Source organism: Arachis stenosperma, chromosome 1 (assembly GCF_014773155.1).
Source record: "Arachis stenosperma cultivar V10309 chromosome 1, arast.V10309.gnm1.PFL2, whole genome shotgun sequence".
Classification (NCBI taxonomy): Eukaryota; Viridiplantae; Streptophyta; class Magnoliopsida; order Fabales; family Fabaceae; genus Arachis; species Arachis stenosperma.
In genome coordinates, this window is record NC_080377.1 from 115,597,623 (window position 1) to 115,658,570 (window position 60,948).

At 35.1% G+C, this 60,948-nt stretch overlaps 6 protein-coding genes across 6 annotated transcripts; 3 read left to right on the forward strand and 3 right to left on the reverse strand.

Moving 5' to 3' along the window:
- Positions 1 to 16,092: 16,092 nt before the first annotated feature.
- On the forward strand, positions 16,093 to 16,876 carry LOC130943255 (auxin-responsive protein SAUR78-like). The gene has a single exon (XM_057871065.1). It carries the CDS (start codon positions 16,160 to 16,162, stop codon positions 16,541 to 16,543), a length of 384 nt encoding a protein of 127 aa, XP_057727048.1. The 5' UTR covers positions 16,093 to 16,159; the 3' UTR covers positions 16,544 to 16,876.
- A 7,269-nt stretch (positions 16,877 to 24,145) lies between these two features.
- Positions 24,146 to 24,931, reverse strand: LOC130939826 (uncharacterized). The gene is made up of 2 exons (XM_057867897.1): positions 24,711 to 24,931; positions 24,146 to 24,574 (listed from the first exon to the last, which is right to left on the reverse strand). The coding sequence occupies exons 1-2, from the start codon at positions 24,836 to 24,838 to the stop codon at positions 24,448 to 24,450; spliced, it is 255 nt and encodes an 84-aa protein (XP_057723880.1). The 5' UTR covers positions 24,839 to 24,931; the 3' UTR covers positions 24,146 to 24,447.
- A 1,629-nt stretch (positions 24,932 to 26,560) lies between these two features.
- LOC130952942 (peroxiredoxin Q, chloroplastic-like) lies at positions 26,561 to 27,357 on the forward strand. The gene is made up of 2 exons (XM_057880772.1): positions 26,561 to 26,851; positions 26,914 to 27,357. Exons 1-2 carry the CDS (start codon positions 26,654 to 26,656, stop codon positions 27,355 to 27,357), a joined length of 642 nt encoding a protein of 213 aa, XP_057736755.1. The 5' UTR covers positions 26,561 to 26,653.
- A 16-nt stretch (positions 27,358 to 27,373) lies between these two features.
- LOC130952776 (probable flavin-containing monooxygenase 1) lies at positions 27,374 to 31,089 on the reverse strand. The gene is made up of 4 exons (XM_057880771.1): positions 30,630 to 31,089; positions 30,182 to 30,422; positions 28,453 to 28,631; positions 27,374 to 28,385 (listed from the first exon to the last, which is right to left on the reverse strand). The coding sequence occupies exons 1-4, from the start codon at positions 31,059 to 31,061 to the stop codon at positions 27,684 to 27,686; spliced, it is 1,554 nt and encodes a 517-aa protein (XP_057736754.1). The 5' UTR covers positions 31,062 to 31,089; the 3' UTR covers positions 27,374 to 27,683.
- An 18,409-nt stretch (positions 31,090 to 49,498) lies between these two features.
- LOC130945144 (uncharacterized) lies at positions 49,499 to 50,275 on the forward strand. The gene has a single exon (XM_057873876.1). It carries the CDS (start codon positions 49,606 to 49,608, stop codon positions 50,113 to 50,115), a length of 510 nt encoding a protein of 169 aa, XP_057729859.1. The 5' UTR covers positions 49,499 to 49,605; the 3' UTR covers positions 50,116 to 50,275.
- Positions 50,276 to 54,259: 3,984 nt separating this feature from the next.
- Positions 54,260 to 56,860, reverse strand: LOC130983889 (uncharacterized). Its single transcript, XM_057907561.1, has 3 exons — positions 56,291 to 56,860; positions 55,046 to 56,029; positions 54,260 to 54,940 (listed from the first exon to the last, which is right to left on the reverse strand). Exons 1-3 carry the CDS (start codon positions 56,858 to 56,860, stop codon positions 54,260 to 54,262), a joined length of 2,235 nt encoding a protein of 744 aa, XP_057763544.1.
- Positions 56,861 to 60,948: the final 4,088 nt, after the last annotated feature.

Below are 60,948 nucleotides of genomic sequence, written 5' to 3' on the forward strand. Positions count from 1 at the left end.
TACTTTTCCTATTAATAATTTAATACAGAGTGAAACCAATTAAGTAACTAATATAATAATTAACAACTAGAATTATTAATTAGAAAGTAAATTAATAGGTTAGAGACCCTTGCAACACTTGCACATGTCTGTCGCTTTCGGTGCCAAATGAGAAACAATAAAATGGATACTAGACTATTTCTTGTTGGAAGTTCAGTGTCACTGATAATTAATAAAAGACAAAGTGTAAAACAATAAATTGAACTCCGTCCCAAGGATATACTATATTATTCAAAGGAAAAAAAAAAAACTTGATAATAAATATATAATCAAGTACTAATATATAAAGTAACTCACCCATAAAAAATAACTATGTTGCTAATAAAATTATCTAAGGAATAATAAAATTTTAAAATGCTATCATATCAAGTTATATTGCTTTTATGTTGAATACTTTCTTTTTAGTATCTTCGATATATTTTTAATTAATACTCTATAGATAGTTTTGTTAACAATATGTATTATGTTTTTGATAATATATAGCTTAGATATTCACCTGATAAAGATATAAAATTAGCAGCTCTAATAAATGAAATATTAAATACAAAATATTTTTCTAATCTTTTAAAAATCATAAACATTTGACAAATTTTACCGAATCCATAAAAATACTTTTGCAATCTTAAAGGGTCTATGAGATTTTCCCGCTTTTTTTTTTTTTTTTCCATCCAATAACTATTTTATCATGATTAAACTATGTTGCATGTTACCTACTATTGATTGGTGCATTGTATAATGGCCGTTATCGTACATCTTGTAACAGGATAATTTATTTACCAGCAATGCTAGGTTGTTAAAAATAATAAATAATAAATAAAGATATATACTTAATAATATTTTCATTTATAAGAGGACGAGAATATTTTTTAAATTATATTGAAAATCAATTCAATTTTTACAGGAATAAAATTCCAAAAATTTGTCTCGTTATAGATATAATAGCAAAAAAAAAAAAATGCTGCTATTCTCCATATCTCTTGTAATACATTAATTATAAAAAAATTTCTAAATTACTACAATATACTTTATAAAAAATTCAAAAACATCAAATTCGATTAGTCTCAATTTGTCGAAAATTAAAAACATAAAAAAAATTGGTTTATGACTTACAAAATAAAATAACAAATAATAACAAACCAATTTCAATTTGTAGATTATACATATTATATGTTTGAAATAAAAAATGTTATACTTATAAATTATGGACGTTAAATTAGAGATACTTTAATAACTTCTATCCTATATACAACTCATATAAATATAATTATTGATTGATCAGATTAAAGTCAATAAGTAAACATACATACTAATATCAACTAAAAAGTATTAGACTAATTTAAAATAGTTATCTATTAGTGCAGATGTGAAGTAATTCAAAAAATACATATCTTAAAATTGGATAATATTAACGTAAAAAATTATTAATTATAAAAATTATATGTATGAAATTATGAATGTTATGTGTGTTAAATTATAAATGTTAAGTTAAAAATATTTTTATAAATTTTATGCAACTCATATTTTTATATACTGACTGTTATAAAATAAAATATATAAAAATTATTGAACAAGTTTTTAAATAATAACTTACCATGTTATAATTAACATAATATTGAATAATTACAAATATGAAAAAAAATTAAGGATAGTGCTTATAGAAAAGAATTATTACATCGTTAATAAAAATTAAACACTTATAAAATAGAGATGAATGAGCAATTTTTCTATAAAAATGACGTATGGCCTTCAAGAATGTTGCAAGACAAATTTTTTATTACAAAGTTGTATGTGATGTGATCTTTAGATATACAAATTTTATATTTAGTGAAATGACATTATTTATGGAATATGTATTGATTGCTAACAGAATGATATATTATATGCTATTAATATCTACTTTTAATACAAATATACAACCAAATGATATTTCAATATTAAATATAACTATTAAAATTAATTCTAGTACAAAGAATTTGATTCTCTAACCTTTGGTTCTCAAACTTTTTCCATTTATTTACGCAAATATATAGGAGTAAAAAATCTATCCGTATCCTTAATCATTTACTTAAATGATATATAGTACAGCATTTTAAAGAAATGAAAATGACATTGTAGCCCCTAATATATTATTTCGTTAAGACATTTTAGTCCCTGTGTTAATTTCTTCGTGAAGTCTCAATGGATTTTATCTTGCATGTAACATAAATTGTTAACGTGTTAAACAACTATTTGATGATAGGGGCAAAACGTCTCCTATACTGGTTTCAGATTAAAGACTATTGGCATGTGCATACAAAAAACAGAGGTGTAAGGCAAATTATCAGAATTAAAAAAAAAAATTTTCACTCCTCTTTTTCTGTAAAATACTAAAATAATACTCCTCTTCTTTATATTTATAAAATATATATTTTCTTTCCTTATAACTTTTAAAAACTTTTTTTTTAATTTATTTTAAATTTTTTGTATTAACTAATGTTAATTTTATCTATTTTCTAAGAAAAAATAAATTATTTTTACAAAAATATTCTTTAATAAAAATTTTATTTTTTTATTAAATTTTACTTACCAAAATACCTTTTAATAAATTATTTTTTTATTGATTAAATTATATTTTTACCAAAATATTTTTAGAAAAATTTAATAACTAAATTATTTTTTTCTAAGATACCCTTCAATAATTTTTTTATTATTAAATTATGATTTTACCAAAATTTTTGTTAACAATTTTTTTATATTTTACTATTAATTTTTTGATATCAATATATATTATTTTAATATTAAAAAAATCTTAATAAAATTATTTTTTAATATCAATATATATTAAATATTATACATATTAACAATGGTAATTTTTTTTAAATATTTAAATAATATACATTGATATCAAAAAATTAATAATAAAATACAAAAAAAATATTAACAAAAATTTTGGTAAAATTATAATTTAATAATTAAAAAAATTATTGAATGATCCCTTAGAAAAAAAATTTAATTATTAAATATTTTTAAAAATATTTTGGTAAAAATATAATTTAATTAATAAAAAATAATCTATTAAAAAGTATTTTGGTAAGCAAAATTTAATGACAAAAAAATATAATTTTTTCTAAAGGATATTTTTATAAAAAATAATTTATTTTTTTTAAAATAAATAAAGTTAATATTAGTTAACACAAAAAATTTAAAATGAAACAAAAATGAGCTTTTTTAAAAGTTATAAGAAAAGATAATGTTGATGAGTTTGGAAAACTCTAAATTTGTGATGACTAAACATTGTTAAAAATAATTAATTACAAAATTATTAATCTGATTCTCATTTAACATATTTTGATTAATAATTTTGTTGTGCAGATTTTATGTTGGGCCGGGAAATATGTTTCTGACTTAAGCCCAATAAGCAGCTTTGTTGCATGCATTATATCATGAGGCTGAAATTTTATATTAATGGGCCAGAATAAATAATAATGTTGCAAGCCCAATGCTCTATTGTTTGCTTCCCATGCTTGATCCGTTACACAATTTTATCAGGAAAGCAAATGCTTACCAAATGGGCCAGCTTTGATCACATTATCACAAGCCCAAATTATGCTAAAGAGAATAGGTTCCATGCTTGGTCCGAAATAAAAGAAAAATGAAAGCATAGTGCTTCCAACGGAACCAAGCTTTAACAAAGTGATGGATTTCAAAATCTATTACATTGTTAATTAATGCATGGGGAACATGAGAGAGAAAATACAGCTGAATTGATTGATGGGTGTTATGTCAAACACGCCACTCTATGCTAAGGGAAGTAAAAGCAAAGCTATGCTTAATTAATTTGTTTAACTTCTTTGCATTGCTTTTCTTTTCTTCAGATTCCTTCATTCTCTCTCATCTCTTTCTTCTTCTCCATTCGGTCCTTGTCCAGGAAACAATGGACGCCGAGCTCTTCAACGAAGAAAAGGAAAGAGTAGCATGCATCAAGACCATCGAGCAAATGATGGCAAGAAAACACACCAAAAGAAAGATGAGCTGTGGCTAAGATACTTACCAAATGTGGTTAGATTTGGTGAAGCTATCTTGAGCCTTTCATGCTCAAAAATGGAAGAAGAAGATTCGGCTAGAAGGGAGATTCTTGAAGCATGGCTTGTCTTCAAATCTGACCAACCACCACAGGGAGTAGCTAGAGTGGCGAAGTGATGGTTGGAGGCAGGGTTTGAAGCAGATGAAGTCATCATCATCATGAGGCATCAAGGGCCAGAAATCCATCTTGGAGAGCAAGCCAAGGATGGAGAGCCCGGATTGATGAAGGTTGATGATCAAGAAAGGACTAGAGGTAATTGCATGTTGGTTAATGCATGGTTATCTCTTTTCTCTCTGTGTGGCCGAACCGGTTTGTTGAAGGAGGAAGAGGTTGGTTCGGTTTTTTTTTTTTTGGCTTCAATATGTGGAGGCTCCTCTCTTCTATAATAAGGGTGGACAACCATTGTTTGAAGCAAGGAGAAAATTTGAGAGTGCAAGGCACAGAGTTCTCAGAGCTACCTGAGCTAACAGATTTCTCTTCTCCTTCAATGTATTCTGTTTTGTAATTTTCTGTTTAATTTTGTCATGTCTTGAGTCTCATGGTAAAAGGCAAACAAGTGAGGTTTGTAATGAAAAAGCCATAGAGCGGAAAAAGGCAGAGAGTGCAAAATTAAAAGAAAAGCCATTGATGTCTTAGAGTTCCTTTGTACATCTTTGTTGTGTATCATGATTCTGTGGGAATCCCCTTGTAAGTTGGGTTAGCACTTTACAAGTTGTAACTGATTGATTATAGTGAAATTCTATCATGGTTGTGATGGAGACTGGATGTAGGCTGCACTGCACTTAGCAGCCGAACCAGGATATATCGTGGTGCAAATCTTCTTCTCCTTCTACTCCATTTCTGTTTTCTACTATCCAGGAGCAAAAGCCAGATTTATCTCGTGTCAAGTGACGAGACAAAACAAAAAGTCTCGTGACAAGGGACGAGACAAAACTGAGTTGCTCGTGTCCAGTGACGAGCAAAAACAGAAAAGTCTCTTCTGAAGATCAGCAAGTGCCAGCATTTTAAAAAGGGGGCTAAGATTCAACCCCCCCTTCTCTTAGCCACTGAAACCATCAATTGGTATCAGAGCTTGGTCTCAAGGAGATCAAGCTTTGCAGCTTGGAGTAAAGATCCTCATGGGAGAAAACAGTGGCACAAATGTGTTATCATACAATCTGGCTGAAGGTCAATCAAGCAACAGACCTCCCCTCTTCAATGGGAAAAATTATACCTATTGGAAGGAGAGGATGAAGATATTTGTACAAGCCGTGGATTACAGACTTTGGAAGATCATCTTGGAAGGTCCTAAATTTCCAACTACCACTAATGCTCAAGGAGTAGTCTCTCTTAAACCAGAAGCAAGCTGGACCGAGGAAGATAGGAAGACAGTGGAGTTAAATGCCAAGGCAACCAATCTGCTCAACTGTGCTATCAGCTTTGAGGAGTACCGACGAGTATCACGGTGCACAACGGCAAAGGAAATCTGGGACAAGTTGCAAATCACTCATGAAGGAACTACCATTGTAAAGAAGTCTCGGACAGACATGTTAAACAGGGAATATGAAATGTTTGCAATGAAGGAAGGAGAGTCCATTGATGAACTGTTCGAACGGTTCAATATCATCACTGTTGGCTTAGATGCTCTTGGAATCACACATTCAGAATCTGTGCTAGTGAGAAGAGTGTTGAGATGTCTCACAAAAGAGTGGGAAACAAAAGCCTTAATTATTTCTGAGAGTAGTAACTTAGATTCTATGACACTTGATGATTTGAGAGGAAACTTACTTGCTTTTGAAAACTCCTATTTGAAAAAAGATTCAAAAAAGAAAGGAATTGCTTTTTCTTCTGTGACTAACCCTCTGGATAATGAATCCAGTGATAACTCTTCTGAAAATGAGTTTGTGTTGTTTGCAAAAAAATTCAGGAAAATGGCAAAGCTCAAAAGCAAAGGCAGCAGCTCCAGGAGGACAAAGAAAGATCTTAGCAAGGTAACCTGTTTCAATTGCAAGGAAATGGGTCATTTCAAATCTGATTGTCCCAAGTTGAAAAAAGAAGAGAAGCCGAAAAGGGTGAAGAAGAAGGGACTGATGGCCACATGGGAAGATTTGGAAAATGACTCAGATGATGATGTTGAAGAATCTGAGACTAAATCACAGCACTGTCTCATGGCAAATGAGATAGATCAGGTATCATTTCAAAACTCCAACACTGAAGACCTTCATCTTATGATAGATCATCTTTCTGAAAAAATAAGATGTTTTCTAAATGAGAACCAAGATCTTGAACAGCAAAATTTCATTCTTAAAGCTGAAAATGATTTTCTCAAAGAAAAACTAAGAGAAGCCGAAACTGCTTGTGATCTTGTGGAAGAAAACAAGCTGTTAAAAGCCCAAGTTAGAAGCTGTGAAAGTGATCATTCTGTTCTTGCATATGTGAACTGTTTTAAGCAAAATGAAGAGTTGCACAAAGAGGTTAAAAGACTTAAAGATGACTTAGCCAAGTTCACTCAAAGTTCTGAAAATTTGAACCAAATTTTGGCAAGTCAAAAACCTCTTTATGATAAAGCTGGGTTGGGTTTTTATAAATCTGAAAAATCACATTTTGAAAATATTGCCTCATCTTCAAATGATGTAACATATCAAGACCCAATTCACTTTAACAAAACTACAACTCCAAGATTTTGTAGAATGTGCAACCGAAGTGGTCACTTTCCAGTTCAATGCTTCTTTGGTGAAAGAATGATTGGTGACAAAGTTTACAAAGTTGTTTTTGATTACAATGATTTGGGACATAAGAGATGGTTTAACGTGAAAGGATCCAAGAAAATTTGGATACCTAAGGTCACTTGAGTTTAATTTGTAGGTCTGCCTAGCGTCCAAGAAAAAGGAAAATATGTGGTACATGGATAGCGGATGCTCTAGGCATATGACCGGAAAGACAACCTTCTTCATAAAGCTTGATGAATATGATGGAGGACTTGTTACTTTTGGTGATGATGCAAAAGGAAAAATAGTTGCTGTTGGGAAAGTTGGTAAAAACTTTTCTTCTTGTATAAATGATGTGCTTCTTGTAAATGGTTTGAAACATAACTTACTTAGTGTTAGTCAATTGTGTGATTTAGGTTTTGATGTTATCTTTAAGAAGTTTGTTTGCTTGGTTGTTTGTGAGAAAACTGGGGATGTTTTATTTGAAGCTAAAAGATGCAATAATGTGTATGGATTAACTCTTGAGGATTTAAAGGAACAAAATGTAACATGCTTCACCTCTCTTGAATCTGAAAAATGGCTTTGGCATAGAAAGTTGGGACATGCTAGCATGTACCAAATTTCTAAGCTAGTCAAAAAGAATTTGGTTAGAGGAATTCCAAACATCAAGTTTGATAAGGATCTTACTTGTGAAGCTTGCCAATTGGGCAAACAAGTAAAATCCTCTTTTAAATTAAAAGATGGAATCTCAACCAAAAGGCCATTGGAAATGTTACATATTGATCTTTTTGGTCCTACTAAAACACAAAGTTTGGGAGGTAAACATTATGGTCTTGTTGTAGTTGATGATTACTCTAGATTTGGTTGGGTACTTTTCCTTGCTCATAAGAATGATGCGTTTTATGCTTTTTCCACCCTTTGTAAGAAAATTCAAAATGAAAAGGATTTGAAAATTGCCCATTTGAGAAGTGATCATGGAAGAGAATTTGAAAATCAAGATTTTGAAAAATTCTGTGATGACTTAGGGATTTCTCATAATTTCTCATGCCCTAGAACACCCCAACAAAATGGGGTGGTTGAAAGAAGGAATCGAAGCCTTCAAGAAATGACTAGGGCCATGCTATGTGAGAATGAAATTCCTAAATTTTTGTGGGCTGAAGCTGTGAACACAGCATGTTATATTTTGAATAGAACAATCATTAGAAAAGGGTTAAAGAAAACTCCTTATGAGCTATGGAAAGGAACCCCTCCCAATCTTAAGTACTTTCATGTTTTTGGATGCAAATGCTTTGTACTTAACAATAAGGAAAACCTTGGAAAATTTGATCCAAAATCCTATGAAGGAATGTTTGTTGGATATTCCACTACAAGCAAAGCTTATAGAGTTTATCTCAAAGAGCATAGGATAATAGAGGAATCCATACATGTTACTTTTTGTGATTCTAACTTAATTCCCAGTACTGTGATAGATAATGATTCAGATGGAGAAGGAGTTGGAACAAGCAAAGAAAATCCCAAAACTGTCCAGAATGAAGAATCTGCCAGTCCAGTTCTGTCTCGTCAGATTGAAGGAGAAACTCCCGATTTGTCTCCTGAGCAGGGACGAGAAACTGAAACAGTGAGACCACCAGAAGTTCATCAAAGCTCAACACCTGTTCGAAAGCCTAGAGAATGGAAGTCTATGAAGGGTTATCCTCATGACTTCATCATTGGTGACCCCTCTCAAGGAGTAACAACAAGATCATCCACCAAAAGGCCAACCGAACCTAGCAATCTTGCTCTCTTGTCACAAATAGAACCCAATAATGTCAAACAAGCTCTTGAGGATCCATCATGGGTCAAAGCAATGCAAGAGGAGCTTGCTCAATTTGATAAGAATAAGGTTTGGACATTGGTACCTCATCCGGATGGTAAGAAGGTAACGGGTACTAAGTGGGTGTTTAAAAATAAACTTGGTGAGGATGGACAAGTTGTTCGTAACAAGGCTAGATTAGTGGCCCAAGGTTACGATCAAGAAGAGGGTATTGATTTTGATGAGTCTTTTGCTCCGGTAGCTAGAATGGAAGCAATTAGGTTGCTTCTTGCCTATGCTGCCCATAAGGGTTTCAAAATGTTTCAAATGGATGTTAAGTGTGCGTTCCTTAATGGTTTTATTGATAGGGAAGTGTATGTGGCTCAACCTCCCGGTTTTGAACATAAAGAATTTCCAAATCATGTTTTTAAATTAACTAAGGCTCTTTATGGTCTTAGACAAGCTCCAAGAGCTTGGTATGAAAGGCTTAGTGCCTTCTTGTTGGAAAATCATTTTCAAAGGGGAACCACCGACACTACCTTATTCATTAAAATGTCTAATGATGATATTCTTCTTGTTCAAGTTTATGTTGATGACATTGTGTTTGGTTCGGCCAATGTTTCCTTGTGTGAAGAGTTTGGAAAACTCATGACTAGTGAGTTTGAGATGAGTTTAATGGGAGAGCTTACTTTCTTTCTTGGCCTCCAAATTAAGCAAACTCCTAATGGTACTTTCATTCACCAAGGAAAGTATGCAAAAGAACTTATCAAAAAGTTTGGCCTAGAAAATTCCAAATCAATGGGCACTCCAATGCATCCCAATACTAAACTTGAAAAGGATGATGATGGCCAAGATGTGGACGAAACAAGGTATAGAGGAATGATAGGTTCACTCATGTACCTTACCTCCTCTAGACCGGATATAGTCCAAAGTGTGGGTGTATGTTCAAGGTTTCAATCACATCCAAAAGAATCCCACCTTACGGCTGTTAAACGCATCATTAGATACATTAAGGGAACTTGTAATTATGGATTATGGTATCCTAAATCTGATGACTTTCGTGCAGTAGGGTTTTGTGATGCAGATTATGCGGGAGACCGGGTGGATAGGAGGAGCACCTCCGGCATGTGTTGCTTCCTTGGAAGCTCACTCAACATGTGGTCAAGCAAGAAACAAGCCACAGTGGCTCTATCTACTGCTGAAGCCGAATATGTTTCCGCATCTGCTTGTTGCTCACAATTAATTTGGTTAAAAACACAATTGGAAGATTACAAATTAAAAATCAATAGTATACCCTTATTTTGTGATAATATGAGTGCTATAAACATTTCAAAAAATCCAGTTCTGCACTCAAGAACTAAGCACATTGAGATAAAATATCATTTCATTAGGGAACATGTGCAAAAGGGTACTATTGATATTCAATTTGTAAAATCTGAAGACCAAATTGCTGATATTTTTACAAAACCTCTCTGTGAAGACAGATTCTGTTCATTAAGAAAAAGTTTGGGAATGTTTGATTTGAGTTTTATTGAAAATCTGTGAATTTGTGACTCTGTTCAGTTTTGCTCGTAGGTTTGGACGAGATAATGGCATAATGGAAGAAGTTGTGGTCTGGGGGAAGGCAAAGCAGAATCCAAAATTTTATGGGCCCCACCAAATTTCATGACCCCACCATAACAGTTTTGATAGTTTTCCATTTTGTTTGAAAAATATATCCACAAAATCTCTTGATTGTCTTATCATATCTTTTGGAAGAAGCATAGGTCAAATCAAATTCCTCCTTTTTCCTTGATATAAGGAAACCATCTTTTCAAACTTTTGGAAACCACCCTGGTCATTAATTACCCACCTTGTGCATTAACTATCTCATATTCTCCTTTCATTCTACATTTATTCCATCCATCTTCTCTCACACAATTCGGTTCAATTCACTCTCTCATTCTCTACCCTTTCAATCTCATTATCATGAACAAACAAGACACACCCGAAAAGAGCACTCAGAAGTTTAAAGGCATTGCTTTGAATGACACCAAGGAGCCAGCAAATTTGGAGTCATGGGATTTTAAGAAAAGGTTTCATAAGCCACATTCTCACTATGATCCATCTAGGTTCGACTCATGTGCTTCCCATGAATTCCACAATGAAGTTCTGAAAGAACGCGATCTCTGTGCTACTTATCTAGTCAGTCTAGACTCACTCTCCAACAAAGGGATCAATATCTCCTCTCTGTTTGATGATCTTCAATGGACCCCTCTGCTTCACATCCGGAAGCCAGTTTACCCATGTTTAGTCCGTGAGTTCTACGCCAACATGAGACTTATTGATGGCACAATCCACTCATATGTGAAGAAGAGTCATATCACTCTTGATACTGGAACCATTGGAATGGCTCTAGGTTACAAAGAAGAAGGACCAAGAGCATTTATGTCTAAGAAATGGGATTTACAGGTTGGAATCACCTACCAGATGGCTTTAAATCACACCTGTGAAGGTCTCTCCAAAATGGATGGTACGGCACCAACTCTCAAAGAACTTGGTCCAGATAAGACAATTCTTCTTTATAAGATCATATCTCATGTTCTCATACCACAAAGTGGTTCACGCCATCGGGTAACAGTGTCTGACTTTCTTGTCCTTTTTGCTCTCGTTACTTCATCTCAAATATCATTTGCATACCTTATGATAAGGCACATGTGGAAATCTGTCAAGAGTTCAAAAAGGCCTAATCTTCCATATGGGATGTTTCTCACCTGCATCTTTGAATATTTTAGAGTTGATCTAACAAATGAAGATGTTGAGGATAAGGTTTCAATCATAAAGGGAGAAGGAGATGGTAACAAGAATGCTGATTCTGAATCAGGAGTACAATCTATCTGATGTCTTATGTGAATTTTGGTGTTATTTGGTTCATGTTTGAACTTCGAATCGATTGTATCAATACTGTAATATACTCTTACTATTTTATTTTGAACTTTTTGTTATATTCATCATGGTTTCTGCAGGTGCCCCTTTGATGACAAAAGGGGGAGGAAATTTAGGTTCCAAAATTGAAATTGGAACGAAACAGGGGCTGGAAAAACAGGGGTTGAAATTTTCAGTTTTGAAAATTCATGATTACCCTTGTTTAAAGAATGCATGTTGATATTGTTTTGGTTTTAACATGAACATTGCTGTTTGAACTGCATGTTGTTGTTTATCATGATTAGTCTATTTTGGCATTAGGATTATAATGATGTTTGATTTATTTTGATGCCATGGCTGTTGATTCATCATTGATAAATTTGTTGGATTAAAATTTTTTTTGGCAGTTCCTTTAATTATCAAAACTGCCTTGTTTTTGTATTCAAATATCTTTCATTTTGTTGTTTTGCTCTGATAGGAAAATATTTGAAAAATATTTGGATATTTTTTTGAAAAGTTTGAGCAGTAAATCAGTTTAGGATATCAAATGAGTTTTGATTATCAATTAAAACTGCTCATAAATCAAGCAATTTAGCATTATAAAATTTGCTAAATAACATTGTTACTTGAAGCTTGATTTAAATGTTACAGGTTTATGCTTCCCTTGGTAAAATAGCATATATTAAGGGGGAGCCTTGTGACATGTTGAAAGGGGGAGAAATTCAAAATCAAAGGGAGTATTCCTTACTCAATCTTTTAATTTCTTTCCATTTCAATTTTAATAATGTTTGTCATCAAGGGGGAGATTGATGAGTTTGGAAAACTCTAAATTTGTGATGACTAAACATTGTTAAAAATAATTAATTACAAAATTATTAATCTGATTCTCATTTAACATATTTTGATTAATAATTTTGTTGTGCAGATTTTATGTTGGGCCGGGAAATATGTTTCTGACTTAAGCCCAATAAGCAGCTTTGTTGCATGCATTATATCATGAGGCTGAAATTTTATATTAATGGGCCAGAATAAATAATAATGTTGCAAGCCCAATGCTCTATTGTTTGCTTCCCATGCTTGATCCGTTACACAATTTTATCAGGAAAGCAAATGCTTACCAAATGGGCCAGCTTTGATCACATTATCACAAGCCCAAATTATGCTAAAGAGAATAGGTTCCATGCTTGGTCCGAAATAAAAGAAAAATGAAAGCATAGTGCTTCCAACGGAACCAAGCTTTAACAAAGTGATGGATTTCAAAATCTATTACATTGTTAATTAATGCATGGGGAACATGAGAGAGAAAATACAGCTGAATTGATTGATGGGTGTTATGTCAAACACGCCACTCTATGCTAAGGGAAGTAAAAGCAAAGCTATGCTTAATTAATTTGTTTAACTTCTTTGCATTGCTTTTCTTTTCTTCAGATTCCTTCATTCTCTCTCATCTCTTTCTTCTTCTCCATTCGGTCCTTGTCCAGGAAACAATGGACGCCGAGCTCTTCAACGAAGAAAAGGAAAGAGTAGCATGCATCAAGACCATCGAGCAAATGATGGCAAGAAAACACACCAAAAGAAAGATGAGCTGTGGCTAAGATACTTACCAAATGTGGTTAGATTTGGTGAAGCTATCTTGAGCCTTTCATGCTCAAAAATGGAAGAAGAAGATTCGGCTAGAAGGGAGATTCTTGAAGCATGGCTTGTCTTCAAATCTGACCAACCACCACAGGGAGTAGCTAGAGTGGCGAAGTGATGGTTGGAGGCAGGGTTTGAAGCAGATGAAGTCATCATCATCATGAGGCATCAAGGGCCAGAAATCCATCTTGGAGAGCAAGCCAAGGATGGAGAGCCCGGATTGATGAAGGTTGATGATCAAGAAAGGACTAGAGGTAATTGCATGTTGGTTAATGCATGGTTATCTCTTTTCTCTCTGTGTGGCCGAACCGGTTTGTTGAAGGAGGAAGAGGTTGGTTCGGTTTTTTTTTTTTGGCTTCAATATGTGGAGGCTCCTCTCTTCTATAATAAGGGTGGACAACCATTGTTTGAAGCAAGGAGAAAATTTGAGAGTGCAAAGCACAGAGTTCTCAGAGCTACCTGAGCTAACAGATTTCTCTTCTCCTTCAATGTATTCTGTTTTGTAATTTTCTGTTTAATTTTGTCATGTCTTGAGTCTCATGGTAAAAGGCAAACAAGTGAGGTTTGTAATGAAAAAGCCATAGAGCGGAAAAAGGCAGAGAGTGCAAAATTAAAAGAAAAGCCATTGATGTCTTAGAGTTCCTTTGTACATCTTTGTTGTATATCATGATTCTGTGGGAATCCCCTTGTAAGTTGGGTTAGCACTTTACAAGTTGTAACTGATTGATTATAGTGAAATTCCATCATGGTTGTGATGGAGACTGGATGTAGGCTGCACTGCACTTAGCAGCCGAACCAGGATATATCGTGGTGCAAATCTTCTTCTCCTTCTACTCCATTTCTGTTTTCTACTATCCAGGAGCAAAAGCCAGATTTATCTCGTGTCAAGTGACGAGACAAAACAAAAAGTCTCGTGACAAGGGACGAGACAAAACTGAGTTGCTCGTGTCCAGTGACGAGCAAAAACAGAAAAGTCTCTTCTGAAGATCAGCAAGTGCCAGCATTTTAAAAAGGGGGCTAAGATTCAACTCCCCTTCTCTTAGCCACTGAAACCATCAAATGTATATTTTATAAATAAAAGAAATGGAACGGAATATTATTTTAGCATCTCGAAAGGAATGGGAGTGAAATTTTTTCTAAAAAAAAATAATGAAGCAATTGAAAATTTACTACATAATAGAATCTAGACCAAAACTAGAATTAGATTCTTAGGGTTTTGGTGTGTGTTAGGGATGTTAATTACATTTGCTGCTATGCTATGTTTGACACGTTAGCAATTATCGTTACACACAGGATAAAATCCGTTAACATTTCATAGAAAGATTAACAAAAAAAAAAAAAAGAAAGAAAAAATGAAGAAGTTCAATGAAATAAGTTATTAGAAGACACAATGTCATTTTTATTTCATTAAGAGGCGAAATGTCATTTAGATAAATGATTAGTAGTGAGAGGAAAGTTTTACTTTATATATAAAGTGAATAATTTTTAAACGAGCAGTAGTCATTGGGGTTTACTGCAAAGTTCAAACAGGTTTTCATCATATGGCACGTGTGTAGGCCTATCGCAGGTAAAAAATTATATAGATATATTCTAGCACGATCTATTACTTAGATGAGTGAAAAACTTATGTTAGATAAAATCCCACCAAGATATTAAACACACTTGATCTAATAAAGGCTCAAATTGCCGCATATCAATGTTGATCCATGCATTACGATTGTGGTTTTTAATATAAGCTGATAAACCATCCACATAATGAAGCTGGAGAAGAAGATCCAGCCACTTCGTTCCCAAATTCCCTTATAAATATCTCAACTATAAGTTTGTTTTACTGAATCTAACACCGACTTATTTTTTTACTGTCTTAATTATTAGGATACTCCTTGAAAATCATTCAATTCTTCACAATTATAATACCTGCCACATAACTATACATTGTGAGTTAATTTAGAATATGAAATGGGTTTGTTCCTCATTAACAAAATTTAATCCGAGATATATATTATTTAATTTATAAAATATTGTTAGGCTTATCTATGATTAAAATATTTAGTTACTCGAAAAATGCTGAAATGGGAAATTTGTTGCAATTCACTTTTCTCCAATTTTTCTTTTGCATATAAATGTAAATCGACGGTTAGAAAATCATTAGCTGAGAGTGATAATGACTTTTTCGGACCAATGCTTTGTTGGTTCATATAGGTAAATCAGATGAGTTTTTGGTGAATGTTATAGTGCTTATTTATTAGAAAAGTTAAAAGTTATTATTTAATTTAAAAGATATAAAAATAAATAATTTTTAAAAAATTAAAATTTATTATAAAAAAATAAATTAAGTAAAATTTAGACAAAAATTTATAAATACCACAGAATTGGCAAAAGTTTTTACCCTGACACAAAAAAAAATAGATGAGTTTTATCCTTATTATAATAAGTCGGTTAATAATTTATGAGTGTGGCAACAATTTTTATAATTTATAATTATTAATTAATTATTAATAATATGAAATTATTTATTTTTTATTTGTTGGTTAAGTGTTAATCAAATTTTAATAAAAGTGTTAGTTACTTAAATTTTTTTATTGTATTTTTTTCCTTACTTTATTTCAATAATATTTATTGTTCCAGTTTTGACCTTTTGATCATTTATTTTTCCTGTTTTATTTTGGTGGTCCAGTATTGACCCTATGCTGCTTGCTGATTACTCATTTTTTGTTTTGTTTTTTGTTATTTAGTTTTCCGGGGCCAAAATCTTATCATTAAATTAATTGCAAGTATTATTCTTTTCATTCCATTTGTTGCAAACCCTTATCTTATAATATTTTCTAATGTCCATCGCATATTTGCCAATTTGCATTTATCAAACCCTTGGTCCTGGTGCAATTACGATTTCACCCCTCCACTCATTCCCCCCTACCCCTTATCCTTATATACGAACCTTCGCTCGCACTTTCATGTAAATGTAGCATCTCTTCTCTCTCTCTCTCTCTCTCTCTCGTTTTCAATTCTCATCACTCAAAACAAAACCTTATTTAAGAAATGGCAAAAGGAGGGAAGCTTACAAAGCTGAAGTCAGTGCTGAAGAAATGGAACTCATTTGGCAGCAACAGCGGCGGCGGCGGGAGCAGCAAGCAGAGCCGACACAACAGCAGCGCGGTGGCAGACGACGTGGAGGGCGGGGATGAGCTCCACCCGGTGTACGTGGGGAAGTCACGGAGGCTGTACCGCGTGTCGTCGGACGTGGTGGAGCACCCAGTGTTCCGCGAACTGGTGGAGAGGTCACGTGAGGAGCACGATCCCCAGCAAGTGGCGACTCGTGTTGCCTGCGAGGTGGTCCTCTTCGAGCATCTGCTCTGGATGCTGGAAAATGCCGATCCCCAACCCGAGTCCCTCGACGAACTCGTCGACTTCTATGCCTGCTAGATAACTTCCCAACATGCACAAAAACATAACCCTACTATTCAAAATTACTCTTTCTTAGTATATACTTTCTATATAATAATTACTAGTAAATAACTATCATTTCTTTCCCACATGCAACTTTTAATCATGTACATTTCTTTTCAATAATTAAACAATCTTGTCAAATTCCTTATTCATTTCAACAAATTAAGCAACAGTAATTTGGTTCTTGCTTATATGTACATTGGAATAATTAATATAATGTTATTTCTTCGTTTAACCTTTTGATGCCTCTTTATGTATGTATGTATTAGGTCGGTGGTACTGTCCCAATCTGATGTGTAGAATAGTACAAGAAATTAATGTATGGGATAAAACCAAGACAGTATTTTGTCCGATAGTAATATTATTAAATGTTTGAGTTAAAAAAAAAATCCTGAGATTCCCCAATCTGATTGTCTGATTACAACAAAACAGAACAACATTATTGGAGAGACCATAATAAATTCTGGCCTAACTCAAGAAAATGGAGGTTGACATGTATGTATGCCGGTGGGTACTTAATTAATTAATTACCGCTCCTTGGATTCACTATTCTTACATTATTTGGTCCCGGATATGGGCTTCATTTAGATCTAGTACAGTTATTTTGGAGACAATGTTACAATACACATACACCAAAATTTAGTTACGTCCAAATTCTCTATACTTGTTTTAACTAATTTCTTACCGTGCTCCCTTTCTCATTATAACATTAACCTTATTAATTGGTTGTTAGCCACATACAATACTGAGAATATATTAATTAAATTAAATATAGCAAGCCTATAACAAGAGTTAGCTACAATAATAAAATAATAAAGTTCAGAGACAGCAATGAGTCAACCTCTTTTAGGGATGCACATACATACACCACCAGCAGCAGAACCAAATTTTTTCTGCATACAAAATAAAAGTTGATGAGATTACTAACAAATCTTGATTATTCAATCCTGGACATGCTTATTATATATATAGGAAAATAGATAAATAATTTAGTATAGGGGATTAGGGGGTATGCTATGAGCCAAAGATACGCATATAAAAATTGAATACTAATGATTAGGTAGGTAGAGAGATGACAATTGTTTAAGGGCAATGTCACTCGCTTGATTAAACCTTGTTGGTTAGTGTGGGAAAGAGAAAAAGAATAAAATAAAAAGGAGAAGAGTAGAAGGTTTTAGTTATGGTGATTGAGGAATTTATTAGATATTTGGAGGATTAAGTGGATGACACGAATTGAAAGTCGTTTAGTACACGCATGAGTATCTACAAAGCTGTATGCATCAATTACGCGTTTCCTAGCTGCCATTATTATTCATGCCACCCCATAAAGAGCCCTTGTTTTCTTCAATTACTTCCACACCACAACCTTTCTATATATATATATTCACAATAACTCTATCTCAACATATATATCACATATCGTATAAGAGCCATGTGATCTAAGTTTAATTGAATGAAATCAGAAAATAATGTGATATACAATGCAATTTTATTATTTAAGTATGTTTTTGTTGTTAGACAACATACATTAAAAAAGAGAAGAGAATAGATAGCTTAGGCTTTTTTTTTTTTGTATATAAATTGTGCGGGGTCCCTATGAGACTTTTGTCCTTTTTTGTATTGGTTTTCTAATTAATGCCAATACTTTTTTTTGAGGGGATGCACATTACAAAATACAACACTAGGTGGCAGAGTTCTTTTGTTTTGTTTTTTAAAGGATGGAGACTTAGACTTTGAACATAAAGAGAGTTGAGCAGCCTGTCAATTATATGTGATTTATCTTTCGTGTCATTTGAATTTAGAAGTAACCACCAACCTCATATACCACTCTAGAATACTCAAACGGGAAAAAAGAACAAGTAAAGGTGAACACATAAAATATAAATTAAATAAAAGAGTGATGATGGACGGAGAAAATTAGTTTAATGCATGGAGTGAAGATATGTTTCCTGAAGTGGGGTAAAGTTGAATATGGCATACAAAATAATCCACTAGTTTTTGTGAAAATAAAAAATTAAAGAAAAGAAAGGGTTGTTCCCGCTATCATACATTTTTCTAGAAGATTATCTCATTCCATGAATATATATACATTGCATTTTTATTTATTACCTCTGGAGTCTGGACTTTATGTTCTAAAATTTAGAGTCATATTAATCGGGTATCATCATTAAACTGTTTTATAAATGTAAAAAATATAAGATTGAAAAAAAGAATTGTACTTATGCGTTTTAAGGATCAAATACCATAAAATGATTTGTTAACATACAAATAGTTTTTAGAACTAAAATACTTTTTTTTCCCTCTTCTCTATGTGTATAAAAGTATAATTAAAGAAAGAATAATTTATTAGAGAAATAAGAAAAGCTTGGCAGTGAGTGATTCCGAACTATTCTATAAGGAAGACATTTAGATAAAGATATATCAAAAATGTTTTTTTTAAGTTATTTTTTAAAAATTAAAATTTAATATATAATTAATTAAACTGTGTTATTTTTATTAAAATTAGATCGGACAAATTAATTTAGTTAAAAAATTAATAAATTTAATTTTAAATCGATATAAATTAATATTTTTTATAAAAAATAACTACAATATATCTATTATAAAAAATAACTAAAATATTCCTATTATATATATATATATATATATATATATATATATATATATTAATTTTGAAAAATCTAAATCTTAATCCTATGATGACAGAGAAGAAAAATACTAGATTTTAGAATTCTCAAAATTAATATATATAATAAAAATATTTTAGTCATTTTTTATAATAAGGATATTATAATCACTTTTTATAAAAAATAATATTAATTTAGACCGTTTTAAAATTTGATTTACCATTTTTCGGTTAAATTAATTTGTTTGGCCTAATTTTGACAAAAATAACACGATTTAATCAATTATATGTGTTAAATTTTAATTATAAAAAAATATCTTTAAAAAATGATATTTTAGACGTCTTTATTAGAATGACTCCATTCTATAATGGACAAATTTATGCATTTATCTAACTAAAAATAAAAATATTATTTACAAACTAAAATCAACTATCAAAATTAGTTTATATATATATATATATATAATATAATTTAACTTATTTTTAATATATATTATATATATTTTAAGGTATATTATATATTAATAACTGATTTGAATATAATGGAACCAGCACCAATGATATATTTGGTAGGCGGCGACTATATTGGTCATTTAATTTTCCTTAGTCAACCATGAAGAAGCTGAGGGAAACTAAAAGTTAAAGCTCGAAATTGGAATCTAGAACCGGATTAAATAAAGCAAATTCCAACAACGACCCAAGTTGTATATAATTTATGTAATTATTTCTTAATTCCCCATCATTAGTCAACATGTATGTATTTTGTTTTGACACTAACGTACCTGGTTTGATGATGATATATCTCATTCCTAATCAGGAATAATAATAACAGAAGGTTTATTCCTCTTCAATTTTGCTGTACTTTCATTGTGTATGTACAATGCAAGTAGGCGTTGATCGATCACTAGATTCATTAGTATGAACTTATTATTATTAAAGCCATACATATACATGCATATTAATTCATGATACTGCTGATTGAACATATACGTGGCTGGCGACATCAAGCATGTACAGTTTGTAGATATAATTTCAAAATAATGAACCAAACCCTCCCTCTCTACCCAGTTGATTCATTTTGGTATCTTCATTTCCATACTTTGCCAGGAAAAAATTAGCGTTACACAATGCGTAATCCATTTGTTATTAAAATATCTTTTCGTTATGATGTTGGTTTAGGAACTGTGATTTATTTGTTTTATCACACTTTAAATAAATGCAACATTTTTATAGCATATGAAAATTAAATCCTAAATTTATCATCCAATAATCAAAATAAAATATCTTTACATGATTACAATTATAAAATCTTTGTTGGAGTATCTACGGTATATTTATAAACAGTAGATATGGTAGCTGTCATCTATCTGATGAGTTGTTGCATGCATCGAAAATATATAGTTAATAAGGTTGCATTGTGCAATTAGAAAATAAGTTATTGGTAGATAAGCAATGTTGTTGTGTTGCATGGCATAGTTAGTATAATAGAAAGAGAGAGAGGTTGTTTTGCAGTAAAGATGAAGGAGTGGTTATTACTTATTAGTTGATTAAAATAAAGAAGAAGGAGAGGGATGAGATAGAGAGTTGTGGAGAGCGCGGAAAAGGACGAAAGGGGGGGCCGCATTTAGCGGGCTTTGGTGGAGACGCTCATGCTCCCTACCAATCGCTACACCAACTTGTTTTGTTTTTATTTTGGAGCAGGGGTGTTTCTGTCTTTTCCATTGTGAGACAAAAACCAAGGGTAAGCACATGGGGATTGGAGGGGCCTTACACACGAGTGATTAGCCCATGTTACTGCTGGAATTTCTGTCTCCCAATCTTTTTAGGTACAATCACCCCCTCCCCACTCTCTACTTTTAATTATATTCTTTACTCCACTCCTTCACATATTTTCTACGTCCATTATCCATGCATCAATCCTACACCACATGTTTTATTCAGGAAGAGAACAGAGTGTATATCGTTAAACTGAATCTGTTATCATGTAACTGATTTTCCTATACTCTTATATCCAGTAAAATTATTTCACTCTCAAAGGGGAGAATGACTCTAAACCTCCAAAAATTAGGTACCACACCACTTCATCTTATGCTTAATTTCTTTTTGACTCAATAATTCATTATTTCTAAGGTTTTGTGGATGATCTTCACTCTCATTATTAGGAGCAATAGGATTTTTGGTTTTATCATGTTGGATCTCTGTCCAATAGTTCGCTATCATCACATTACTATCATTTTAATTATTAGAAAGAAAAAATTTCCAATTCCACTATAGTGCTAATTCCTCATCAACCTATACAATCATTGAATGAATTCTGTTGGAAAATGAAATGTTAGACAATGTTGTATCGATAACTATAGACTCGTATGTCAGTAAAATAGTGGTGTTATAATTAAAATTAATCCATACTTAAATTAAAACGTCATGAAGGAAATTATATGTTTTCTCATGCATATGATGCGTACGTCACTCTCAAAGGTGGCCAAGCTAAGCTGGTTGCAATTTTAGCAGAGACTTAGAGATGGACAAGCTAAGCAAGCTGTGCGTGACATACATTATTGTTTGTTAATTCACCCCATTTTCTAAGGTTGATCTTAAACTAATGATTGCATTGACAGATACTACTTGTCTTATTAATATGTTTGCATTTGGCATCCATATCTATCTATATATATAGAACCTTGATGTCAACCCTAGACACTAAAATATTTGTTAGCACCAAAAGGTATAGGTAGCTTGGTGATGAAGAAAGGCATCAAATAATTAAAGTTGGCGTTTACAGAAGCAGAGAGAATTGGAAAATATGGAATGATCATTTCATGCATGAAGAATAGAACTGAATGTTGATTGCAGCCGATGCATCAAGAGAAAGGCTTATACAGCTAGGAAGTTTAACCAACTTCTTGCATCCAATCAAAACATTAATATTACAGCTGCTAAAAAAAGGGGATAAACATATAATAATTATGTGTAAAGTATTATCTATTTGTATTTTAAACAAGTGCACTATAAATATTAATTATTAGGAAGACTGTTAGATAGTCCATTTAAATTTGTGTTCAATAAATGATGGTCTGAAGGTGTGTCTCCCTGTCTTATAGATTGGTGTTACTAGGATGTGACTGGTGAGAGTATGAAATCTGAGGAATAGATTGGGATTCTATAACTAAATTGGTTGTCTGCTGGCCGGTTTAAGGGATCTATGTCGTCCCAACCCATAAACCATTTTGTGTTCCACATTTTCTTCACACCATTAATGTCTTGTTCCTGCCCGATGCCATGTGCAACCAGCCATCCCTATTCCCATCTAATCCAAACAAAATAAATAAATACTACTATAAATATTGGAAATTAAAAAAAAATGCGTGCAAAAGTTTGGGCCCAAGAATGTCACTTTACAACTAGGCCTATTGAGATGCTTAGTGGGCTTATGGGCCCATTCCCTAGTCATAACGTTGCATTGGGATAAGCCAACATATTTTCCACGTTAGATAGTTTATATAAGTAGGGAGTTGGAATAGGAGTTTAATTTTGATGTACAGTATAAAAAGTTTTATACAATTGTGCAAGAATTCTGCTAAAAAGCCAATGAAGTATTTGTATAATTTGTACAATAAACTATTTATTTGGTCCAATATGAGTTAAAAAATGAAGATCCAGGTAAAATACTATTAATTTCTCAAACACAATACACTCATACTATCCAGAATAACTATCCAAGTACCAGAAATAATAAACATCTGATATCCTACTAAATCGAACATTTCTAAATCCCCATTGTACACATTGTACAGATACTTCATTGGCTCCCTATACTTCCTCATTGTGCAATCATATCCGTTATTTTGAATGACCATTCACGCGATCAATAAAAATAGTACTTTTAATGGTGTGACATTACATAATTAGATGCACATATATAATTGCTTTACAGTGACGCTGTATCAAAATTAAATTTATAAGAAAAATACCAAAAAGAAAAGAGTAGGGAATTGGAACATTCTTCATGTAAGAAATCCCCAAAAAACTTGAGATTCTTAAAGGTGTGGAGCAAGGGCAGCACCAAACTCGTCTTCAAATTGAGGTCTATCTCTTGCAATAACACTTTGAATATAAGAGTGCCTAAGCTAGCTGGTTGGTAGCTGCTCTTGTCCAAGACTCGACTCTGTTTTTCAGTTTTCTCCACCAAAGCACACACACAACAAACAATATTCATGTTAATCGTTTCCTTCCATCATAAGCTATTGATTTCATAAACATATATGTCCTCCCCATGATGACTACACTTGGTTCAAACCTCACGTCAAGATAATAGTTTTCATATTGAAGATAGTTGAAAAGAATATATATATATATACTAAAATCGAGTAATGATGATGATTCATGCATGGTTATTTCCACTTTGCATTAAGCAACAATATATACATAGTTTTGGATGGTAGCAGCTACAAAGTAGTGCAGAGCTTAATGGGATACAGCTAAGACTAAGCGGAAGGCTTTTGGGTTCCAATTCCCAATTAGAAAATCGAATCCAAGTATGAGTATGAGTACTGCTTCTGGATGTTGGGCTCTCCCCTCCTGATGCATAATACATTCTCCATGATTATTTAGGAAAATATAATGAATGCAGAAGGTGCAACACTATAAATCAGTTTGAGCTAAGAATGACAAGAGTTGGTACAGAAGCAATAAGCAGCCTGAACTCTGAAGAATAGTGAACTATATAACCCAGGAACAAAAAACGCTTAATTAGAGCAGAAAACAAGATTATACACAAAAAAAGGGGGTAAATTGCAGCAACATTGGAATCTGGGGTTGGTAATAACAACTAACAACTGTAAGTTAGCTTAGAGGGGGTGCCCAATTGATAAGGTCTAGAAATGCTTAATGCAGCCGCCAGCATCTGCTGCCAAAAGTGAGTTTACAGAAAACATAGCTTAAGGTTGATCATAATACCTCTGAACAGTGGTAGAAAACTATGCAATGATGATGTCCACATTGAGTGGAAAACATAATCCAGTTGGGACATGACATATAAACCAAAAATAAGGAACACAAGAACTTGAAATAAACAAGCTGTTTTTGTTGAAGCAATTTTCAACTTTAACTCAATTGAAATGAAGCATAATAAATCAGTATCAGTGAACTCTTTAGCAAAACTATTGTTTGTGGGAAGCTAAATTCTAATGAAAACCACTATCTATAATATAATGAGAGTGATCCATCCATAGGGCAAAGCATTTATGTTAGTGAGCTAAAGTTTTCTGAGAAGTGCGGAAGCCCAACGCTTAACACGTCCTCTAAGTGTATAACCAAAAACAACTCCAGCAACAAAGCAAATTGCACAAAGCTTTGAGCATGCCCAGTAAGACACTCCTTCTCTGCAACAACAAAAATGTTGTTAAGACCTAATTGTGATGATAGAGTAAAACGAATATTGAGCATTTTGCATTTCTTTGGAGAGTTTCCAAATTGAAAGCAAAAAAAAGAGTACGAAGAAGGGGGAAAGAGAAATACCTGGGAGATTTAGTAAGCAAAAGAAGGGAGGAATCAGGCGGTGGCGCTTTTGCATCCAAATTGAGGGTTGGAGACGACGAATTGTGATGGGCGGAACCCTTAACGATAGCATTCGGAGCGCCGTTCATAGCTGGAAACGACGCCTCTACTATGCCGCTTACCTAACTTGAGTTGACACCTTCACTTTCAGACCTCTTCTCTTATTTTTTTTATTCCCAAATTTCTCTCTCTTTTTTTTTTTTAGTATTCAAAGTAATCCATATAGAATCTTTTATTTTTAACCAAGTTATACTACAATTAATTATTAAAATATAAAATATATATTAAAAATAAATTAAATAATATATACATTAAGAAATCACTCGCATAAAAACATCTAAAACATTCTTTTTTAAAAATATATTTTAAAAATTAAAATTTAATATATGTAATTAATTAAATCGTATTATTTTTTATCAAAACTAAAATAGACAAATCGATTTAACTAAAAAATTGATAAATCAAATTAGGGGTACACAGACCCGGCTCGAAGGCCCAGCCCGGTCCCGAACACTTTAGGGACTAATTTAGTGTGATTTCATCGGGTTTAGAATCGGGTAAGGGTCTAAAAAATAGACCCGGTCATTATTTTCGGGTCGGGTCCGAGACATAGCTCGGGTCACCCGAAGTCGGCCCAGTGGCCCAGTCATCATACACAATTAATATTTTGTGTTATTAGTGATGGATCATGACTATTCTTATGTGGAATTAAGTATTGTAAACCTTAATATTTTGTGTTATTAGTCATTATAAGACTATAAGTTAATGTTTTATGTTTAGAATGCATAATATTGTGTTATTTGTATTGATTTAAATGTTTGGTATTATTAGACAATATTAGTATTGATTGTAGTTTTGCTTTAGTATTGATTGTGGTTATGTTTTAATTTTAAAAAAGGTTGGTTCTTGTTATATTTTTCTAAGTGAATTTTACTATGTTAAATAATGGTTGGAGTCTTGGAAATTTGGATATTTTTACATGCTAGCTTATAAGAAGATATCAACGTAATGTAATGTTAACGGCCCGATTTTTACCCGGTATAATTGTGGCCCGAAAATATATTGATTTCATCGGGTCGGGTCCCATCAAACCCAGCTTCACCCGACTCATGTGCACCCCTAAATCAAATTTTGAATTGATTTAAATTAATATTTTTTTATAAAAATGACTACAATATTTTTGTTATAAAAAATGACTTAGAATATTATTATTATTATTATTATTATTATTATTATTATTATTATTATTATTATATTGAGAAGTATAAATTCTAATCCTTCTTTTTTCTTGATGTCATCATAGAGTTAGAATTTAGAATTTTTAAAATTAATATATATAATAAGAATATTTTAATCATTTTTTATAAAAAAATATTAATTTAAATTTAGTCAAGATTTGATTTACCAATTTTTTGGTTAAATTAATTTATCTAATTTAATTTTAACAAAAATAATACAATTTAATTAATTATATAGATTAAATTTTAATATTTAAAAACGTTTTTAAAAAACTTGGTTTAAGCGTTTTTTTGGTGGCTATTTTCATAATATAATATTTTTTTATTTGATGTTAGTTTTTGATGACCATATTACAAAATAATATTAGACTCATAGTATCTTTACTTATATTATTATATAGAAAAGTATAGATAAATAATTAATTTTAAATAATAGTAATTAATAATTATTAATTTATAATTTTTAAAAAATAAAATTTAAATAATTACTAATTAATTAAAAATGATTTGTTGTTGGTTTTTGTGCGGAGTTTGGTGTTTTGATTTTGATATTGGAAGGTTTATGCATGTTGGGGTGAGGAATGGTCCACGCCAGTAAGAATGAGGCGTTAACGCTTCCTTCCTTATCCCTTTGTTAGATTCAGCTTTCACAACACAACCCAAGACATGAAGATGGCTTCCCTGACTGCCCCAAAGCACTACTCCCTCCCAACCTTCCTCCGCCCTCAATCTCCCAAATACCCTTCTCACTATCCACTCCTTTCCACATCCTCTGCTTCTCAATTCTGTGGCCTCAAGCTATCTTTCTCCACTCCCAATGCCAATGCTGCTTCTCCGCTTCTACTTCCTTCCGTTTTTGCCAAGGTACCTACTACCTTCTTACTTGCTGTTACCTCCTTCTTTATTTGTTGCTAACTGACATACAGGTGAGTAAAGGTTCAAAGCCACCACCATTCACGCTCAAAGATCAAGATGGAAAGACCGTCAGCCTCTCCAAATTCAAAGGCAAACCTGTGGTTGTCTATTTCTACCCTGCAGACGAGACCCCTGGCTGCACCAAGCAGGCTTGTGCTTTCAGGGACTCCTACGAGAAGTTCAAGAAAGCAGGAGCCGAGGTTGTTGGAATCAGCGGCGACGATCCTTCCTCTCACAAGGCTTTTGCCACCAAGTACAGACTTCCATTCACTTTGTTGAGTGATGAGGGTAACAAAGTCAGGAAACAATGGGGAGTACCCGGTGATTTCTTTGGAGCATTGCCTGGCAGAGAGACCTATGTTCTTGACAAGAATGGTGTCGTTCAACTTGTTTACAACAACCAGTTCCAACCTGAAAAGCACATTGATGAGACCTTGAAACTACTTCAGGGTTAGTTACTTAATTATCTGTATTCTCTTGGGATGTCAGAATCAGATTGCTATCTAAGCAAGCTTCTTGTTGGATTTCATTCGCCCAATGCTAGCTTCACATACATTTATCAAATAAAACCAACCATTACAATATAATTTATTCATGGATATATTATCTGACACTGTAAAACATGACTCTGCTTGGCTCAACATTATTTATCCAACCATTTTAATATATATATATATATATATATATAAAGTAGCTAGCAAGACTCATCCCTAAAAGAGGTGTCTCTTTATTTTTATTCCTTCTTAAGGCTATCGATGACTATATATGTATATCTATAGAATCAATGTTTGTTCTGATAGTCTTCACTGCTATAATGGGAAAAAGCTTCGGCTAGCCAATTGTTCTTCCTCCAAGAAGTCCAGCCCAAATCATGGCAAATCTGATCGGTGTGGTTGATGCTGTAAGTAGATATGCAGTGCCTCTTATAGAACCTAGATGTCCTCTTCATAACCTCGACCTCCTCAAGGGTATGCGCAAGCATGTCGGGAACAGTGGGCAGCATGAACTTTTGATCCAGCAATGCAGAAAGCCAGAGGGAGCGTATCTCAGAAGAGTGAAGGTTGGCGACGCTCTCAACATAGCCAAGAAAAGCCATGTTGGGAATCAATGGATGGATGGTTCCCCTGTACAAAGGCATAACACCAGAAGCAGAAGGGTAATCCAACAAGCTTCGAAATGGCTCCTCCATGATGCTCTTGAGCTTCTGCTTTCCGTCATAGCCGGTTGCCAGAACCACCACATCCGCCTCAAGCTTAGTGTTGTCGTCGAATTCGATTCCTCCCTCCCAGAACCACCACTTGGACGATGCTTTCTTGAAAGCGATCTTGCCTTTCTCAGCCTCAGAGAAGAAGTTTTCAGGTAAGATGGCCATCTGGCACGATGCATAATCTTCGTCAAATGAGTGATCCGGTATCAATCCATACTTTTCCAGAGGAAGTTTCCACAGCAAGTACGACTCAATGAACTTTGACATTCCTCGCCTCTGTTAATTAAGTGCGTGGTTAATTACTATTTATTGGTTAATGATTCGTGTGAAAGAGAGAGCGTACCATTGGAGAGAGGAGGAGGGTAAGAAGGGTTTTGATGAATCCTTGGTTTGGTCTTTCATGGAGGAACTGAGAAGATCGATTAGTGTAGAAGATGGAGAGTGGCAAACCCCAAACCCAGTAATGGGGAACTGTCCAATGCGCCGTTCTTACAACCATTGTGCACCTTTGTCCTTCGCATCCTACAAATTATACCATTACCTTAACTATTCTCAACAACATAAATAAATAATTTAAGATTAATTTACTTTTTTAATTTTATTAATTCACATTATTCACATATTATTCAAAAATATTGTTAGTTACTTATATTTTTTTAACTAATATATACTAAATAAAATAATTTTGAACTTTGGACTATTTCTTTTGATACAACAGTGTTATAATATTAAGATGATTTATTGTTTTCTTTCAATAATTAGTCAGTAAATTTATTAATATCAAAAAGAAAAGTTTAGATATAACAACAAAGTATTAATATAAATATACTGCTGACTAAAAATGTTGATTACTACGTTGTGGTAAATAAAAATTTGCTAGCTCAGAAGTTTTTTTTGGGTTAATATTTTATTGTTCTCCAATATTATTGTTGGGTGAAAATTCAGGTATAGTTGATTTTATGTGAAGTTGATAGTCGAAAGTAATTAGATATGATTTGCCTAAATTTTCATCTAATAACTCTTAACTATTAACTTCACGTAAAGTTAACTACACTTGAATTTTTGTATTTTTTTGAAAAATCTAATGCTCGCGAGTAGCAACTGCTGTTTATGTAAACTGTAAGAAACGAAAACGACAACGTTGACCAATAAATAATTAAAAGTGAACCCAAGTAAAAGGGTATGGGTTTATGAACAGTGAATGCAATTTTGTCAACAGCCAAAATTGGAAAATTAGTAATTAAAACATCTAGAAAGACAAGCTTCAAACGAATTACACAAATTGCTTTCACACTAATTCATCGTCTGATTAATATCATGCATATTGATAGCAATAAAATTATAAGAGATAAACTAAAATTTTAATTATATTATTTATTTTAACAGAAACTAATTAAAACTTTTATGTTAAATTATAGATTTGATATATTAATATAATTATTCTATATATACATAAAAAAATCAGCCGTCATTTATATAAAATATATGTTAAAATTAAAATATAAAAAATATATTAAAAATAAGTTAAATAAAATATATTTTTATATATAAATAAATATTAGTTGATTTAGTTAATATTTTTTTAAATTAATAATCGATAATTTTCTAACGATATTGCATTAAAAATATTTTTATGATTTTGTTAGGTAAACAATAATTTTTGTAAACAATATGAATTATAAATTCTAAAATTGACTCAATAAAATTAAAAAACACTCCACCTCCAATTACTTCTTAAACTTTAATATTAAAATAATCATTGTTAACTGTGCATGAATAAATTAAATCAAAAGAAATAACTATCCAATTAAAATAATGAACATAATCATTTACATACCTATTAAATTAAGTACCCAACATATCTATTGTTCACATTAGTTAGTATTTTCATTGTCCACCTTTACTTTTCCATATTTTTACTGTTAAGGGCGAAAGTTATTAAGATTTCAAAATCATAAAAGAGTCTCGTGTATGTTAAAAATTTGAAATGGATAACAAAGTGACGAGTTTTGGAATGTTAACAGAAGAAGAAAAAGTGATAGTTGCAAGTGGGAAGATGCATGGATTGGTACCTTGGTTAGCGAGTGCGCACTCCATCGCTAAATCAATGGCAGACTTTTTGAAACCAACAACGGCAACGTTTTTGCCTTTGAAGAGTTGAGTGGCTTCTTCGTTGTTGAGCTTGCAGTAATCAAGCGTGTGAAGGACCTTTCCCTTGAATGTCTCTGGCCCTTTACTCCGTGGGAACGCCGGAATCTGAGCTACGTCCCCATACTTTCCCATACAAATCACCACAAACTCGAACCCGTACCACTGCACGTACCAATTATATTGTTAGGTCTAGTTTGAACAATAATGTATATATTGAATCAACTACTTTCAGAAGTTCACGAAAAAGTTTAAAATTATTGAATTAACCATTTTCAGAAGTCTATTAAAAAAAGTTTAAAATTTAAAATTCTGTTAGTTTGAGTGTTGTTTAAAATTTGTCATGGACTTTATGCATGTACGCAGACCTACCTGAATGGTGTGTGAGAGGGTGTTCTGTACAGCAAGATGCCAGAAAGGGCGAGCATGAGAGCCAAGAAAGCGGATGTGAAGGACCTTAGAGTTGAAGGAAATGGTTTTGAGAATGTCAAAGTGGTTGGCATAGGAGTGAAGGTAATCCAAAATCTCCAAGTGTGTGGGGAAGTCAGAGTTGTCTCTGTTGTTGGGCCAAGGGTAGTCAGTGAACTCGTAATCACGGCGCTGAGATTGGAGCTTAGTGGAGTTGAAGGAGCAATGCCTCCAAACCCCGCCAATGGAGTCAGTGGCCTCAAACACAATGGGGTTGTGCTGCCGCAGCTGTTTTGCCGCCGCTATCCCACTCACTCCAGCTCCTATTATTCCGATTTTCGATCTTATTATTATTGCTTCCTTCTTTTCACCCTTATCATCATGGAACAAAGCCATAATATATACCTAAGCTAAGCTGCTAATTAATTATTACTTTGTGTTTGTGGGAGTGTATGGGATTCTCTATCTCTTTATATAGAGACACCACCACTCTCAGTCTCACCAGCACGTGACGTGGACTTTAATTAAGGAAATTCATTCCGCATGTTGCAGAAATTTCTTGGGACCGGCTGCTCTCTTAATTCATTTAGAATTTTATTAGAGAGCTAATAGAATATTTGTACAATAGTATTTTAACACAAGGAGAGAAAATGTTAGGAAAATTTAAGTCAGGATGAATGTAATGCATTAACTAATCAACTAAAGAGAGATGGAGCAGAGTCTGAATCCTCATCTTCATGCATCATCATCGTCCCATGCAAATGCGTGCATTGATTGACGGGATGATTTTTTTGTAATACAATGTGGTGCCCATGTGGCGTGTGTTTTTTTATTATAGATGTTAATTTTTTAATTTTAATTATGAAATTTCATCCTTAGATTTGAGAGATTATAAAAATTAATAAAAAAAAGATTGACTCTTAGATTTTATGATGGCTGAATAATTGTGAATTTTATAGGTACATAACTTAAAAGATTTAATTTATGTTAAAATTTAGTAGAACGTAAATTTGAGGGTTAAATTTGTATTTATATATTTAAAAAAATTAAAAGTTTATTGATTGATGAATGACCACATAAATTATTAAAATGTTTATTTCATGACCTGCAGGGTCGCTCCGCTTCGCCAAACACGAATCGAAGTTGGTACAAGTGTAGAACCAAACCAGCCAATTCAACCTCCATTCATTATATTATTCTTCACTTTAATTGCTTTATTTCAATGCAAACATGTATATCATGTATGTATATATTGTATGAATTACATTCTATTATTTTACATCATCAAAATGTGAAATTTTATTTGACATGACTAGCTACAATGCAATAATCCACCTAATGTTTTAGGAAAAGTATAGGTAACTAACAATATTTTTAAATAATATATGAATAATATGAATTAATATGGTTAAAAAAGTAAATTAATTTTAAATTTAATTAATAGTATTAAATTAGGATATAATGTATTTTTATTTGATTGGTAATTATTCATGTTATTTAAAATAATCATTGTTACCTAACACTTTTTTAATATTTTATTATAAGCTTTTACTGAATTCTTTTACATACACTGTAGCGTAATAAAATTATTCTTCCTGATTAAATCTTAAATAAAGCAAGGCATATATTTTTTGCCAATTTTCCTGTAATTTATTGGCAATGTACACAGATTACAGTTTCTCTCTCTAGCTATACTAGCTACCTACGTATAAGTATATATAAGTCACATTGTTAATTAAAGACATAAGTTTTTAGTACAATTTGAACAGATTTATTAAAAATATATGATGAAGCATAATAGTTTCCAAAAAAAAAAAAAAAAAAACAGGTTTGTTGTGAAGCTAATTGACTATATCTAATTAAAACAATGGGAATGCATGGAAGAAGAAGAAAGTGGTTTTCTTTTTGTTGACCAAGTTGATTCCTGAGTTCAAGTTTCAGGACATCATAAGGCGAATGCTGAAGTCAACTCCAAATAAAACATATATTATTTATAAATATATACAACGTAACGGAGTCAACTCCACAGCCAAAACAGATATATAATATATATGCATATTTTTCTTTATGATTAACCATAACATTACAAATTTCCTAATTTATCTTATCATATTAACGCTTTAACTCAAAATATAAGAAGGGAATTAACATGATGATTATGCTTTTCACCATTTTGTTAGGGATTTTGATAATAATTATTTATTTAAAAGAACCTAAATAAAAAAATAATTAAAATATATAAATATTAAACTCTAAAAATGACGGCGTGGTTAATAAAAAATTCAAAAAATTATAACATATAGTTGTCGAAAGTGTGCTTGGAGAATTTTTTGCATAGGCTTTCTTTTTCTTTTATTGGCCAATGTTAATAATATTTTTTAAAGTTAATAAGATTTAAATTTTAGATTTTTAAGTCATAAAAAATTTAAGAGCAATGCTAGGAGGTCAGCAATTTTTGTAATTGTTAGCTATCAAATAGTCATCAATGATGATTTAATGGTGTGAGATTGGTGTGAGATTTTATCCAATGGCTCACATTTCTCTATTGGTTACATGCTGGCCAAAATTCAATAAAATTGTTGGTCTCCTAAACTTTTCCAAATTTTAATATTATAACATGTATAATCATTTTTTTCAAAAACTTAAACCGATAGAAAGAGATAAAAAATAATTATATATGTAACAATAAAAGACGAAGAAATACGTAAAATAGATGAGATAATGAAAAGTTAGTGTTAAAAATTATATATTTATGTACCTCTATTTATGATTATATATATATATATATATATATATATATATATATATATATATATATATATATATATAACTATCCTCACATTCATGCATGTTAAAGTTAGTAGCACACACATGGCTTTTATTTTTGGCATTATTTTTGGAAAATTTCGTAAGGAAATATCCAGGAATCTGTGAAGCAATAAGTTCGAAAGAAACTCACTTGGAAATTAAGCTGGATGATTTTATTACACGGCTCTTAAGTCTTAATTATTAAAATGGTATCGATTCTTTAGTTATGCGACAAATATTAGTTAGCTCTAGTCCATTTTCTATATAATAGATAATGGATTGTTTGCTTGTCCACTCCACCCTTCATTTACTGTAGTTAGGTTTTTGAAATATAGTAGTTTTATATTATAATGAACACCTCTACTCTAAACGAATTAAGAAAAAATATGGACTATTGACTAACATATATAAGCAACGTATCTGGAACAATTATCTGTAGAAAATATTGTGATTCAATGGCGGCTTAAAAGTGTCGTACGTCTTAGTCAAGAAAACTTATAACTACTGTAAAGTGTAAACAAGTAACAATTATTAGAATTTATTGTATGCTCCGAGGGCAAATAAATATTCTTACTTTGTGTTAGAATAAATTTTATTTTAGAAAAATACTAGAGTACTAACATAATTTATTGTATTTTAACGGTAGTAGTTAGTAAATAATAATATTTAAAAATATAAATTAAAAATATGTTATTGAATTGTTAAACTAAAAAATTAAATTGATGATTAAGAATAATAATAAATTAAAAATTAAATTCATAATACTCATGTAGAAAGTAATTGATGAAATTAAAATAATAGTATAAAATTGTTCTATAAGTATTTCAAAATTTTCTCGTGTAGGTACATATTTTATGGCATTTGTAAAAAAAAGAAAATGATATTTTAAAGTAAAATATTAGTAAAATAAAAAATATATAATAATTTAATTATCACTATTGATTATATAATATAATTTTTATTATGTGCGAGTGTCATTAACTATCTTCATTTAATAGTGATTAGATTTCTACTTTTTCATTTTACCAATTTTTCGAGTTTAGAAGAGTTTGTTAATGGACCGTGATAATGTTACGGACTTGGTTTAATTTGCTGAAATAATTTATGAAAGATATTGCCCCTTATTATAATTATTATGTGTTATTTGAGTTTCGTACGTGCTTTTTAATGAGATTATACTAATTAATTAGCTGCATGCATGAAAAAGTGTATGGTGAGTAAAAGTATGATGGCGTGAATTTGAGGGCTAACACTGATTGTCGCCACTTTTTGTCCATCCATGATTTCTTTGTAGAAAAAAATTCTTAGATAGCACAATCTACCTAAACCTCCTATCCATATATACTATAAAGTTTATAATCCAAACATATAATTGAGTGGTGCGTTTCAAATTGATGGTGACTGAGACACGAAGCCATGGAAATGGAATTAATTAGCGCCATCGTGAGTGTGACTGTACTACGTTAAACTAAGAATAGAATGAACATATTAATGAATAATAGTAAATATTATAGTGCCTAAAAAGTGGTATCTATTTATTAAAAAGGGTTAAAAGTTATCATTTAATTTAAAAGATATACAAATAAATAATTTTTAAAAAAGTAAAATTTATTATAAAAAATAAGTTAGATAAAATTTAGACAAAAACTCATAGGCACCATAGATTTGTTCATGAATAATAATGAATAGGAATCACTTAAATAAAGACACTTTAAACTTTTTTTTAAAGATATGTTTTAGTAATTAAAATTTAATATATACAATTCATTAAATTAGGTTATTTTTCTCAAAATTAAATGAAACAAATTGATTTTAGCCAAAAAAATTGATGAATTATATTTTAAATCGGTCTAAATTAATAATTTTTTCATACAAAATTATTACAATATTCTTATTATAAAAAATAATCAAAATATTTTTATTATTATTATAATATAAATTTTGAGAATAGAAAATCTTAATCTTTTTCTTATCTTTGTGTCATCATAAAATTAGCATTTAGAATTTTTAAAATTAATATATATATATATAATAAAAATATTTTAGTCATTTTTATAATAGAATTATTACAGTAATTTTTTATAAAAAGAATATTAATTTGATCAATTTAAAGTTTGATATATTAATTTTTTGACTAAATTAATTTATTTGATATAATTTTGATAAAAATAATACAATTTAATCGATTATATGTATTAAATTTTAATTATAAAAAATTATCTTAAAAAAAACATTTTAAATATCTCAATTTGAGTGGCTTCTATAATAAATAGTATATGTTCTGAATTGGTAGCTCTGTGGAGACAAGACCAACCAAGTCGGCTAATGAGGAAGTTTGGTGGAAACTAATAATCACGTGCTGCTACAAATTTTTCCTTTTAGCAATGCTAAAGAAACTTCCACCATACCTTAATAATTACATTTACAAATGCATATAATTAAGAGTGATTTTGTCCCTAGGACATATTAATTGCCCAATTATTATGAAATTAGCTATATATTTTTTAAAAAATATAGATAATTAACAATATTTTTAAATAATGTGTGAATAATATAAATTAATAGAGTTAAAAGAATAAATTAATCTTAAATTTAATTAATAACATTAAATTAGAGTGTAATGTATTTTATTTGATTGGTAGTTGTACATGTTGTTCAAAATTAAAAAAAAAAGAATATATAGAATAAAAAAAGCACATTAAAAATAATTAAACACCATATATAATTATGTGCAAATATATAATGATTTAGTAGTTAATTTTTTTATATGTAAGTAATATTTATTTTTGTTTTTTTTTATTTGAAAATGTGAGAGTAAAGTCTATGAGTTTTTTAATTTTGATATGGAGCCTTTGATGGAGTATAACAGTGATATGGGAGTTTATGGTGTTTCACTGAGATGTGACGATAGTGTAGAAAAATTCGGACGCACCGATTAGGGGGACGGTAATCGGACGGACCGATTTCACGACGCAGAAGGTGCACAAATTGGTGGGTCCGATTTGAGTATCCTTGTCCACGCGTCACGCATGCACTTGGCTTCTGTGTTGGCTCGTGACTCTCTATCCCAAGGACCATTGTTTTCCCCCCTCCCAGCAGTATCTCTTTCACTCTCGTATCCCTTTCTTCTTGCTCTCAATCCCACCACTTTTCTCATTCTTTACCATTGTTGGACCACAACAATCCTTTAAAAAAATTAAAAAAAAATGTCAAAAAGACCAAAAATTAAAGAAGTAAATCAACCAGAGTTTCATATTATTAATTATCTTGGACATCCAAATTATGTAAGTTTTTATTTTTTAATAATCTAATTTAATAATAATAATAGTAATAATATTAGATTTTATTAGCAATATATATTATAATGGCACTAAGTAGAGATTAATCATGCATGTATGTATGATTTTATTGTTAGATGGTTAGAAATAGAAACTAAAATAGAAATTAATCATGTATGTAGACTAAAACCCCAAAGTGGTCCCTGAGATTGGGCGAGTTACTCATACTTGTCCCTGACTTTCAAAATTCACTAAAAGCATCCCTGACATTTTGCTCCGGGACCCATAGTTGCCCTTCAACCCTTTCCGACGCCAACTCAGCAAACGGAAGGATGATCTGGCACCTCCCTTGCCACGCTGGAGCCAGCAACGGCTAGCTGATGTGGCAAATCTGAATTTTGTACCCAATGTGGTCCCTGGTCCCAATAAAACCCTAAAACCTAAGAATTATTATTATAACTAGTATCTCTTCTTCTCTCCTTCGTAATATAATTCTGGACCACCATTGAAGCTCTGAAGCAATGTTTGGAGGTGAAGGGCAAGCCAGTGGGAGCTCGATACGGTCAAAGAATAATGGCACAATAATGAACCCTGTGCCACTGAATTACTTCAAGCAGTTTCCTGACCATGTCTCTACTGGGTTTGCATATCTGAATTTGGGTTTCTCTGGCTCAGGGGTTCATACAAATGGTCCCTCCTCATCTATGGATATGGCAATATATGGGCAGAATCAGTCTTTTGACAATGCTGCTCCTTTGGCTGTTAACTCTGGCTCGCAGTCAGTTCCGTATTCACATGGCAATTACTGCATTAATGAACCTAACCACCAATGTTCAAAGTCAGAGTTGTTCAACAGTATGATATCTTCTCAGATGGTAGTGCATATCTGTGGGTTTTGTCAAATTTAAGTCTGTTTGAATTACTAGTTTGTCTTTTTTGATGGGTGTTTTATTTCTTTTTTGATTTCCTGGCATCATCATGGATATCTTCAAGACTCGTCAATGGTAAGATTCTAATATTTATTTTCTGAAACAATTTTATGAGCCGTATTCTTTGTTCAGGAAACGATTAATTATGTTTTACTACCGGGGTTCATGATTATCCTTTAGGTGCATCAAGATATTTTTTCCCTCTTTTTATTGTTATTGTTAGTTTGGAAGGTTGCAATTAGATTGTTGTTAATTCCTTGTAATCTATTCTTTTAAGCTAAAATACAATTTTTATACCTGAAATGACCATTTTTGAATTGGATCCTTGATAATAATTTTGTTTTGATGCTTGATCAGAAGTTGAAATTTGTCAGAAACTTGATGTAATTTGCTAGCTCGTATAAAAATTTAATGTGATTGGTATGGTCAACCACTAGTTCTCATCCACATTAGTTGCTTTGGTTTACCTGTGTTTTGTCCAGAGAAGGTAATGTTATTCTAGCAAAGCCTTTTCATGACTTTTTTATGTTAATTTACAGATATCTCATTTTGGCAATAAGTATGGTTCCTTTCTGCTAGTTGCTGCTGTAAATGCTCTGAAAGGGGATACATCTGGAACCATTTGTAGATCAGGTTCCAACAACAATGAGCTTGGTGGTACGGTAAACTTAATCTGTGAAATATCTGAGGACATTTCTTCCCAATTGCACTTGGGTGTCATGAAATCTACCCGCAGAGTTGTGCTCGATGGGGTTATAAGTGATATTATTGCAGAATTTTTTACTGAAAAGAAACACAAGAGGCAGAAGCTTGATTCAACTAACCTGGCTTCTGAGACCTCCGTGGTTGACAGCAAAAGGGTGATGTTTTTGTTTCTATACATGTAGTGTTGTTCAAATTATATACAGCATTATTATGAAATTATATTACGAAGGAGAGAAGAAGAGATACTAGTTATAATAATGATTCTTAGGTTTTAGGGTTTTATTGGGACCAGGGACCACATTGGGTACAAAATTCAGATTTGCCACATCAGCTAGCCGTTGCTGGCTCCAGCGTGGCAAGGGAGGTGCCAGATCATCCTTCCGTTTGCTGAGTTGGCATCGGAAAGGGTTGAAGGGCAACTATGGGTCCCGGAGCAAAATGTCAGGGATGCTTTTAGTGAATTTTGAAAGTCAGGGACAAGTATGAGTAACTCGCCCAATCTCAGGGACCACTTTGGGGTTTTAGTCCATGTATGTATGTATGATATGGTAAGTTCTACCGTTGAATTAGTTTTTTTTTTTTTTATGCTTATTGGTTAAAATAAAATGAAAGAATTAATGAATGTGATGAATATAAAGAATGAATGAAAGAAGAAGGAGAATGAGATCTGTACATATTAGATTAGAGTAGATATTGATATATTGCTGTTGTTATTATTAGTATTAGTAATTGAGTTTAATAAATTATTATGATTAATAATAAAAATTTAATAAATTATTTTATTTATGATCATTAATAATTGAATTTTAATTCAGTAAAATTTAGACAATAAATTAGTAATAACTAAACTTAGATTAGGAAATTAGTATGCTGTGTTATGAATAATAATAATAATAATAATAATAATAATAATAATAATAATAATAATAATAATAATAATAATAATAATAATAATAATAATAATAATAATAATAATAATTTTTGTTATAAGGTAATGAATATGATTGAAGAATTTTTGTATAACAAATTTATTATGTATGTTTAAAATGCAATTATGCTGGAATTAGTTATAATGGACATGTAAGGATAATTGTGTTTTTGATAATATAGTTATATTATACTGGTCTTTATAATGAAAATGTGATATTGTAGGGTTCATGGATGTTGATGTGTGATCATTTAAAGCCGCCGGATCCATACAACCAAATTGTTGAGTCACACTTACGCGAGACTGGATTTTATTATGTTTCCCAGATTGGAGTTATCCAATGTCAGTCAGCAATGCTTAATGCTCTTATTGAGAGATGGCGGTCCGAGACTCACACATTTTATTTTTCGGTTAGTGAGTGTGCCGTGACCTTGGAGGATGTGGCGGTAATTCTCGGTCTGTCGATAAATGGTCTTCCGGTTACAGGACCGACCATGAGTAGTTTTGAGGCATTGGAAGCCGAGTGCTTGCACTAATTTGGAGTTGCACCGAGGAAGAAGGACTGTAGAGGGAGCTTTATAAAGTTAACGTGGTTTAGGGGTTTAAAAGATCGCATAGTGTTGAATGATGATGTTCACATTCAGATGTATGTAAAGTGTCACATACTATTGTTATTTGGGACAATTCTGTTTGGAAATAAGTCGGGTGCAGCGGTGCATTGGAAATTTTTACCTTTGCTCCGTAACTTCGGTGAGATCATACAGTTTAGTTGGGGTTCGGCATGCCTGGCACACTTGTATAGATCATTGTGTAGGGCAACACGTGTCGACTGCAAGAAGATGGACGGTCCACTGACATTGTTGCTTACTTGGGTTTGGATCCGGCTACCATTTCTAGCGCCGATTCCTGGCAATCCCCGAGTGTTTCCAATTGCAACCAAGTAATTTTGATTAAAGTATGCATTGAAAGAAATTCTAGAAATTGTATTATGTTTTCCAAAAGATAAGTTAACTAATGGATTGTCCGACGGCAGGTGGCGTAACTTAGACCGTGAAAACTATGCCTACCGATATAATTCGCTTGCGCACTATAGGAGGTTGTTGGATGATCTAGAAGAAGGACATGTATGTTGTAAAATACAAGTACCGTATGTAGCTTGTTAAGTGAATTAATTGTTGTGTAATCATCTTACTGGTTGATTTGCATGCAGCTTGGTGGTCACCATCTCAGAGAACACAAGTCCAGCATTAATTCGAGCTTCAGCCTCGGCTCTTTTTCTAGTGAACAACTCATTCAGTCTGTAAAATGTAGCCTTAACAAGCACAGTGACCGAGAGATTGCGTGCAACCTTTAAGACGGAGTTGATGCACTCCACAAGATTGGTGGTCATATGACCCCATCGGTATCCACCATCAAATGCCAAAGCATATTACTCACGAGGGATCCGATCAAGCCAGTTGGTGTAAGCCTCACCCCGTTCCTTTAATCGTTCATAGCGCATCTGGTACTCCCTGATTGTCCTCGAGTATCCTATGAAAAACATTCAGTCAACTATGAACACCATTCTATTCGATCGTACTTACAATAAATTCAAAGTTCATTGTATTCAAACTTACCAATATTGACGATAAGCTTCTGCAAGTAAGGTGTCTTGAACTTCTTCAAGAAGTTGGACTCAATAAGCCGGATACAAAACATATGGAAAGTTCTAGGAGGAGACCAAGCCCCATTACTTCGTTCAATAGCTGACCTAATAGAATCGTGTCGATCATAGATAAGTCCCACACCATCACGTGTCACCACATGTTGACACAAGTTACTCAGGAAAAAGTATCATGCATCAGAAGTCTCTCCCTCCACTGTGGCAAATGCAATAGGCACGATGTTGTTATTACTATCTTGTGAGACTGCAACCAATAAATAACCCTTGTATTTTTCATACAAATGAGTCTCGTCCACCTGCACCACTGGCTTGCAGTGTCTGAAGGCCCTTTATACAAGGGTAATAACTCCAGAAGACTCTATGTAGTACACGTATATCAGGAACCAAATCATCCCCCTGGTAAGCAGGCATTGTTTCAAAGTGAACCACTGCTGATGGCTCCTTGTGACACATGGCCTCAAACCATATGGGAAAAGCTTCATACGATGCTTCCCAATCTCTGAAAATTGATTCCACCGCCTGCTGCTTTACTAACCAAGCCTTGCGATAACTGATGGTGTAGTTAAACTTTGACTGGATTTCAGCAATAACTGATTTCACCTTTATAGACGGGTCAACTTCTACCAACGGCTTAATTGCTTCTGCAACTGTCTTGGAATCCAGCTTCGAATGGTCTTGAGAAATAGTAGACCTGGTACAAGTGTGACTTCCATTGTACCTCCTTATCTCCCAACAGTACTTCTTCTGCATTTTGGTAACCCTGATCAACCAGTCGCAACCATTGCCATATTCTGTACATTTGGCATAGAATGTCATTGGTTCCGACTCATATACCCGATAGTCTACACCTCTTTGAATGATATAATCTTTCATTGTCTTGATTACTGCCTCCCTTGTACTAAATTCCATCCCCATTGTGAACTCACCATCCGCCACAACAGGAAGCGCTGCATACATCAAAAGTAATAAATCCTTTATTATGTACTCAGTAATAAATCATTTATTACAACTCAATTAATAAACACACTTTACCATGTAAGATCATAATAGTCTTTTTTTCGCTATTCTATCTACGTAAAGAACAACTAAATATAATTCATAACAAAGAACTATTAATTAATAAAAAAATTAAATGCTATGGTCACAAATGACTAGTCACATATCACATATTTTACTCATCTGACTTATTGATCTGCTACTTCAGAGTTTTACATAGCAACCTAGCTTTACGCACCTGCATTCATATATTGCGGAAACTCCGGTGCGTGCATAGCCTCCAAATCCAACGATCGCATGAAAGAAGGCTCCTGAAACGGATGCGGGTTTACTAGTGCATTTGCAACTTTCGCCACATCTGCGTTCATGGCGCCGCCAGCTTCATCTTTGTCTTCACCTGGACCAACGATCTCATAGTTACTTTCAAATTCATCCTCGCTTTCACTATTATAATCTTCCAATTCAATGTTATGGTTCGCTTCAGATTGCTCAAACTCAATATATAACTCGATGCACGACATTTGGTGGCGATTTTCCATATACATTGAAAACATTTCATGCATACTCGTTTCATCCGTCACGTACGTGGTCTGAAATTGAACAAACCCACCAAACACAGATAAAGGATACCTGTACAAAATATACGATACTCTCCTAGATCTTTGAGAATCTATCTTCTCACAAATCACACCTTTCAATTCCTCAAATGACAACGTGAACGGAATAACAACATCTAATGGATTTTCACACACAAATTGAACTCCCTCATATGTTTGCAATAAAATATGCCCGTAACAATAAATTTTCAATACAACTCTATCATCCATAACAGTATACATAATTGACTATTCTCAATCTCACAGAAATTTATTTTACAAGAATGAAGGAGAAGAATGAGAGAAGAGGAAGAACATCAACTGAGACCGGCAATGAAGAAATGTGGCTTCTGTGATTTCTTTCCAGTTTATGTATGCACTTACAGGCAAATCGGACGGACCGACCGCGTGCACTCACAAATCCGTGGGTCCGATTGGTCCACCCTCGATTAAAAAAAATTTTGGCCACCAGAAATCGGTGGGTTCGATTACTGCACTCTTCAGTTTAAAAAATTGGCCCCTCAAAAATCGGTGGGTCCGATTTCATGCAACCTCAACTTCTCCCTCACACAAATCGGTGGATCCGATTTGTGTTCGTCCTTCTTCTCTCTGCTTGAAATCAGTCGGTTCGATTTCTTCCTCCCCAGATTTCTAAAAGCAATGCCGTCATAACAGTGTAATTCACCCCTAATAATCATAACCCATCATAACTTACACCACCAAATCATATCTAAAAAAAATCAGCCTAAAGTCTATATTATGGAAGAGCTAAAATATATATGTTATTTACTAGTAGTAATCTATTTTTTTTATTCTTGCATGGATTTGATAAAATTACTCATCATGCCTTGTCCTTATTTTATTCAAGCTAAGTCATATAAATTGACTTCTTAAACTAAACATCTTTGCAAAGAAGGTTAGTGTTATACATTTATATAGGTGATTAATGTCATATTCTAAAAAATAAATACTGAGCCCAATAATATTATCTAACAAATTGCAAGCTAAGACATACAAATCCATTTATCTTGTTTGAAAATTTTGATCTATCTTCATCAGAGATAATGGGCGCAATAATAATTTACCTTTTGTTATATGACATTTTAATTAGTGTAATACTGTTAACATTAAAATGTAAATTTATGATTTCACAGAAATCATCAAATTAGAATTTCTCAAGACTAATTGATTTAGTAGCTTATTATCTACTAAAATTCGTTTACATGATGTGAAGGCAAATAATAAACGTGTTCCTTGGAATATTGTGAGTCACACTATATATGTATATGTCATCAGTGTCGTCAATCCTGGGCGAAGTATGAACTGATCTGAATGGAATAATGGAGTTATATAACTTCATTTGAATGCTACCAGCTATTCATATTGACTGCTACATACATATACGTACACAAATTTTAATTTGCATGCATCATGCATGTTATACATTTCACTGTGCAGATAGCAGGGGGAGCTGAGATGTGGTTAGTTGTTGTCTACAATTAATTTCTTATCACTGGTATATTTTTTGTGGAAACTCACATGCAATTATCTTTATGTAAAATTTATGTAAAGTTGTTAGTTAAAAAATCATTAAATAACAATTTTATCAAACATGTTAAATCATCTAATCTAATGGTTATCAACTAACAACTTTACATAAAAACAAATGAATATATGTTTTCGCCATATTCAGATATTACTATTTCTTTCGGATTTTGTTTTCATCTTTTCTTAACAAAAAATTGCAATTTTTATTCATCCTTTTCTACTATTCACCAGATTATATTTTTTTCAGTGCTCAAGATTGAATTCAAACTTCTAACGTTTTTTTTAAGTAAAGATCAAATTTGATAAGTCATCTAACCGTGTCAACATGGTTAGTTGGACAAAAAAAAAAAAAGGTAAAACAACTTAAATTCAAGTCATCAGCAAGACTGCAACATCAATTTAATTTGACAATGGTTTCGCAGACTGCATGCAGATTCACATACTTACACACGCACAGTAGATTGACCTTAAAAATAGAAACATATTAAAGTTATTTCTGAAAAATAGGTCGGATGAATTATATTGCACAAAAAAAAATATGCTCAGTTATTATTATCATTTTTGGTGTACTTCAGTTATTGTTATTATTATTATTTATTTATGGGTCTTATTTTTCCGGTTACTTTAAATTACTTATGAACATTTTTAAATGTTTTGGTAGGAGCTTATGAGCATTTTAAATAATATTGTTTATTATTCTTGTGTTTTTTTATGGATTTATTGATTTAGAAAAAATTTAGGAAGTCAACTATAATATAAACTAACTTAAACCAATTCTTTGTATTTTTAGTTTTAAAATTTAAAAAAATAGGATAATAGAAGATTATTTTTGTTTTTTTATAACATACCTGCTACGATGGGTAATCGGAGATTAGTGTGATGGACTTGTTAAGTTGGCCCATCGCTTGAAGGAGGGGCCCTCTGACCGGGTTCTGGGAGCCTCCGTCCGACTTGTGTGCGTGTGAATGAATGGGGGTGGTACCTGCAAAGACACTCTGATGCCTAAGTTAGCAAGGGTCTAAGCAAATTTGGAGAATATGAGAACTTAGAGATACCTGAGGAGTGTTAGTGTATTTATAGTGGTGAACCCATGACCACCGTTGGAGTAGTTCCACTTTTTAAGGATGATAACCGTCCTTTATCTTAGGGAAGTTGAGATATGACTCCTGGAAGTGAGTTGAGAGATTTTAGGGGCAGTTACTTATTTGAATAAGTGTTATCTGGCAGCTAACCCTCGTTTCCGACTTCCTTATGGTGGAGCCTGTGTCGAATCCGATCTCTTGGGAGGAGATCGATTGCGTGGGGAGGTCAATCTACGAATTGGACCTTTTATCTTATTTGGTTCTAGGCCTTAATGTTAGGTTAAGGTATGAACAATACCTATTTTCAATTAATTGATTCTAATTAGCTATATTTTTAGTTAGTTTCTAGCAAAATCAATTTATTTATATTTTAAATTTTGTAAAAATTCTTATTTATTATATTATGTAAATTAATTATCTTTTCACGATATATCTGTCATTTTTTTTCTTTCTACTATTGAAATGAATAAAGTGAATTCTCTATGAAATACAAAGATTGTATTATTCCATAAGAAAAGGGAGAGGAAATTGAAACATATATTTTTCAATATTTGTGTTGGTTTGTTTTTTATAATACTTTTTAATTTAATAGGCCAAAAACTAATTTATTACAGATTTAAAATTTGTTATTTGTATTTTTTTTTTTTTTTGGGTTTGCACCAGGCCTAATGACTGAGTATCAAACCTTAGAGAAATAGTTAAGAAACATAGACCATCATCCATCTATGTCAATTTGTGTTGGTTTGGACATTAAATATTAATCAAGTTATAAAAAATTTAAGAAATTCAGACCAAATAAATAAAAAAAAAACAGAAGAATAAACATAGCAAAGGCCCAACGGCCCAACATAATTAATTTATGTATTATTAACTTAAAAAGCTGCTCCTGTCCAAAAGAAACCCTTAAAACGTTGCTCATGACAAAAAAAAACTTAAAACGTAACTCCTAAATATATAGTTATGAATAAAAAATACTTTAAATTATAGGTAATTTTAATAAATTTATACTTCTTACTTGTAATTTGGTCTATCTATTTATTTTAAATAATAATTAAACACAATAAGTTATTTCAAAATAAATTTATCTTAAAAAGAAAAAGATCTATTGTAGAGTTTATTTCTTTCCCAATTAGAACACCATTGGCTAATAATACCCAAGAAAATTTGTACCTTAGTCAACTCTAATTAGCTATAGCCTGTGTTTCATACTCTTGCAATAGAGAGTACACACTTGTTGTAAAGCTTTTATTTATCGTGTGGTGATTGTTGTAGCTTTTGAATGGTCAATGTGAAACCAAGAATATACTCTAGCAGCAGAAGACTAAAACATTTATTATATTAGATATAAAAATGACCATGTGTTACATGCAAATTTAATAACAGCCAAAGAAAAATATGTCCCTCTAAAGTTTTCTGATGTATATATTAATGCAGCCATATGACTAAGCTACAAGCAGAGTGTGAAACTGTGAAGTCATATATCCGAATTAACCACTATTTGATGACATACACGTGATTTGGAGCAAGGGTTTAGGAGTAAATTGAGACCTCTGGTAATATATAAACCATAGCCAAAATAAAGTCCATAATTTCATATGCTGGACCATTTCAACAAACCTCCTGAATTTGTGCTTCTTATTTAATATCAGGTCAATTATTAAAATAGATTCGAAATATTTTGACGAACACGATGAAAATTAGGGGTGTTCATAGATCGGATTTGATCTACATATCCGCGGTATTTATCCGAATTCGATCTGAAAATTGCGGATATGAATTCGATCCGCAAGGCTATCGAATCGGACCAGATCATATCCGCACATTAATCGGATCGGATTGTGGATTTTGTGTAGATATTCGCATATCCGATCCGTATATCTGCGTATCCACAAAAATAAAAATAAATAAATAAATATTTTTTATATTTTATTTTAATTAATAATTATTATATGTTGTATTATTTTAATTTATTATTTAAGAAATGTATATTTAATATTATTTTAAGAGTAAACATATTTAAAAGAATAGAAAAAATGAATTTTATTGATATGATTTTTTAATAAAAATAAATTTTTTAAAATATTTTTGTATTTTACGGATATATCTGATATCCGATTCGATTCGCAAATGTGCAGATCGGATCAGATCGGATTCAAGTTAAAAAACTGCAGATATAGAATCCGATCTGGTTCGATAATTTTAATGCGAACCGGATCGAAATTTTGACCATATCCAATCCGCATTCAATCCTAATAAAATTTTCAAAAAGAAAGAAATCACCCGTTTTAATGTAAATAATCGTCCGAGATATGTCTATTTCGTTTTAAAGGAAATAGAGCTCGTCTCTTCTTTACTGGGAGTGGGAGAGCCGGAGAGGTATATTTTAGAAAAAAAAAATAGATATTTAAAAAAGATATTTTAATGCTCAATAAATATTTAAAAAATATAAAAATTTTATAAATATAGAATATTAATAAATAATTTAAAGACATATAAAAATCACAAAATTATTTATCTGACTATATTATTTGTTGAAATATAAAAAATACTTATTATAAATATAGAATTGATGAATAATATTGATATTATGACTGTTTGGTTATAAAATCTATAATAACCGTCTTTAAATTCGTCTATCATAAAATTAGAATTAAGAATTTGAGACAAATAAAATCAAATAAAAAAATATCGAGTTATAATGTAACTGATCAATATCACCCGTTTATTTTGTTTCAAAATATATAAGACTTATCAAAATAGTCTAACAATCAATAAGTAAATTATTATTGAACAACTACCTGAAATTTATATATTTACTACCTTTATATTTATCAAAAGATTATATATACATAATACTAATACACTTAAATTAATTAAGGTGATTAAATATTGTGTTTTATTTCTTAATACATGATCTTGAGTGCATAAAGTTTTTTTTTTTTAAAGTAAAACATTATTCATATATACTTCAACATATATCCATTTGAAAACCTTTTAATTTCTCTTCCTATGTGTTGCCATAATAAGACAAACCGTGTATCCTATTTTTTTTAATCAGAGCAGGTTAGAACAATTATTCTATCACTTGTTCTTTATTTTTGGACGGAATTATTCTATGTGTTTAAATGGAGGAGAGTTCTGAGTTAGAGATAATGGACGGTGCTTTGACGGTCCAGTAGTGGTCCTCACTCACACCCCACTAACCATATATATACTTAAAAAGCTTAAGGATAATATTGTTACTTATATAGTGATTATCTTGTTAATTACTTATATGAAATTTTGGAAATTCAAATTTTGTTTTTTCTAAATAATTATCTCTTCATATAGATAATTAATATTACTTAAAAAATTTAAGGATAATCATCTCTTCAAATTTTTTCTTATAATTTTTGTTCTTATTGAGTTTGACCGGTGTATAGCTCTTCCGCCGATGCATATCTTTAAATTTTTTCGTTGAGATGAGTTATATATCGACAAAGAAAGAACGAAGGGTGGATACCTACAAAAGACATTTCAACGCTCAAGTCAGTAAGTGTTTAAGAGACATAAGAATTCTATGATCTTTTTAATGTGTATAAGAACATGAAATATGAAATAGAACTTATCATGTGTATATGTGTTTATAATAATTCTATGAATATTTAATGTAAGATATGAAATAGAACTTATTATGTGTTGTTGATATAATATTTCTATGAATATAGAATATATGATATAAAATAAAATTTATTATATATTATGTGTTAAGATATAGAAATTGATACTTTTTATCGGCATAAAATTGATAAATGATATTCATGTTATGACTATTTGGTCATTAAAATAGAAATGATGATTTTTAAGTCAATAACAAAGATGTCGATTACAAGTAAAAAATAATGATAGTTAACACCGATTTATAATTTATAATACATAATAAATATTAAATTATAAAGTGACGAATCATTCTTAAATATTAATAATTAGTTAATAACAAAAAATAATAAATTCTAACCATCTTAGAGCATTTCTGATCTCTACCATCATTAATAATTTAATATAATGGTTGTTACAATGAAAGGTCAAATTATCTTAGAAGCAGTAATTAAACATGCATCTGTGAAGAATTAATTAATGACAATTTGCAGTGCATGCGTAATGCTGCCAAAAATAAATAAATAAATGATAATAATAAGAAAAAAAAAAGAACTATAAATGTATATGTGTATCCGTGGAAGGTAAACTAAACACAAATGTTTAATATTATTTAATTAAGGTTTAATTTTGTTGGACACATAAAATAGAGAAGATGATGACACTCTTAGCTTATTGTTGTGTCTATAAATATAGTAAGTAGCATAATTGAATCCCAAAGCTAAGTGAGCATCTTAAGAGAAGATTCCATTTGGAGGTCCCGTGTTGAAGATGATGAGCCTGTTGGAAGATTCTGGAAATCTGGAAGCTCTAACTTTGAATTACTTTGCTATCAACAACTTATGGACATGGCTTGCCGTTATAACCGCTGCTCTAAGCTTCTGGAAGATTCGTGTCTCCGCTAACTCTCCTCACCTCACGGACCTTCACGCTGTCCCTCAGCACCCACCTCATGATCATCGTGATGACCCGCCGTCTGTCCCGACTCTTGTTTTTGGAGACGTTGACGTTGACGGACCCACAAAAGGGAAGTTTACCGTGTATTACGAGGACGATGATGACGTGGCACGCGAGAGCCACCAGGAGTTATTAACGGAGTGGCACGGCGGCTGCGAGTCGGAGTGGTGGGAGAGTTGGGAACGGTTGTTGAAGTTGAGAGTTGGAGAGAACCAGAACGGTTGGTACACGTGGCAGGATTTAACGGCGATTAACGGCAACGTTGTTAGATTATGGGACGGAGAGTTCCCGTTGAAGAACAGGCAACACGTTCATGTATGGTAATAATGAGAGATGAATTAATCATTTAGATTAATAATGAGATGTATGTATGGGTTAATAATTAGATTATTAATTAGGATCTCTCCATCAACAGCGAGAGATTAATAATATGTATATATGTTGCAGCACTGGATTTGGATTAAATCTATTTGCTTCTTAATTATTGTGGAATTCTAATTAATTAAACGCAATGTATAAAGCATACATACTTTTGCGCAAGGCTTTTTTATCTGTTCGCTTCCTATTGGTTTCTTCTATTACGGTAGAAATTCAGGTGGAATCGACTTTGCGTGACGTTAATAGTTAAGAACCATTAAATAATTTAACTATTAATTTTATGTGAAGTCGACTTCACTGAAGTTTTAATCTTGTATTATTGGGGGGAGAGAGTGAAGATCAGGCAAAATTGTTAATCATATTGATGAAATAAAATAAAAATATTTAGTTACGTTGTCGAGTAGTATATAATGGTTTATATATATTTGAGCTGGGAAGAGCGCAATAATGGATCATTATCACTTTTCATTTGGACCAATTAAGTGGGAGATCCAGTAGTATATGCTAAAACCAACCAATGGGATATAATAAGTTTTCGGTGAAAACCCAGGTGAAATCGATTTTACGTGAAGTTGATATTTGAGAGCTGTTAGATAAAAATTTAGTCAAATTAATTAAATTTCTAACAACTTTTAAGTATTAACTTCACATAAAATTGACTGCATTTGAATTTTCACCTGTTCGGCGGACGGGTTCCGGACAGGTCGGGTGTGCAAGTGAGGGTGCGAGGACGCCTTGGCCTGGGTCGCACTGGTTGCGGGTAAGTTGAGCAGCCGAGCACTGGGGTACCTGGTCATGGAGAGACGATGAAGGGAGGGTGCCACCTGCAAAGACACTCCGACGCTCAAGTCAGCAATGTGCAGGCGGGCAGAATAATAGGGTGAAAGGATGTGACATACCTGGGGGGAAGAGCCAATCTTCCCCTTATATACATGTCAGTGGTGGGCCCCACGGGAGGACAGGCCCATATTCCCAAGGACGCTGTCCTGTAGCCGCGTGAGCCGTACAGGACGCGTGTCCGGGTCGGATGGAGGGCACGTGTCCGGGTCGGGTATTGCTTGGGTCGGGTCGACCCGTGCGGATTTTGGGCCAGGCCGTAACAGTGCCCCCACGCGCCAATGGTAGTCGTGGGGCTACCAATGGCGCGTCGTCTCGCAACTCGTCTGGTCGGCCGCTCGTGGGAGGGACATGCCCCCGACGCGCGTGTCCCTTGGTTGCTCAAGCAACCGTTTCATCGCTTCGTTTCTTGCGTCGAGCATTGAATGCTCATAATGGGGTGAAAAACCCTGTTTGAAAAGACTATCTTGCCCCCAGCCGTTTCGCGCTTCCTGGGGTGGTTTTTAAATGATTGGTTTTGTGCTTCTGCGCTTTTTCACACTTCCTATTCCTCTCCTTCTTCACCTCCGTTACGAGATTTCTGTGTATATTGCTGTGGTGCCTTGCGTTTTTACAGTTTCGCAACTTCATCTTCTTCTCACCAATTAAGGTAACTTTCGAATCATTCTCCCTTTTATGCATTATTTTCGTACGCTTGTTGCTTGGTTTTGTTACGGTTGTGTGGCCTTCCAATGGCGGTTATACGTGTTAGGGGGGAGCCATTCCAGGGTAGGCTTTTCCCTGTCCACCTCTAGTGTTTTGTCTTTAGTTGGGGAGTAGTGGTGTGCCTGAACTGAGCAACCGATCTACCGATCTCTTAGACTAACTGGATGATCCCCCCGTGTAGGTATGGCTCGCACGGTCTCCCGGGCTTCCGTTAACCCCGCGGCGTATGATCCGTATGCCTGGGTTGTTTCCGACGTGAAGGAATCACCCAACCAAATGGGCGAGGAGGAGCTCACCGAGTTCCGACAAGCCGGGTACTTGTGTGGAGGGACTGACGAGGAGGCTAATTATGACGTTTTCGTCCCGGCTCCTCACGAGCGATTGTACGAAATCAACTTCCAACCCCGCCAGGTCGCCGACTGGATTTGGTTCTACAAAGCCATGTTCACTCAAGTCGGAGTTCGTATTCCGTTTTCAGCCTTTCAAATGGCGCTTTTAAATCGGATTTCCGTGTCACCGTCGCAGTTGCATCCGAACAGTTGGGCCTCGATCCGCTATTTCGAGATGGTCTGTGAATATCTCGAACTGCCAGTGTCCGTGGATGTTTACCTTTTCTTCTTCACCCTCACAAACCCTTCCAAGGAGGGGAAACATAAAAAAGGGTTCATGTCCTTCCGGTCTGCCCAGGGTCGGAAGATCTTCGGTTTGTTTGAAGATTCTTATCATGGGTTTAAGGACAAGTATTTTAAGGTCCGCCCTGTCAAGGGTCGTCATCCCTTTTGGTTGTCTTTGGAGGGGGTACGGCTCATCCCGACTTACTGGAGTTTCGGGGCAGGGTCAAATACTTTTATTAAGGTAACTTATAGGAGTATGTCGAAGGTGGATAAGCAAATTGCCGAGGTATTGATGGCAGTTTTTGGGAAGAACCAAGTAAATTCCCACCTCCTCATGGGTGATCGAAAGTCCGGTCGTAATTATATTTGTGAGAAGCTTTTTACTTTACCCTTTGTCTTTTTTCCTTCTGTTGATATTATGTGGCGATTAACCGACCTTCCTTGTTTTCCTGCAGTGGATATGTCTGCGTCGGTGACGGGTCTTCCCGACTTGTTTCAGACCTTTTTGGGCAATGGTGACGACGAGGAGGGTGACGAGCAACCCACCCCCGAGGGGCCTGATGCCCCTCCGGAGGACAAGGATGCTCCCGAGCAAAGGGCCGAGACTGACGAGATCGGCACCTCGGCTCAAGGTACTGTGGTTGACGGTGGCAAGGCCGTCCATGCCTCCCCTATCCGCGAGGTGATTGGAACTGGGGGTTCCTTGCCTAAAGCGGATGTTGAGGTGGAAGAGGTCCCCAACCCGAAGAAAAGAAAGAAGGCCTCCACGGCGTCGTCTAGCCCTGAGGGCGTCCTCACCGTCATGGAAAGGAATTTTGACGCCGGGCACTTCATAGACTCCCAGCTGATCCCCGGTACCGAGGAGTATTTCCACGAGTCATCCCTTGCCGGGCAGGCGAGGTGGATGTATCGCACTCTTCTGCGCGGCGCAGTCATAGCTCGGAAGGCCGAGTTCGAACTGTCCGGTATGGAGTCTCTCCGCCGGAGGTTGGATTCTGCCGGGAAGGCCAATAACGAGCTAAAAAGTGAAGTTGAGACCCTTCGGGAGCAATTGACTCAAACTTCGGAAAAGCTGGATGCTGCCGAGAAGAAAGCCACCACTGCCGAGCAGAAAGCTACCGCCGCCGAACAAAAGGCAACAGCTGCCGAGAAGAAACAGAAAGAGTCAGACGCGACGGTTGAACGTTTGGTCGAGCGTGAAATGGCTCTGGAGGGTCAGGTCGGTGCGGCGCAAAAGCGTGTGGCTGAAGTTGAGAAAGAGAAGCAGGCCGTGGAGGCCGAACTGTCGACATGGAAGGCGAAGTATAAGGACGTCGTCAAACAGGGCAAGGGTGCGATCCTGGCTACCGAGGACGCCCTCAAAGCTCAAATTAAAATTGTCGCCCCCGAATTCGACACGTCGGCGATCGGTGTCCGCAAGGTTATTCAGGATGGCAAGGTTGTCGATGTCCCCAGGAAATGAGTTCTCTTTTTATAGTTTTAGCCGCTTTGTTTTGACTTGTAAACTATTTTAGTTTTAGCCGTTTTTGGCTTGTGAACAATTTGACGTTTAGCCGTTTTATCTTGGCTCGTGATCAACGACCGTTTTAATCGTTTGCTCATCTTGTCGTGATGAATTTCTCCTCATTCGTTTGGTTGTATTTCCATTTCTTTTAACCGTTTTTGGTTTATTGTCGTCACTTATATCAATGGCCCATGGCCTTTTGCGTAGTCGTTACGATTGGGATTGCCGGGTTTCCGGGGTGATCAGTCCCGGGAACGCGCGTCGTTGTTGGACGCGGTGGTTTATCTGGAAAATTAAGTGACAAAATAGGAGAGAAAATTTGCACAAGTATATCTTATTCGGTAACCACATAAAGGACTTGAAAGCTATTATAAAGTTCAAACGACAAATTAACTACTTAGCTAGATTAACCGGCATGTCGTTCCGTCCTCTAGGGGTAGAATCTTCTAAGGTTGTCCGCGTTCCATGTCCTCGGGACCTCCTTGCCATCAAACTTTTCTAACTTAAAGGCTCCTTTTCCCATCACCTTTTTGACTTTGTAGGGGCCTTCCCAGTTTGCCGCTAGCTTGCCATCTCCGGGGGTCGGCAGGCCGATATCATTTCGCCTTAAGACGAGGTCGTTTGGCTCGAACTCCCTTTTGAGCACTTTGGTGTTGTAGCGCAGGGCCACTCTTTGCTTCAGCGCCGTTTCTGTCAAATGGGCCATTGCCCGAGCTTCATCTATCAGGTCCTTTTCCACGGTTTCCTCCACTCCTTTCAAAAGCAACCGCGGACTCGGTTCACCGATCTCTACGGGTATTACTGCATCCACCCCGTACGTTAGTCGGAAAGGAGTTTCCTTGATGGAGGATTGCTCGGTTGTCCGGTAGGACCAGAGAACCGTTGCTAGTTCTTCGGCCCACGCGCCCTTTTTATTGTCCAACCTCTTTTTCAGCCCTGAGAGGATAACCTTGTTGGCGGATTCTACCTGTCCGTTCGTCTGAGGGTGTTCTACCGAAGAGAACCTTTGCCTTATACCCAGGCCGCTGAGAAATTCCGTGAACTTTTTGTCAGTAAACTGTGTACCATTGTCCGAGATGACGACTTCCGGTATCCCGAATCGTGTTATCACCTGCCTCCACATGAATTTCCTGCAATTGGCCGAGGATATGCTAGCCAGTGGCTCGGCTTCTATCCATTTGGTATAGTAATCAATTGCCACTATGAGATATTTGACCTGCCCAGGGCCGACCGGGAAGGGTCCTAAGAGGTCGACTCCCCACTGAGCGAATGGCCGGGAGGTCGTTAGCAAGCTTAACTCTGAGGCCGGCGCCCTGGCAAAGTTGGCGTTCTGTTGGCACTTTACACACTTTTTGACAAACTCTTTGGAATCTGCCATCATCGACGGCCAGTAGTATCCAGTTCGGATTAATTTTCTTGCTAGGGCTTTGCCTCCGATGTGGTGCCCACAGCAGCCCTCATGGACTTCCCTGAGGACGTAGTCTGTCTGGTCGGGGTGTAGGCACTTGAGTAGGGGTTGGCTGAGCCCTTTCTTGAATAGCTGTCCTTGGATGACGGCGTATTTGGCCGCTTCTCTCCTTGACTTCGCCGCATCCTTTTCATCACCAGGGACTTGGCCGTGTTCTAGGAAGTTGATGATGGGGTCTAGCCATGAAGGACCTAGGCTTGTTACGTGCAGTGTGATTGCTGGTTCTCTTGTCATGCCTTGGATGAGAGACCGGTTCCCCTCCCCTGGCTTTGTGCTGGCCAACTTTGATAGGAGGTCTGCCCGTGTGTTTCTTTCTCTGGGTACGTGGTGGACCGTGATCTCTTCGAACTTTTGACTCAAGCTTTTAACCTTTTCCAAGTACTTTTGTAGCAAGGGGTCTTTGGCCTGGTAGCTACCGTTTACTTGGGAAGTGACGACTTGGGAATCGCTGCATATATCCAGCCTTCTCGCGCCGACCTCTGCCGCTAGGGCTAAGCCTCCTATGAGGGCTTCGTATTCTGCTTGGTTGTTCGAGATGGTAAACTCGAACCTAACCGACTGTTCGTATACGACCCCAATCGGGCTTTCCAGGATGATTCCGGCACCTCCGAAGGTCTGGTTGGAGGCTCCGTCCACATGGAGCTTCCACCGTGTTCCCATGTTTTCGCCTGGGTCTCCCGTTACTTCAACTAAAAAATCCGCCATGGCTTGCGCCTTGATGGCTTGCCGGGGCTCGTACCGTATGTCATATTGGGAGAGTTCGATGGACCAAGTCATCATTCTTCCCGCCAGATCGGGTTTTTGGAGAATTTGCCGGATCCCTTGGTCCGTTCTGACGACAACTTGGTGACTTTGGAAGTACTGTTTTAACCTTCTCGAGGAAGTTAGGAGTGCTAAGGCTAGCTTCTCCAGCTTGCTATATCTTAACTCTGCCCCTTGCAGGGCCCTGCTTATGAAATAGACTGGCTGTTGAGCTTTCCCGTCCTCCCGTACCAGAACTGCGGCCAGGGCTTCGCTTGTTATAGCGAGGTATAGGTATAGTGGTTCCCCGTCCTTTGGCTTCCCGAGAACGGGAGGTGCCGCCAGGATTTCCTTGAAGTGTTGAAAGGCTTCTTCACATGCGGGTGTCCACTCAAACGCCATCCCTTTCTTCATGAGGTTGAAAAATGGCAGGGCCTTTGTCGCCGAAGCCCCGAGAAATCGAGATAGTGAGGTTAACCGTCCTGCCAACCTCTGGACGTCCTTGATGCAACCAGGGCTCTTCATCTGGAGTATTGCCTGGCATTTCTCCGGGTTAGCTTCTACCCCTCTCTGAGTTATCATGAATCCCAGGAACTTGCCGGCCTCCATGGCAAAGGCGCACTTGAGGGGGTTCAGCCTCATACCGTGTTGACGGAGAGACGCAAATACACTTGCCAGGTCGTTCAGGAGGTCGTCAGGTCGTGTTGTTTTTGCTAGGATGTCGTCCACATAAACTTCAACCGTTTTCCCTATGAGGTCGTGGAATATTCTGTTCATCAGCCTTTGATATGTTGCCCCCGCATTTTTCAAGCCGAACGGCATCACCTTATAGCAAAAAGTCCCTCCTGGCGTTATGAACGCCGTTTTGTCTTCGTCGGGACGGTGCATCGGTATCTGATTGTAACCGGAGTAGGCGTCCATGAAACTCAGATACTGGTATCCCGCCGCGGCGTCGACGAGTGCATCTATGTTGGGGAGGGGGAAGCAATCTTTGGGGCATGCTTTGTTAAGGTCTGAGTAGTCCACGCACATTCTCCACCTGCCGTTGTGCTTTCTCACCAATACCACATTCGAGAGCCATGTCGAGTAGTCCACTTCACGTATGAAGCCTGCTTCTAGGAGGCCGGCCGTTTGCTTGGCTACCTCCTCTGCTCTTTCCGCCGACATCTTTCTTCTTCGTTGAGCCACTGGGCGCGCTTCCGCTTTGACGGCTAAGTGATGTGAGATGATTTTTGGATCTATGCCTGGCATGTCGGCTGGTGTCCAGGCGAACAAGTCCCTGTTGGCCCTTATCATTTCAATCAAAGGCTCCTTCAGCTCACGTGGGAGGTTCTTGTTAACGAATGTAAACTTTTCCTCTTCGTCACCGATTCTAAACTTCTCGAGGTCCCCTTCTGGTTCTGGCCTCGGTTTGTCCTCTACTCTGGCATCAAGGTCGGCTAGGAACACGCCAGATGCTTCCTTGGACTTCTTCCTAAGGGAAAGGCTGGCGTTGTCACAAGCGACCGCCGTCTCGAGGTCTCCTCTTACGGTCCCTATGGATCCATCATCGGTGACGAACTTCATAACTAATAGCTTGGTGTTGATTATGGCTTCAAAATCATTGATCGTTTTTCTTCCCAAGATGATGTTGTATGCTGTGGAATCTCGGAGAATTACGAACTCGGCCATCGCCGATCTTCGACCTTGGATCTGCCCCACCGAGATTGGTAGGGAAATGACTCCGTCCGGTTTGATGAAGTGGTCGCCTAGCCCGATAACCCCGTGCTGGTGAGTCGTCAGGTCGGCATCCTTTAGCCCTAGTGCGTCGAAAACGTTGCGGAACATGATATTTGAATCAGCTCCTGTATCGACAAGGATCCGTTTGACGAGGCCGGTTCCCACTCTGGCCGTTATGACCATGGGGGGGTTTTCCGGGGCGTCGCTGAACCATTGGTCTTCCGGGCCGAAAGAAATGGATGGAGGTTTTTTGGAGCTTTGCACTGGCGGGGATGAGATCGCCAGAACCTTGGCGTCTTTCTTGCGTGCCGACCGGGATTTTGGCGCAGCGTTTTTTGCCGTTACCACGTTTATCACAGTGAGGCCATGGTCTCTGTCTTCGGGTTCCTGTCGCCGCTTGGCCGAACGTGTCTTGCCTTCCTCGTCTTGGTCGCGATAACGCCTTCTCGGCTTCCTGATGAGATGGGAGAACGCCGCTAGCTTTCCTTCCCTTATCGCCTGTTCTAGTGCATCCTTCAGGTCGAAACAGTCTTGTGTTTGATGGCCGTATCCCTTATGGTAATCACAATAAAGGTTCTTATTTCCTCCCGTACGGTCCTTAAGCGGTCGAGGCTTCGGAAGAATTCCTTTCTCAGCTATTTGTTGATAAACTTCCACGATGGGGAGGGCGAGTGGAGTGTAGTTAGTAAATTTTCCGACTCGAGGGAACGACCTAGGTGCTTTGTTTGCCGCCTCCTCCCTGACCTTTTCTTTTGCTCTCTCACCGTCGCCACCGGACTGCCGAGCCTGGCCGTAACCGGACTGCCGCTTATTGGCGGCCACGACTCGGCTGACTTCCTCGTCGTTTATGTACTCCTTGGCCACCGTCTGGATTTCGTGCATTGTCCAAACCGGCTTCGTGGTGAGGTGTTTTCGGAAGTTCTCGTTGAGGAGGCCGTTTGTCAGGCAGAGACTGGCCACCGAGTCGGTTAAGCCGTCGATTTCCAAGCATTCATCGTTGAACCGATCTAGGTATCTCCTGGTCGGCTCTCCTTGTCTCTGGGTTACCCCTAGAAGGTTGATAGGATGCTTGGCCTTTGCTATTCGCGTTGTAAATTGGGCCAGGAATGCACGGCTGATGTCCGAGAAGTTGTAGATGGTACCTTGAGGGAGGCCGTTAAACCATCTGATCGCTGGTCCTGCTAGGGTTACCGGGAAGGCGCGGCATCTTACTTCGTCTCCTACTCCTTCTAGATTCATCCTGGCCTCAAAGGCCATGAGGTGTTCTAGAGGGTCTTGAGTTCCGTCGTACCTCATGTCCGTTGGCTTGTCGAAGTGTTTCGGCAGCCGGACCTCGAGGATAGATCGGTGGAACGGGGTGACGCCCATTATCACAGGTTGTCGTGTTCTTCCGTCTTCGCGACCTCTTGTCGCTCGATGGGTCGGTCTGCCGCGGGAGTAGATGATCGTGTCATTTCGTCTCCTCATTATGGGTGACTCCTCCCGCGAGCTCTCCGCTTCCGTCCGCGGGCGGCTTCGGTGAGAGTCTTCCTCCTCGCTCCCGGGAGACGGGGTGTAGCTCGGGTCGGTAGACCGTCCATCCCGCTCCCGGTCGGCAAGCTGCCGTTCTAGGTTCTGAACTCTGTGGCGTAGCTCTTGCATTATTATGGCGCTATCGCCGCCCGTTCCTCCGAATGGTCGTGTCCTCGTGTGTCGATGGGGGGACCTCCGCCGCCCCCCTTGCGAGGCGACGGAGGCTGCCCCCTCCGCTCCGGCTGCCCGAGCGTGGTCGCCGGGACCCAGTACGACTTCCATTTAGACGTTCCCCACAGACGGCGCCAATGTTCGGTGGACGGGTTCCGGACAGGTCGGGTGTGCAAGTGAGGGTGCGAGGACGCCTTGGCCTGGGTCGCACTGGTTGCGGGTAAGTTGAGCAGCCGAGCACTGGGGTACCTGGTCGTGGAGAGACGATGAAGGGGGGGTGCCACCTGCAAAGACACTCCGACGCTCAAGTCAGCAATGTGCAGGCGGGCAGAATAATAGGGTGAAAGGATGTGACATACCTGGGGGGAAGAGCCAATCTTCCCCTTATATACATGTCAGTGGTGGGCCCCACGGGAGGACAGGCCCATATTCCCAAGGACGCTGTCCTGTAGCCGCGTGAGCCGTACAGGACGCGTGTCCGGGTCGGATGGAGGGCACGTGTCCGGGTCGGGTATTGCTTGGGTCGGGTCGACCCGTGCGGATTTTGGGCCAGGCCGTAACACCACCTAAATTTATTACTGGATCTGATCCCCACAGCTTTGGGTTTTGTGGTAAACAAAACAAAAATAATTGGGTAATATTCTCAATCACCTTCCGAATATGCCAATAAGCACAATAATTACTCAGATATTTATATATAATAATAAGTTAATAACTGCTTATAAGTACAAAAACAGAAAAAATGAGACCGCTAAATTGTCAAATAGTTTTTGTCGTATGGTCAGCTTCAAATTATGTTTATTGGAAAATTGAAAGATGAATTGTTTGTTACTACATATATTTTATTTTATAGATAATAATTTCAGTATACCTGGCCTACCTACCTATAATTAATTTAATAGGTAAACTAAGAGAGTTGGGTTATTATGTTGTCCATATATACCTACACAGTTATATGTATTAAGACAAATTTATGATGATGATAGTGAAGTGAAGCCACAGAGTTAATTAACTCGAACGGTAGCCCCCACGGAACTAGTGGCTCGTCAGCAATCAGCATTCAAATTTGGATGGACAAAACTGTTATACGGTTATATATTACGCAAGTTTTGATATCCACACAATTTTCTGCTATCACTAAATCCTCTTAATGAAAACTTATACATATAAGAGACATTGTTGGAACATATTTGGAATCTCTCAATTTAAGAAATTTATTATTAGTGATAGAACTCCAATTGAATTATTGGTGCTTAACGCCGAGCGTTGAGATCAATGATGAATGGATGAGGTAACTACTATCTTATTTCTTGTCTGCCATATATATAGGGGGAAAAAAAAACCAAAAGAAAGTATATATTAATATTTGGATAATTGGATCCACTAGCTTTTTGATTTAGTCTTATGTATTATCGCACATTATGAGAATATTCTTTAAATCCTATCGAGAATGATTGCAAATGGATGGTGGGGGATCAGGTGTATGACAAGATTGATCAGCTTGGAAA

Coding starts and splice junctions, on each gene's coding strand:
- LOC130983889 (XM_057907561.1), bottom strand. CDS start 56,860: ATGCCGTTCGGCTTGAAAAATGCGGGGGCAACATATCAAAGGCTGATG. Junction 56,030..56,290: donor AAGCCCTGGCCGCAGTTCTG/GTACGGGAGGAC, acceptor ATACGGTACGAG/CCCCGGCAAGCCATCAAGGC. Junction 54,941..55,045: donor TCCCGGTCGGCCCTGGGCAG/GTCAAATATCTC, acceptor ATGTGGAGGCAG/GTGATAACACGATTCGGGAT.
- LOC130952776 (XM_057880771.1), bottom strand. CDS start 31,061: ATGGCTTTGTTCCATGATGATAAGGGTGAAAAGAAGGAAGCAATAATA. Junction 30,423..30,629: donor CCCTCTCACACACCATTCAG/GTAGGTCTGCGT, acceptor TGGTACGTGCAG/TGGTACGGGTTCGAGTTTGT. Junction 28,632..30,181: donor GTGCGCACTCGCTAACCAAG/GTACCAATCCAT, acceptor TATAATTTGTAG/GATGCGAAGGACAAAGGTGC.
- LOC130945144 (XM_057873876.1), top strand. CDS start 49,606: ATGATGAGCCTGTTGGAAGATTCTGGAAATCTGGAAGCTCTAACTTTG.
- LOC130952942 (XM_057880772.1), top strand. CDS start 26,654: ATGAAGATGGCTTCCCTGACTGCCCCAAAGCACTACTCCCTCCCAACC. Junction 26,852..26,913: donor TTCCTTCCGTTTTTGCCAAG/GTACCTACTACC, acceptor ACTGACATACAG/GTGAGTAAAGGTTCAAAGCC.
- LOC130939826 (XM_057867897.1), bottom strand. CDS start 24,838: ATGAACGGCGCTCCGAATGCTATCGTTAAGGGTTCCGCCCATCACAAT. Junction 24,575..24,710: donor TTGCTTACTAAATCTCCCAG/GTATTTCTCTTT, acceptor TTGTTGTTGCAG/AGAAGGAGTGTCTTACTGGG.
- LOC130943255 (XM_057871065.1), top strand. CDS start 16,160: ATGGCAAAAGGAGGGAAGCTTACAAAGCTGAAGTCAGTGCTGAAGAAA.